This window comes from Muscardinus avellanarius (assembly GCF_963383645.1).
Source record: "Muscardinus avellanarius genome assembly, chromosome: 9".
Lineage (NCBI taxonomy): Eukaryota > Metazoa > Chordata > Mammalia > Rodentia > Gliridae > Muscardinus > Muscardinus avellanarius.
The window spans coordinates 88,890,899-88,962,680 of record NC_137795.1 but is presented as its reverse complement, the minus strand read 5'-3'; the positions used below and the strand labels follow the sequence as shown (position 1 = coordinate 88,962,680).

At 46.7% G+C, this 71,782-nt stretch overlaps 2 protein-coding genes across 2 annotated transcripts in view; both read right to left on the bottom strand.

The window, feature by feature from the left end:
- AHCYL2 (adenosylhomocysteinase like 2) overlaps positions 1–27,393 on the bottom strand; it is a gene marked incomplete at both ends in the record, with an annotated part of 216,821 nt that extends 189,428 nt beyond the window's left edge. Inside the window, one exon of the mRNA XM_080701226.1 lies at positions 27,058–27,393. Within this exon, the coding sequence (XP_080557352.1) occupies positions 27,058–27,393 (336 nt within the window). The remainder of the gene's footprint in view (positions 1–27,057) is intronic.
- Positions 27,394–39,042: 11,649 nt separating this feature from the next.
- Positions 39,043–66,982, bottom strand: SMO (smoothened, frizzled class receptor; the record flags this gene model as incomplete). Its single annotated transcript, XM_080701729.1, has 12 exons — positions 39,043–39,476; positions 39,660–39,794; positions 40,244–40,392; positions 40,774–40,959; positions 42,772–42,880; positions 43,207–43,299; positions 45,280–45,403; positions 45,492–45,711; positions 46,461–46,633; positions 46,842–47,051; positions 48,994–49,199; positions 66,655–66,982. 12 exons carry the CDS (start codon positions 66,980–66,982, stop codon positions 39,043–39,045), a joined length of 2,367 nt encoding a protein of 788 aa, XP_080557855.1.
- Between the last annotated feature and the right edge of the window lie 4,800 nt (positions 66,983–71,782).

Below are 71,782 nucleotides of genomic sequence, written 5' to 3'. Positions count from 1 at the left end.
CTCCCAAGTACTGGGATTATAAACCTGTGCCACCATGCCTAGCTACTGGAAAATTTAATTCTACTTTATTTTCTGACTAATTAGAAAATCCTTTTACATTTCTGATTAATTCACTTGTTCACTATCCACATAAAAGGAATTTCAAATTTTTACTACTTTTTAGGACCTTTGAACTATTTTCTTCTTTTCTACCTATGAGCTAGACTCAGAGAAAATAGAAGTGTACCTATAAAGTTGTCTTCAGGTATTTACAAAGTTATATCTTCTTTGAAATAACATTTATATGATAACATTGTATTACTTGGGTTAAATTTTAAAAAAGAACACATAATTTAATGGGCACTGATGGTTTTAGAGTTGTCCAGTGCCATAAAGAAGCCCAGGCACGCCTGTAATCCTTGGACTTGGGAGCCTAACACAGGAGGAATGTAGGTTTGAGACCAGATTTAGCAGCAACCTACTGGGACCCTGATTCAAAATTAAAATAAAAAGGGCCAGGGTTGTAGCTTGGAGGTAGGAAGCCGTTCAATATCCCTAGTACCAAAGAGAGGGAGGGAGGGAGAGAGAGAAAGGGAGAGAGAGAAGGGGAGGGGAGGGGAGGGAGGAGAGGAGAGGAGAGGAGAGGAGAGAGAGAAAGAAGAGAGAAGAAGAGAGAAGAAAGAGAGAAGAGAGACCTACCATTATGGTAGCTTTAGGATACCTTCCAAAGCTATTTTGTGGACCAACCTCCCTTCCATTCTGAATCCAGTTCCTACCACCGACATCTTAAGATGTTATATTAATATTAATGTTATACTAATACTAATGTTATACTGATTCTAATATTTCAAACAGAGATAGAAAAATTTAGCCAGGCGTGGTAGCACACACACGCTTGTAAGAGAAGAATGAACCCCAGACAGAAAATTAAGATATTTAGGCTCTAGTGTCAACAAAATTGCTATTTCATTGAAAAATATTAACAATGTAAAGGATCTAGGTTTTATTTTTGTTTTATCATAGTTTCTTAGAAAAATAGTAATAGCTTCTCTGAGATTAACGTGTCATGCTGCTCTATTTCAGTATCAAATAAGACCATGGAATTAACTGGATTAAAAGGTACAAAGAGCTACACAAGGTAAAATTATGTAACTGCAGGACATTAATGTAATTCTGCCAATACTCTTTTCTTCCTGTCCATTAATGGTGCTTTGTTCCCGAAGCTTTCTCATTAGCCATCTTCATCTTTCCTAGAATCCTTCCAAGTAGCCCTACCATCATGGTAGCTTTAGGATACCTTCCAAAGCTATTTCGTGGACCAGCCTCCCTTCCATTCTGAATCTAGTTCCCACCACCTACATCTTAAGATGTTATACTAATATTTCAAACACAAGATAGAAAAATTTAGCCGGGCGTGGTGGGGCACGCTTGTAATCCCCGCGCTTGGGAGGCTGAGACAGGAGGATCGCGCAGGCTTGAAGCCAGTCTCGGCTACTAGCAACTTAGTGGCTCTTAGCAACTTAGTGAGAGACCCAGTTTCCAAATAAAATAGAAAATAGGTCTGGGAGTGTAGCCCAGAGGTAGAAAGCCTCTGAGTTCCACCCTGGTACCACCAAAAAAAAAAAAAAAAAAAAAGATAGAAAAATGTAACTTAAGTTCTTAGGCTACAACACTTTAACCAAGTGCTAATATCATGAGGCAAACACGCTTTTGGTGCAAGCAGTATAGAGTAAGAATTCAACTTCAGCTTCTTACCTTGTGTTTGATTTGATTAAATCATATTATTTAACCAGAAAAGATGTCATTATAAAATAATTTTATTTTTGTAATTCTGACTTCTGACTCATTTGGAAATTCACAAACATAAAAAGCAGAAAAAGTATATTTTGAAACATTTGCATTCTAATTTCTTTTCTTTTTTTTTTTTTTCTTTTTTTCCGGTTCTGGGGATGGAACCCAGAGCTCCACCCCCGGCCATAGTTTTTATTATTTATTTTGAAACAGGGTCTCGCTGAGTTGCAGAGGGCCTCACTAAGTAGCTGAGGCTGTCCGCGAACCTGATGAACCTGGATCCTCCTGTCTCGGCCTCCCGAGCTCTGGGATTACAAGTGTGCGCCGCCACGTCCGGCTCTTGCATTCTAATTTCTGCTCAAGAGGATTTCTAAGTCGGAGGTACAGCTCAGTGGTAGAGCACTTGTTCAGCACATACAAGGCCCTGGGTTCCATCTTCAGCACCAAAAAAGCAAAAACAAACATTACTTTATTGCAGTCTTATAACTCTGTAATTATTTATTCTTAGAGAGGAACTGAAATGCTGCCTTGGCAAAATTCAGCTTTTGTTTTTTGCTGTTGCAACTGTCTGCTCTGGAGCCTTACACAAGCACTAAGTAGAGTGCTTAAATAGCATTTAACACACATTAATTGAATTTCATTTTATTCAGCCTTTCCATTAGTAAACTCTAATTGCCTACCACAGTGCTAGTGTAAGAACTAATTCATATTTACAAGTGCTCTAAAAAGAGGATTCTTTGACACTCTGCTGTATCTTGGCAAGGTCCCAGCTTTCCTAGGCTGCCCTTTTATTCCTCAAGTTGGGGACAAAGACGTCAATAGCCTTACTGTGAGTCCCAAAATACCACGCACAATCTTCGCCTCCTTTAAAAAAGTCAGTAGCCCCTCTGCTGAGTCTCCTAGTCTTCAAGAGCAATGCAGTGTCAGATCCCAAAAGGCAGCGGGATAGGAAAAGAACCTAGAATTATCTGTGCAAACTGGACATGGTGTGCACACCTGTAATCCTAGTACTTGAGGGGCTAAAACAGGAGAGTCATAAGTTCAAGGATAGCCTCAGCTGCATTAACAAGACTCAGCACCATAGCGGGAGTCTCAGCAATCTAATGAGCCCTTGTTTCAAAATAAAAAGTAGAATAAGGGCTGGGGGGGGGTCTCTGAGGTAGAAAACCCCTGGATTTAATCCTCAGTACCAAACACACACACACACACACACACACACACACACACACACAAAAAAAAAAAAAAAAAAAAAAAAAAAAACACAACACAACACAACACAACACAGAACTGGCTGTGGAGATTAATGAGTGTATTTAACATGATCTCTGCTACATGTTTAAAGAACTATTCTGGAGAAAGAGAATATATCAAATGGCAAAGTCTACAAAGTAGATTTTAAGCCCAAGGAGTCTTAACTTCTTAACTGGTTTAATCCGATGATCATGAATAAAACCAGGGTTGCCAAATATCATCATGTGACATTTATGACACACTGTTCTTGTTGTTATTGTCTAACTAGAGCCAGAAAACACTTGGGCACCGTCCAAGGCTTAATTATCAGTACCATCTGACACAGAATCTACCTAAAAATGTTACATATAAAAATTGAAAATACCGAAGTCTCCATGTATGTATGTTCAAGGCTATGTTCAAGAGACAGAAATAAGATGCTAAGGGGAGAAAAGCATGTTATGAATCGATGTTTCACGCTTGGGGCTCAGCTTGATAATTCTCTGCATTTATTAAGCACTTTTTTTTATGTGTGTGTGGTACTAGGGATGGAACCCAGGGGCATTCTACCTCTGAACTACACCCCCAGCCCTATTTTTTATTTTTTATTTTGAAACAGGGTCTCACTGAGTAAATGAGGCTGTCAGCGAACCGGGATCCTCCTGTCTCAGTCTCCCAAATGCTGGGATTACAGGCGTGCGCCACCACGCCCGGCTTCTTAACCTCTTACTATGTGCCAGTATTAAGTTGTGCAAAATCCACCAAAAGCAAGCCGCACACCTAATGATCAAGTTTAGCAGATCGCCCAAATGGTTTTCTGCATTTACAACTGTTTTCATTTACAGCAGAAGAGATTAAAATACACTGCCCCAAGGGAGGAAGAACAAAATTCTCAGTGATTTCTGGGATACCCCAAACATCCTAAAAACCCTAATTTATAAGCCACTAAAATAATCCAGAAGATATTGTGACAGAAAAAGTTAGAATCAGCTATGCCAATGAATGGATATTCAAACTGGAAATCATGTTTAGCTATCATTATCAAACTACGTGAGTTGCCATTCTAAAGTAGTGTGAGAAAACAGATGAACAAAACTGTGGACTGATAATAAGCTCACTGAAGCATCAATAAGACGCAAGGACAGAGTAAGGCTGGGAGCCAGCCCTCCAGCTCGCCCCGGTGAGCGAGTTCTGACAGTCCTCCATGCTGTGGCGAGGTCCTACTCAACAAAGCAAGGGAAAGGGAGAGCAGCTCTCAAATACCAAATACAGGTTGTGTGTGTGTGTGTGTGTGTGTGTGTGTGTGTGTGTGTGTGTGAGAGAGAGAGAGAGAGAGAGAGAGAGAGAGAGAGAGAGAGAGAGAGCGCGAGAGAGCGCGCGCCAGGCATGGTGGCACATGCTTGTCATCCCAGCATTCGGGAGGCTGAGACCAGAGGATCACGGTTCGCGGACAGCCTCAGCTACTTAGTGAGGCCCTCTGCAACTCAGTGAGACCCGGTTTCAAAATAAAGAATAAAAAATAGGGCAGGGGGTGTAGCTCGGAGGTCGAATCCCCTTGGGTTCCACCCCCAGACCTGCAAAAAAAAAGAGAGAGAGAAAGAGACTGGGGATCAGACCCAGGGGCATTCTACTTTCAAGCTATACCCCTAGCCCTAGTTTTTATTCATTTTGAAAGAGGGACTCAATAAGTAGCTGCGGCTGGCCTCAAACCTCTGGTCTTCCTGTCTCAGCCTCCCAAGTACTGGGATTATAAGCATGCACCATGATGCCCGGCCAAATACAGGTTCTTTATTCAAAGCAACCCAAGTAAGCTATTAAAATCTGAATTTATTAATTCGCACAAAAAAGCTGACCCTTCTTCAAAAGAAATGTCATTTTACAGCAAAATGTGGTGGTATACACCTGTAATTCTAGTACTTGGGAGGCTGAGACAAGAGGATCACATGTTTGAGGCCAACACATGGTAACTTAGCAAAACCCTGTTCCAAAATAAAAAGGGCTGGTGTGTAGCTCAGAGATTGATGGCCCCTGGCTTCAACCCCCAGTGCCACAAGGAGGGGGAGAAAAAGCCAGCAAGTTCCATATAAAATTATCCAAATTTGTCACGACCGTCTAGGCCTAAAATCACTATGAAATAACATGAAAATAGTCTTACTAATTAGCAGAAAGTCAACATAGATTTGGCTTGATTCTACCTAACTGTAAAGAAGAGAAGTATTTCAAATATTTTAAATGCACCTAGGTAGGGCTGGGTCCACTGCATATGTACATAGCTCAAAGCCCTGGGTTCAGTCCCCAGCACAACAATGACAAAAAACATACACACATGTAAAAGAATTACAAACTCTGTAACATATAGCTTAATTACTAAGAAGAAACTGGGAGAAAATCCTATTTAAGCAAAATAGATAATAACCCCTACTTTGGAATGATTTGAGGATTTAAAGAATGAAAATTCACCCGAGAGTAAAGCCAAATTACCGTAATCACTCCTCATCATACAAGTATCATGACAAACTAATCTTTTTTTTTTTTTAATCCAGGACCTCTCACAAAGGCTCAGCCTCTAAACTATGTCCCTAGCCCTTCTTTTTGTTTATTTATTTTTAGACAAGGTCTCACTAAGTTTCCCAGGCTGGTCTTGAACTTGTGATCCTCCTGCCTCAACCTCCCAAGTAGATGAGATTACAAGTGAACACACCCTACCCAGTGCCTTAATTCTTTCACTTAAGGCCCTATGATATACCTGCCAGACGATAACAACAGAACAAGACATACAGAGTCATAGCCCCATGGAGTTACCGTGAAGGGATAAGTCAAACAATCAAATCATGAGACACAAGCTTACCAAACAAGGTGTGTGACACTGTTCCCACTGAATGGGAGTAGGTTGAGTCCTGTGGATCTTATGGAAGATGAAACAACAGATTTATTTATTTATTTACTTTTATGGCACTGAAGATTGAACCCAGGGGTATTCTGCCTCCAAGCTACATCCCCAACCCTATTTTATTTTTTATTTTTGAAACAGGGTCTCACTGGGTTGATGAGAGTCTCACCATCTGAAGCTGTCCTCAAACCTGCAATCCTCCTGTATCAGCCTCCCAAGTACTGGGATTACAAGTGTGCACCACCACACCCGGCTAAACTAAAGGTGTAGACTATAAAGCAAACCACATCTAAGGAGGCTCTCCACAAGTTAGTGAGACCCTGTTTCAAAATAAAAAATAAAATAGGGCTGGGGGTGTACTCAGAGGAAGAAGGCCCCTGGGTTCAATCCCTAGAAACAAAAAAAAAAAGAAAACATCACAGAGTCTTTCCCCATAGTAGCCATAGCAGGAAAAATTATAATGAGCTCTAAGACAGCATAAGGAAATGTAAAAGGCTTCGCTATTTTTGGTTACAACATACGTACTCTAGACCTAAATATGAAAAGGCAGACTATGAGCTGCTAATTTGGATTACTAATTCAAAAACTGAATGACTTGGAGTAGAAATTTATAGGGTACCATAAGGGCTATACCATTCTATAAAAAGGATGCTAATCTTATAGCTAAGACAAGTATCAATGTTGTTATAGTTAAATGGAGAATGCCCCTGAAGAACTCATAAACTGGTGTTTGGAATCACTGTGATTGAGTCATGGAATTATAATGCCATTATAATGGATTTGTCTGAGTGGTGATGTGGGCTGACAGGATGTGGCTGGAGAAGGTGGGCTGCTGGGGGAGTGCAGCTCAGGATTATACACGGTTCTTTCTCCCCTTGCTCTCTTGCTGCCAGCCTTCATGATGTGAGGAGCAAAGCCTTGTGCCCTCCCTCTCTCCACTGCCTGCCTTGAGATCTGCAATCCCTGGCCTCACATGGACTGAACCCCAATCTACAAGGCAAACCATGAGCAAATAAATATGCCTTCCTCTAAGTTGTATGGTCAGGTTTTTTGATTGTACCTGTGAGAATGCTAAGACAGAAATTAGTACTAGGGGAGTGGGGTCATGGCTATATCTAAGTCTGACCATGTGGACTGTCTTTGGAATTGTTTTGTGAGAGGAAATTGGAAGGTCCAGAAAGTGGCTAGAAAGGCAGATGGTATCAACTGTGCTCAGGAGATTTTGGAGGGGAAAGAGAAATAGATAAGAAAATTGTTCTGGTCACAGTGACTAGAACTAAAAAAGACCCTGTGACTGCTCAACGGGGGCTGCTGATGAAGACATACCTTGTTGTGCCAGGTCTGGCCAACTCTAGCTGCTGGCTCTCATAAGATGAGGAAACAGGACTTAGATATAAACCTTGAAGGTCTAGAGGGTGGCAGTGTCTCCTTTCAAGCACTCCACCTGGCTCATCTCTGGTGTGGCACTTTTACTTTCACTTTGCAATAAATCCTTTTTTAGCAGCACATCCAGGTTTTCTGGCTCTCTATTTCTATACTGAGCTAAGAAAAGGACCCACAGTAAATTCCAAACTGTAACCACCCATGTTACGCTTTGGCAAAGAACTTATTAGCATTTTGCCAGTGTCTAGAAACTTAGTGTGAGGCCGAATTTAAAGATGATGGACTGATGCTGGGCATGGTGGCGCACGCTTGTAATCCCCGCACTTGGGAGCGGAGACAGGAGGATCGTGCAGGTTCGAAGCCAGCTGCCTTGGCATAAGAGACCCTGTTTCCAAATAAAAATATATAAAAAAATAGGTGTCTGGGAGTGTAGCCCAGAGATAGAAGGGTTTCCAGGAACCCCAGTACCACCAAAAATAAATAAATAAATAAATAAATGAATAAATATAATGGACTGATGAATAAATTGGCAGAGAAAATCTCAAAACAGCAAAATATCAAACTGCATTATGAATATTGATGCTCATGCTGAACAAATTAAACACTTTATTTCAGGAGTGGAAAATAAAGCAGAAAGACTATACAGATTTGCAGTTTTGTCAGAAAGGCATGTGTAAAACTATGGCCCAGAAAGATGATGATGTAAAAGAAAGTAAGATGAATGAAAGGAGGGAAAAAGCAGTGGCCATGATAGAGGCAAAGCCAGTAATGGCCTTGATGGAGGTGGCAGATGGAGTTGGGGCCAGTGGTGGCCCGGACAGAGTAGGCCCTGCAGCTGTAATTGAAAAGGGCCCAGCAGCAGTGATTAAGGAGGTCCTAGATGGGCACAGTGGCACATGCTTGTAATCCCAGTACTTGGGAGGCAGATTTGTGGCCAGCCTCAGCTACTTAGTGAGACCCTCCATAACTTAGTGAGACTGTTTCAAAATAAAGAATAAAAAAAAAAAATAGGGCTGCGGTGTATCTCAAAGGTAAAATTCCCCCTTGGTTCCATCTCCAGTACTGCAAAAAAAAAAAAAAAAAAAAAATATATATATATATATATATATATATAAATAAGTGGTGATTATCTTTCCTGCTGTGGCCGATCTTGGTGCTTACATAATGCTGGCTCTGCTGAAAAAAGGAGGCATGGAAGCTTCCCCCTGGACTTCAAAGGAAGGTCTGGGAAGCCAGGCAACATGTGGCAGGGTCGGAATCCCTGCAAGCAGGCACTAGCTGGGCAATTTGTGAAGCTGTGAAAGTGAAGCTAAGGTTGCAAAAAAAAAAAAAAAAAAAAAAAAAAAAAAAGGAAAGGCTGTTAGCTGCGAACCATGGTGCAGGCTAGAAGAGCCGCCACGCCGCCCATTGCACTTGGCCAGGCCACGGCGCCGGGCTGCCCAGCCTCTCGGAGGCCTCATCTCACTACCATGTGCCCGGATGTCAGAAGCAGAGCTGCAGGATCAAACGCTGCCCTGCCGACTTCAATACTGTTTTGGTCCCATTCCTTCTTTCTATGACCTTCGTCCTCCCTTTAGGGACACAAACGTTCAGTCTTTGCCATTGTATATTGGATGCATGGAACTTGCTTTTTATTTTCATTTTCATTTTCTTTTACAGGGGCTCACAAGAATTCATCTTGATTCTCAGAGGAGACTTTCAACTTTGGGACTACTGGGTGATGATGGAAGTGTTAAGACTTTAGGAACTCCTGGAGATGAACTAAATGCGTTTTGCATTCTGAAATGGGCAGAGCTCTTAAGTGGCCAAGAGCAAAATGTTATAGTTAGATATAGAATGGGCCCTGAAGAGCTCATAAACTGGTTTTTGAAATGGATGCAACTGACCCATGATGTCTGTATCCCAGCAGTGATAAATCCATTGCAATGGACTTATCTGGGTGGTGGCCTGGGCTGATTGGATGTAGCCGGAGAAGGTGGGTCCCTGAGGGGTGCAGTGTGGGGATTATACGTGATTCTTCCACCTCTTGCTCTGTTACTTCCAGCCTCCATCATGTGAAGAGCAAAGCCTGTGCCTCTCCCCCTCCTGCTGCCATGCCCTGAAATCTGCGATCCCCAGCCTCACCTGGACTGAACCCCAAAAAGGAAAATCATGAGGAAATAAGCGTTCCTTCCTCTAAGTTGTATGGTCAGGTTTCTGGATTAAAGCTGTGAGAATGCTAAGTCAAATGTCAAGGGTGATACCCACTAACACAGCCCAATTTATCCAGTCTCTATCAGCTAAAATTAAGACATTATAAAGAATACGTACCAGTGTGGCGATGCACACCTGTAATCGCAGTACTTGAGAAGCTGATACAGGAGGATTGCAGGTTCAAGGCCAGCCTCAGCAATTTATTGAGACCCTATTTCAAAATAAAAATAAAATAGGGACTGGAGGGGTAGCTCAGAGACTGAATCCAGCCTCTGGGTTCAACCTTCAGTACCAAAATAAAAGATTATATTAAAAGAAATTTTCTCTATAACTATCAGCTAATAATAATATATGATCTCAGCTACACTCCCAAACCGTGCATGTGTGTATATGTGTGTGTTGCTGAACATTTAACCCAGGAGCATTCTACCTACAAACTATACCCCCAGCCCTATTTTATATTTGAATACAGGATCTTACTACATTGCTGAGAGCCTTGATAAGTTGCTGAAGCGACTTAAAAAAATAAAATAATTTTTTTAAAAGACTAGGGTGTAGTTATGAGGTGGAATGCTCCTGAACTCAATCCCTAGCACTACACACACACACACACACACACACACATCATCATCATCATCATCATCATCATCATCATCATCATCAATTCAGTGAAAGAAATGGCAGAATTCAGGGACAATGTACCTCTCAGCTACAATCCCAAGCCCATTTTATTTTGAAATAGGGTCTCACTAAGTTGCTAAGGGTCTCACTAAGTTGCTGGAGCTGGCCTCAAACCTGCAATCCTTCTGTCTCAGCCTCCCAAGTACAGGAATTATATGCATATACCACAATACCTTGCTTCATTAGTGTTTTATAGTTTTCACTCTAGAGTTCTTTAACTCCTTACATTTATTCATAGGCATTTTTGGGGAGGGTAGTTTTTGTAAATCAGTTTCATTTCTCAATTTCCTTTCCAGCTAGTTCATTATTGGTATACTAGAAACCTTTTTCTTTTCTTCTCCTTTATTCCTTTTAATGGAAGTCAGGGTACCCTATCAGTTATCTACATTCCCCAGCCCTTTTATTTTATTTTGGTAGGGTTCTGCTAAATTGCTAAAGCTCTCACTAAGTTACTGAGACTGGCCTGGAAACTGCAATCCTCCTGTCTTAGCCTCTCAAATACTGGGATTACAGTCAGGTACCACCATACTCAGCTTGGTTTATATCTTTAAAACATATCTAAGGGCTGGGGGTATAGCTTATTGGTAGAACATATAGCCTGTGTGAGCCCCTACATTCAATCTCCAAATTTTATTTTTTTAATTAAAAAAAATTTTCTTCCACAGCTGGGCATGGTGGTACATGCTTATAATCCCAGTATCTGGGAGGCTGAGACAGAAGAATGGCGGTTTGCGGCCAGCCTCAGCTACATAGTGAAGCCCTTTGCAATTCAGTGAGACTCTGTTTCAAAATAAAAAATAGGGCTGGGGGAGTAGCTTGGAGGTAGAATGCCCCTGGGTTCCATTCCCAGCACTGCAAAAAAAATTGCAAATTAACATTCACTAAATTGTACAGTGAATACAATTCTCTCAGTATTATCCTGCTGCTGGAAGATTTTTTTAAATTTAGGTAAAATTCTTATATACAAGCTTTGATAAAATGAATGTGGTACTACTAGCAGGAGAAAAATATTTCTTTTTGTAAGCTATAACTGTAAAATTCTTTTAATGTTTCTAGTGTCTTAACTTCCTCAGTGTGACAGAAACCTTCAAGTATTTATACACACAAACATGTTGTCTCCTTTTTCCTAAGGAGATATTTCTCACAGGATGCTGTGAGAGACACTAAAAAGATCTGAGTATGTAGTTACCAGTGATTTATCAACCAACACAACCCACTGTGCCATCCTCCACCACATCGATGTAATTTAGAAATCTTTAGCCAGTTGTAGTGGAGCACGCTTATAACCCCAGCGCTTGGGAGGCTGAGACAGGAGGATCACACAGGTTCAAAGCCAGCCTCAGCTACTGAGTGAGGCTCTCAGCAACTTAGTGAGACCCTGTTTCTAATAAAATATAAAAATATGTCTGGGAGTGTAGCCCGGAGGTAGAAAGCCCCTGGATGCCATCCCCAGTAACACACACACACACACACACACACACACACACACACACTAATAATAAATAAAAATCTTTTAATTTACAATTAAGTGATTCTCCTGAGCCACCCTTAGGTTTCAACACAATTCTCTGAAAATCTACCATGCATAATCCAACAGATAAAAAATAAACTACCTTCATTTCTATTCTACCTTTCTTCTTCTGATACTGGGGATTGAACTCAGGGGCATTCAACTGTCAGCTACATGCCAGCACCATCACTACCACCACTTTTTTCTTTTTCTTTTTTTTTTTTTGAGGATTTTGCTAAGTTGCTGAGGGCCTTGCTAAATTGCTAAGGCTGGCCTGGAATTTGCACTCCTCCTTTCTCAGCCTCCCAAGTACTGGAATTACAGGTGTATGCCACAACACCTGGCCCTCTCCTGGGTCTTTCTGTGTGTGTGTGTGTGTGTGTGTGTGTGTGTGTGTGTGTGTGTGTGTGTGAGAGAGAGAGAGAGACAGAGAGACAGACAGACACATACACACACACACACACACACACACACACACACACACACACACTGGGGATTGAACCCAGAGGCATTCTACTTCTGAGCTAAAACCCCAGGCTGATTTTCTTATTTGAAAACAGAATCTCACTAAGCTGTGATGATGGCCCCAAGTAGTCAAGACTGACTTTGAACCTGCGATCCTCCCAAGTACTGGGATTACAAGCGTGTGCCACCATACCCATATTTCTACTTTTAACATAATCTTCTTTCTTCGTTTCTCAGTTGAACACAACAGAGGACCTAGTGTACATTTTTCTACATAGGCACACTGTTTCTGGAACTTCTAATCCTGGGCAGATCTATGTGATCCTGACAGCACCATGGTAGTGTGTTCATTAACGAGGGAAACTGAGCATGGAACTCTGCTTAAGCAATAATCTAGGATGCATGCTCCTGGGAGAGAAGAGAATGACTTCCCACCCAAGCATCATGAGCATATCAAACTGAAAACGATGCCCAGGAACAAGCAGTTCTAGAGGCAGAAATTCAAATAAAGCTGGCGTCGTAACATTCACTGCGCTGCAGACTTGATGGCAGCCCTTCTGTTTTTGCTTTATTTTCTGGTTCAGTTAAAAGTACTTAAAATAGCCAGGCGTGGTGGCACACGCTTGTAATCCCCGCGCTTGGGAGGCAGAGACAGGAGGATCGCGCAGGTTCGAAGCCAGCCGCGCGCACTGGCTTAGGAGACCCTGTTTCCAAATATAAAATGTAAAAATAGGTCTGGGAGTGTAGCCCGGAGGTAGAAGGGCTTCCAGGAACCCCAGTACCACCAAAAAAAAAAAAAAAAAAGTACTTAAAATAATTGTCCCTTCTCCTCAAAATAACTATGGAGAACACTAATCAAGTTCCAAGAAAATCTGTTTTAAGCATTACCTGCTTGGTGTCAGTGTGTGTGTGTGTGTGTGTGTGTGTGTGTGTGTGTGTGTGTGTGTTTGTGTGGATGGCCTCAGTGTGGGTCTGTGTGTGGTATCTCTGTTGGTACATGTAGGGGCTCTGTAGAGAAACATGGGTTCCCTCTGTAGGTGGGTGGTCTCTCTGGATGGAAAGGGGCTGGGCAGAGGGTGCTTAGGGAGTTCTACTGTATGTGTGTATATGAGAGATCTTTATGTGGAGACAGCTTCTGTGTCTGTCTCTGTGTATCTCAAGTGTTTCATTATAGGTTTTTGGGGTTTTTTGTGTTTTTTTTTTGTTTTGTTTTGTTTTTGTTTTTTGGTGCTGGGGATTAAACCCAGGGCATAATACCTCTGAGCTACACCTCTAGCTCAATTTTTTACTCTTTATTTTGAAACAAGATCTCACTAAGTTGTGGAGGGCCTTACTAAGTAGCTGAAGCTGGCCGAGAACCCCATCCTCCTGTCTCAGCCTCCCAAGTACTGGGATTATAAACATGCACCACCATGCCCGGCTTCATTATAAATTTTATTTATTTATTGTAGGTTTGGGGATGGAACCCAAGGGCATTCTACCTCCGAGCTATATCCCCTGCCCTACTTTTTATTCTTTATTTTGAAACAGGATCTCACTAAGTTGCAGAGGGCCTCGCTAAGTAGCTGAGGCTATCCCCGAACCACGATCCTCCGGTCTCAGCCTCCTGAATGCTGGGATTACAAGCGTGTGCCACCACGCCCAGCTTCATTATAAGTTTTAAAACAAGTTTTATTATAAGTTTCCATACTTCCACAAAACTCTAAAATTATTTTTGCCTCTTTACTCTTTTGTTTTGTTTTGTTTTTTTTTTTTTGCAGTACTGGGGATGGAACCCAGGAACATTCTACCTCTGAGCTATACCCCCAGCCCTCTTTTTTATTCTTTATTTTGAAACAAGGTCTCACTGAGTTGCAAAGAGTCTCACTAAGTAGCTGAGGCTGTCCACTAACTGTGATCTCAGCCCCCCAAATGCTGGGATTACAAGCATGCTCCACCACGCCCGGCTTACTATTAATTTCTTTAAGTGAAACATGAAATGTGACCAGCTATCAAGTCAACTTCTACTCAACAAGAGTAAAAAGCTGAGGTTCTGGAAGGTAAGCTCTGTTAAGAAACAAGTCCCAAGCTCCCAGGGGATCGCAATGCTTCAGGTTTGAGTAGCAAGAATCAGTTTGAGCAACAAAGATCAAAATTACTTCCAGCTTACCTACACTTTAATCAGACCTCCCGTGTAGATTTTCCAGAGCATCCTCTGACTGACTTATACATGTATCAGATTAGCCTGATAGCTGACCACAGAAAAGGAGTTACCATTTTGTTTTAAGTACAGTCTCCTTTGAAGGTATTGCTATACTGTGGAATCTCGTGAGTGGACAACCAGCTAATTTCCTAATGCGACACACCTCGATTTCAATGCTGACCTTTTCAGATTATGATTCCTGCTTTCAGCGTTGCTCACATCAAACTAGATTATATTTGCTTTCCTATCTAAATGTCCTAACATCCCCTCCAGGATAAGTATGGTATCTTTTTTATTTTGTGTGTGGGGGGGTGGTACTGGGGATGGAACCCAGGGGCATTGTACCTCCTAGCTATACCCCCAGCCCTATTTTTTAGTCGTTTTTATTTTTGGAACAGGATCTCACTGAGTTGCAAAGGGCCCCACTAAGTCGCTGAGGCTGTCTGTGAACAGCCATCCCCCGGGCTCCATCTCCCGAATGCTGAGATTATAAGCGTGCTCCACCACGCCCAGCTTCTTGCAGATTTTTTTTATATATATAAAATGATTTTATTATATATTTGTTTTTTTAAATTAATTTATTTTTTAAATTGGTGCATTGTAGTTATATATCAATCACATTGGAGTACAAGACTTGAGAGGATATACAAGCACACATCATCCAATTAGCCCTCCTCCAGCCCCCATCCCATTCCCTCCCCATCCCTCCATCCCACGCTTCTTTGGTGATTAACTTTGATACATTTGTTTATGTACTTCCTGCATTTTAATTTTTTTTTTTTTTTTTTTTTTTTTTTTGGTGGTACTGGGGTTCCTGGAAGCCCTTCTACCTCCGGGCTACGCTCCCAGACCTATTTTTTTTTTTTTATATTTTTGAAACAGGGTCTCTTACGCCAGCGCGGCTGGCTTCGAACCTGCGCGATCCTCCTGTCTCCGCCTCCCAAGCGCGGGGATTACAAGCGTGCACCACTACTTCCTGCATTTTAAAGAGGCTCCGTCCTCCACTATTCCATACCCTCTGATTGGTCACATTAGTTGCTTCACTATAGGGCCCTTTCTATAGCTCAACCTCTTCCTGTTGCCCCTTTCCTCCTAGTTATTGCTGATTAAGAGAAGCGTCTGATTAATATTTTCTGCAATATTTCTCTGTGCATGCTGCGTTGCAAGTACCGATCCCACTCTTGACGGCCCCAGTAGTGGCCTGGCTACCCAGTGGACTGATCCAGACCTCGCTGGCCCCAGCACCGGTCTAACCCTTCGGCAGGCTGTTATTCTGGCCTTGGAGGCCCCAGTACCAGCCTTGCCTCACGGCAGGCTCCAATGCCGGCCTCATTGGCCCCAGCACCGGCCTAACCCCTCGGCAGGCTCTTATCCTGGCTTCGGATGCCCCAGTACCGGCCTTGTCTCAAGGTAGGCTCCTATCCCGGCCTCGGAGGCCTCAGCACTGGCCTTGCCTCACAGCAGGCTCCGATGCCGGCCTCACTGGCCCCAGCTCTGGCCTAACCCCTCGGCAGGCTCCAATCCCGGCCTCAGAGGCCCCAGTACCGGCCTTGCCTCATGGCAGGCTCCGGTGCCGGCCTCGCTGGCCCCAGCACCGGCCTAACCCCTCGGCAGGCTCTTATCCTGGCCTCGGAGGCCCCAGTACCGGCCTTGCCTCATGGCAGGCTCCAATGCCGGCCCCGCTGGCCCCAGCACCGGCCTAACCCCTCGGCAGGCTCTTATCCTGGCCTCGGAGGCCCCAGTACTGGCCTTGCCTCACGGCAGGCTCCGATGCCGGCCCCGCTGGCCCCAGCACCGGCCTAACCCCTCGGCAGGCTCCGATCCTGGCCTCAGAGGCCCCAGTACCGGCCTTGCCTCACAGCAGGCTCCGATCCTGGCCTCGGAGGCCCCAGCACCGGCCATGCCTCACGGCAGGCTCCGATACTGGCCTCGCTGGCCTCAGCACTGGCCTAACCCCTCGGCAGGCTCTTATCCTGGCCTCGGGGGCCCCAGTACCGGCCTTGCCTCACGGCAGGCTCCCATGCCGGCCTCGCTGGCCCCATTCTTGCAGATTTTTAATGCTGGCACTTATCAGTATTTAGTACACAACAGATAAATGGGTTTTGTACAAAAGAAGCTCACAGTGTATTAGGGGAGATTATTAGGCAAGTGTCCAGAAGCAGTAAACTTACTTTCCTATTTGTATAACGCAAATAGGAAAGGACATATGTCCTAAGAAGGACATAGCATAAAACCAATCATCATTTCTCCCTTACAGAAATAAGAGACATGAATTAATGTAGTAAAAATTCCTATTTGATTTGTGTCCAAAGCACAAAATAACTCAAGACTAGACTTGATTGAGCTTCATCTAATAAAGCTTTGTTGAAGGAGAATCTTTATTTACCCTCCAGGAAAGTAAGTCCCACTTTACCCTGGGGCAGAAAATGTCAACCTCTAAAGGTAGACGCACACACCACCATCCAACCCGGCAAATATTTTTCTTCTGAAGGGAGAACCAAACCCCTAAACATTTTTCTTTCTACATTTTCATTACCCATTCTTGATTCCTCACAGTGCTTTAAAAAAAAAAAAATCAGGTGTCATTTTGGAAAAGGGCCACAAAGTATTACATTGGTCCAATTTAGGACTGCAGAACTTGCTGCTGCTGCTGCTGCTGCTGCTGCTGCTGCGCAAGGTCTGCATTTGAGATGCCCCTGAGGCTCCAACTTCAGTCAAAACATAAACAATATCAACTAAGTAACAAAAAGCTGCTAAACTAGCAAGTGTACCAGCTAATACTGAGCAGTACCAGGATAATTTTTAGTGTCTTTTTTTTTTTTAAGTGGTAGTCCTGGGGATTGAACCTAGAGTGTTCTGCTTCTATGCTACAACCCTAGCCTTATTTTATTTTATTTTATTTTAATTTATCTTATGTATGTGTGGGGAGGGGGGTGCTGGGGATTGAACCCAGAGGTTCTACCTTCAAGCTACACCCCCAGGCCAATTTTATTTCTTATTTGGAAACAGGGTCTCTGTAGGTTGATGAGAGTCTCAGTACTTGCTGAGACTGTCCTCAAACCTGTGATCCTCCTCTCTCGGCCTCCCAAGTACAGGGACTACAGGCATGTGCCACCATGCCCAGTTTATTTTTTATTTTGAAACATGATCTCCTTAGGCTACTGAGAGTCTCCCTAAGTTGCTAAGGGTGGTCTTAAACCTGCAATTCTCCTGTCTCTGCCTCAGTAGCCTAGCAAGACCCTGTTTAAAAACAAACAAAATAAATAAAATATATGTTTTTATATGAAAAGGCTCTAAAACATGCTACTAAGTAAAAAAGGCAACCTGCAAAACAATGTATATATACATTGCTCTTATTTGTATATAAATTATTATAAAACTATAAATTTCTCTATACAAATATGGATGTAAATTCATAGAAAAACATATAGAAAGATAAACTGATAGTAAAGGTCACCTCTGGGAAAGGGAATGAGACTGGCTGAGGGCCAATGAAGGACTCTGCCTTATTAGATTGAACATATTCACATATCACCTGTATAACTAAACTTTTTTTTTTTTTTTTAAGGACTAGGGATGTAGCTCAATCGTAGCGTGTGTGCTTAGCCTGTATAAAGGCCTCTGGGTTCAACTTTTTTTGTTTTGTTTTTTGTGGTACTGGGGATGGAACCCAGGGGCATTCTACCTCCAAGCTACACCCCCAGCCCTATTTTTTAGTCCTTTATTTTTTGAAACAGGGTCTCACTGAGTTGTGAAGGGCCTCGCTAAGTAGCTGAGGCAGTCCATGGACGGCAATCCTCCAGTCTCTGCCTTCTGAATGCGTGCGCCACCATGCCCGGCTTGGGTGCAACTTTTTTTTTAAAGAAAAAAGTAATGGAAGTGCCATTTAACTGATACAAAGAAGATAAAACATACTTGCAAAATTTGATTTTAAAAGTTCAGTTTTAAACATGAAAACTTTGGAGTTCTACTGCAAGTACGCAGTTGTACGTACATAAGGTTGGCATTCAAACATGGGGACTTGGATAAAGGAGGGAGTTGTTGGCATGTGGATGACACTTACAGGCAAGGGACAGTGTGGACGGCTGAGAGAAAACGCAGTGAGAAGAGTGGTGGGCCCAGGGCCAACAAGACAAGAGGCGCAGCTGGAGAAATTGGATGAAAACTACTCATAAAGGGCAGTGTCACAGAAGCCAAGCGAGGAGAAGTTTTCTTAAGGAGTTGGTGTCCAATGCTGCTACAATGTCTAATAAAATAAGGACTGAAAAAACAGAACACCATGTTTCCCAATCTGATGAGTGCTAGCCGCTTTAACAAGAGCATTTTGTTTTGTTTAAAGTATTAGGATACGGGTAGGTTAAGAATATCATGAGGAAGAAAATGTGTACACGGCATGCACAGAAAGCTCCTTTAGGAAGTCTGGATGCTAAAGATTACAAAAGAGGAGAGAACCAGGAAGGCCCTACGGGCAGGGTTATGAAAACGGGAGATGGAGAGCAAGCCTCATTACTACGGCAGAAGATTCAGTAAAGAGGGAATAAGCAGAGGCTCCTTAAGAAGACAGGAGAGATGCATGTATGTCTGCAATGTATGTACACATCACTCTGAATCTCATGATGTAAAACTACAATATGCCAAGTACTGAAAAATTAAATAAAAAGGAGATAATAAAAATGTGTTTGGAGTGCCAGTGGACGGACCGGTCTCTGGTAGAAAGAGGACACTTCCTCTTTCCTAACAGGAAGGAAGAAAAAAACGACTCCCAAACGCTCGTAGGTTTGTGGATTTAGGAAATACAAAGATGGAGTTCCCGTGTGGTGGCTTCTGTATTTATAACGAAGTGTAAGGCCCATCGCTGGCTGAAAAGAAGATGTGAGAGGTTAAGATTAAAAATAAAAGACCGTGGGAGAGTGAACTTACTGGAAAAATGAGTAACCTCGTGAGGCCGTGAGGCTGAAGATCACGGGTGATCGCTAACACTGACCTGCCTGTTCTGATTCTCTCTAGTAACTCAGCTCCCTGCGTACAGGTGACTAAGAAGTTAAACCTAAGATGATTAGGTTTAACTAGTGCATCACACAGAGTTCTACAAGCAGCAGAAGCCACTGCCAGCTGAAGAAAAGTGAAAAAAGTTATTTACCGAAAGCATATGAGGTAGCTTTCAGGGTGAAAGCCCCATTCAGGGATACACAACTAAAAGTGCCACCCAAAATTACAGAATTGGCTTGGCAGGTGTCATGACTGGTAATGTGAAGCAAGAGACGCTACAGCTTGGTTTGCACCATTACGGTTCCAGACACCAGGTGCCAATGTTAATAACATGGCCACTTTTAGCCCTGTGGCTTGATCTTGCTGCTAGAGCCTGATACTACATGAGAATTTGTTGACATTGTTAGGAGGTATTGTAAAGAATGTAATGGAAGGGTTTGAGAGGCTGAAACAGCTGAGAAGACAGTGGTAACGGAACTGGGTATTAGTAAGGCATGGTGCTTAGGCCTCCTCATGGAAGGGGGAGAGCCTGGCATTTCACCGGTTGAACAGAGCAGCTGTAGCAGCAGCTTCAGTAGACTTCACATGGGAGTCTGGCCATGGGAGTCTGGGCAGAGCAGTAAGGGGTTGGCAGTGTGACAAAGCCTCCCATTGTTGCTAGGGACAATATTTCACCTAACTGGCTCCAAGGGCATTATAGATTGGCAAAGCCTCATGCACGTTAATTACTCCCTTTAAATCTGTATTTTCTCACCTGTAAAATAAAGATAGTACCAAACATCTGATAAAGTTGTTATGAGGACAAACAGATGAGGTAAGCCATCTGATGCAGAGTATGTTTTCAGTAAACGGTAGCCTTTGTAGGCGTCACCAAAGCCAAGAGAAGAGTGTCAAAGAACAGGCAGTCAACACCATCAAATCATTTAATGTGATCAAAACGTAAGATTGTAAAGATGAAGCCAGCTTCAGTCTCAATATACAAAATTCAGAAAGCCTTTAAGGAAAAGCCTTATAATCAAGAGTAACTCAATTAGCAGCTCTGGTATTCTGCTTAATAGAAGTTCTAAGCCAAGAACGACTTGCCCCAAAGTAACACGTTTCTACTGAAGAACCCTTGAAAAAAAGAATAGAAAATCACCAGCTACGAATCAAGTGTCCAAGAGAGAAAACAGCTAATTCAGTTACCACAGAACACAGCTGTGGAAGAGGGAGCATGAAAATTATACACATGTCCTAGGTTAGTTGCCTTACCCAAAAATAGCTTTAGACTCAAGAACTGTTACTGGTAGAACAAACTTTTTCCTTTGTTCTCTTCTCACCAAATCTCTGGAAATAAGTCACTAAGACTATAAAAAAAAAAGCTCGAAATTTCACAGAAATCCGATCAAGCTTACTAAACCTCTTATTGGGTGAATGAATCTTAGCCCCTCTAATTGTGCCTACTATCTGAACACAATGGCAGGGCTGCGGATCAGAGCCACTGCCTAGATGGTTCTCCTCCCATCCAGCTTGGTTGTACCTCTCTGGACATTTAAACAAGAACCGCCGTGAAAGAAACAATATATTCTTTATAAATTCAACTCCACAAAGCATCGGAATAAAGATTACAACTAATAACACACTCTCTATCTCTCTCTCTCTCTCTCTCTCTCTCTCTCTCTCTCTCTCTCTCTCATTGTGAGGAAGAGGACCATTTTCAAAAAAATGATACAAAAACTCATTCTTCCTATTTTTTTTGGTGGTACTGGGGATGGACCCAGGGACCTTCTACCTCTGGGATACACTCCCAGACCTATTTTATATTTTATTTGGAAACAGGGTCTCTTAAGCCAGCTGAGGCTGGCTTCAAACCGATCCTCCTGTCTCTGCCTCCCAAGCTCAGGGATTACAAGCGTGCGCCACCACGCCCGGCTCTTCCTTTTTTTTTTTTAAAGGTTCACTTCTTCAATTAACTGGATACTACTAGCTCAGAGCAATCCTCTTGGTGTTTAATCTTCCCCAGAATTCACAAATTATACTAATACAAAGAGCTGCTTTCTCAGAAAATTCATGGATGTCCAAAAGGTATATGTTCAGGTCTTCAACTAGCCCAATAAATAAGAAGAAACTACTTATTATGCAGCAACAACAAATTCACAATCTATATATTAAACTGGCTCCATAGTGTATGCCTATAATCCTCGCTACTGAGGCAGGAAGACTGAAAGTTCCAGGCCAGCCTGGGCAACTTGGTGAGATACTGTATCAAAATTTAAAAAAATTTTAAAAATAACTGATTCTAGTACATAGAAGGCTGAGGAAACAGGATAGCAAGTTTGAGGGCAGAGCTATAACTGAGAAAGACTGTTCTACAGGCATGATGGTACATGCCTGCAATCCCAGTACATGGGAGGCTGAGACAGGAGAATCACAGGTTCAAAGCCAGCCTCAGCAACTTAGCGAGGCTCTCAGCAACCTAGTGAAACCTTATTTCCAAATATGAAATTTTTTAAAAAATCAGGCTGAGGGTGTAGCTTGGAGGTAGAATGCCTCTGAGTTCAATACCCAGTACCCCCCCCCAAAAAAAAAAAGACTTTCAAATTTTTAAAAAAAGGACTGGGGGGTCTAGAGATAGACTGCCCTTGGGGTCAATTCCCAGAACCATAAATAAATAGATATAAATAAATAAACAAACAAACAAATAAGCAAGCCGGGAGTGGTGGCGCATGTTTATAATCTCAGTACTTGGGAGGCCGAGACAGGAGAATCATGCAGGTTCAAAACCAGCCTTAGCTACTTAATGAGGCTCTCAGCAACTCAGTGAGACTCTGTTTCCTAAATATAAAAATAGGTCTGGGAGTGTAGCGTGGAGGTAGAAAGCCCCTGGGTTCCTAATAAATAAATATATATTAAAATAAATATGTATATTTTTAAAAGGGCTGGGGGTATACCTTAGAACATATATAGGTTCAATCCCCAGTACCAAAAAAAAAAAAAAAAAATTAAAAAGTTCAATCCTGAATTTTTTTTGGTGGTACTAGGGATTGAACCCAGGAGCATTCTATCTCCGAGCTATACCCCAGGCCTATTCTTTATTGTTTTATTTTGAGACAGGGTCTCACTGAGTTGCGAAGGGCCTCACAAGTAGAAAAACCATTAGCTGAATGGGAAGGAGGACCACATTCTTCAGGTACTACCTACTTAATTGTAACTGCTTCTCAGATTACTAGTTAATTACAAATATGAGGCTACATCATTGATTTGTATACTTTTCTACATAAGATGTTCCCCTCTTTCAACTTCACAATTCTTTTGAGCTCTACATTTGTACAATTTTCTCCTATCCTTTTCCCAAATCCCTGACTCAGACTCTCCTTACTTTAGTCTTGGGATGACCTAAGCCTTAGCCAGAGAGACACACCTTAGAGTTCACTTGCTGTTCTAAAGAATTCAGGGGAAGAAAAGCTGGAGTCAGCATTTAAGAGATGAGAAAGAATCTCTGTGGCACCAGGCACGTTGGCACATGCCTGTCATCCCAGCTACTTGGAAGGCTGAGGCAGGAAGATTAAATGTTCGAGTCCAGCTTGGGCAACTTAGTCTCAAAATAAAAAATAAAAGGGGGTAGGGATACAGCTCAGTAAAGCAACTCTGGGTTCAATACCCAAAACTGGGGGGGGAAAAATCCGTGTGGCCTATGAAAAGGACAAGGGGCCGGGCGTGGTGGCGCACGCTTTTAATCCCAGCATTTGGGAGGCTGAGACTGGAGGATCGTGGTTCACGGACAGCCTCAGCTTCTTAGTGAGGCCCTTCGCAACTCAGTGAGACCCTGTTTCAAAATCAAGAATAAAAAAATTGGGCAGGGGGTATAGCTCGGAGGTCAAATGCCTCTGGGTTCCATTCCCAGAACCAAAAAAAAAAAAAAAAAAGAAAGAAAAGAAAAAGACAAGGACAAGAGCTATGGAGAGACACAGATATGGGATTTTCTACTGTGTTGGTAACCTTGGGCAAGGTACCTAGTGTTTTAGAATACATTTCCTCATCTGTACAACGGAGATGATGCCACACACATTTCACAGCGTTCTCATCAGGATTACAGAAATAATGTCTATGATGATTCCTGGCACATAAAAGGCCAATTAACAGTAACTATTATTAGGGCCCAACTGCCAATTGCCTCACTGAACACTTTGCCAGGCTGTATTCTTCTAACTGGCAAAGGACTAATACTGCTCCCACATTCCCATGCCTGTGTCCAAAACATTCCATTTCTGTAATCTATAATTATCCAAATCAGGAGCTTAAACAATTCAGGGCAAGAAAGCACAAACTTCTGACAGCACCAGAGTCGGTGCGAGGTAGCTATGTTTGCCAAGGGGAACACAGAATCTGTTTGAACATGGTCATTACTGATAGTGATGTAAGCACAAACTTGCTGAGGTCCTCGGGCTTGCCATCATATTATTAGAAAGGTTTAACTTTTCTGAAATAAATCCCCACCTACCTTGTTTTCTTCAACACTCTTAGCACCCATTTCCAAGAGCAGTGAAGAAATCCTCTCAAATGCGAGCACGTTTACTATGGAAATCATCATCTCATTTCACATTTTTTGTAGAAAAAAGGAGGGCACTCTAACTTTGAGCTACACTCCCAGCCCTTTTTGTTTGTTTTGAAAAAGGGTCTCTCTAGGTTGCCAGGAATCTCCTTAAATTGCTGAGGCTGATCTTGAACCTGTGATCCTCCTATCTCAGTCTCCCAAGTACTGGGATTACAGGTATATACCACCATGCCTAGCTCACAAATTATTTCTTACAGAGTTTTTGTTTGTTTTGTTTCGTTCACTTAATATGAGCTTATAAACAATATTATATACAAATATATCGTGGCTATAGTAATAAGAGCAGTCTCCAGAGCACCTCAAGTTAAAGGACGGAGGCAGATACCAAAGATAAAATGTGACGGAGTAACCTGCACACCATATGTTCATTCTTATTAACTATCGCACTTGGGAATTCTAGTTCTTATGAAAAGTTTATTTCCCTTGTGTGACTGAGCAGAGTAAAAGAACTAAGAAAACTGATGACAGATACATGAATGGACTAAGGAAATCAGTGGAAATGTGATATAAGTAAGTTTATATGTGACAGTTACAAAACAAAAGCAACAGTGGCTAATTGTGTAGACAAAGGCACCCATCCCAAACATAGTGGCCCCAGCCCCTCCATACACTTTAATAATATTAAAGTAGAAGTGAATCAAGGTCAGAGTGATTATTAAAGTAGACAGTCTAAGACTCCAGAAAGGCTCAATAAGCCGGGCGTGGTGGACAGGAAGATGGCGGTTCGCGGACAGCCTCAGCTTACTTAGTGAGGCCTCCGCAACTCAGTGAGATCCGGTTTCAAAATAAAGAATAAAAAATAGGGCAGGGGTGTAGCTCAGAGGTCGAATGCACCTGGGTTCCATCCCCAAGACCCGCAAAAAAAAAAAAAAAAAAAGGAATAAAAAACAGGGCAGGAGGTGTAGCTCGGAGGTCAAATGCTCCTGGGTTCCATCCTCAGACCCTCCACCCCGCACACAAAAAAGCTCAATAAACCATAATATCAAACTCAGTTCCTCGATGAGACGATTTTCCACTTGGAGAAGGAAGAGCAGTCTCACGCATTTATTTTCATTTAGCCAATTCAATATCAAGAAAGTTAAAGACTCTATCCCTAAAAAAGCAGCTCAGCAATGCCCTTACTTGTATCAAACAGCTACATCCTTGCCTAGAACTTCACCTGCTTAACTTTAGCAGAGAAACTGGGTTTTTTTTTTTTTTTTTTTGGTGTAATTAACATTGTAAGGCAAGCTCAGCCCTGTCTCCATAGCCTTGAGGCTGCTGAGTAAATCTAGAATCATGGGACATACATACATATTGATACTGAAGAAAAAGAAAAAAGAAAAAACAAAACAGGAAAAAGGTGGTTTAGCAACAAGAAAAACGGCTAAGAAGCACATCTAGAATTAAGAAAAACACACTCTAGCATGCCACCATTTGTCTTAACTTCTTTATATAGAATCCATCAAACTGTGTGTACCTTCCAGGAGAGGTCATGGTAGCATGCACTTAAGGCACTGATGGGAGGAGTAAAAATCAATTCCTAATCATTGCTTTTATGTCTTAAGACCCTACTATATGTAGCCAAGTTCAATGCTCAGACCTTTAGAGATATTTCTGGCCCTCAGTCCTAACTAGTATCATTTTATAGAATCAGCTGCTAATTCGTAGAATTTGGGAATTACCCAAAAGTTAGTAGTGGGGTAAGTAGGATTCAAACCTAGGTCTGCCTGACTAACTGAACTCCATGCTCTTAAGAACCATTTGTTAAACTTTTACTCTCAAAAGAGCTAACCGAATTATAGGTTTTAGACAAAAAAGACTCTTAATCACAAGCAAAGGATTTGGCTAAAGTTATGAAGCATCACAGGCAGAAACAAGCTTCGGATTCCCCAGCTCACATCTGGGTGCTTCAAGCACTGTGTGCAGTGCTACTTCTTTACTATAATCCCTTCCACAAGTTTCTCATATTGCAAACAAGGACACTGTCCTACAGCATTATTAAACAAATTATTTCATTGTTGATCATTACATTTGGCAGTTGGAATAAAAAGGTTATCCGCTACACATTAACCATGAAGTAGTTACAATATTTGGCTGGATCCAAGGTTCCAATTCAGCTGAGTCCTACACAGTGAAGTCAATGTAAATTCATATTCCTTTATTGCTGTTCTGATAAAAAAAAATAGAAATTATTCACAATGATAAAAAAACAAATCACTGTGTTCATATTATAGCCATAATATGTTTTTATATGATCCACATTTCTGTCTTTTCCAGTATTTGCTTTTTTTTTTTATCCCCCCTCCGGTCATTTAGCAGAGAGAGAGGGTGAGAGCTCTGAGAGAGAGAGATCTGGACAGTTACTGCATGAGTAATACAGGGGTATGTACATCCAAGCGCACTTACTCCTTGGTGTTCTGAGGCCTCCTCAAAACTACGTATGAAAGAAGCTGACAGCTGAGACAGCCCCTGCAACGACTGCTTTCTCGAAACTAGTAGCATTTCTTCCTAACACTTTCAGATCATATAATAAAGGTCCCATTCTCTTCACATACAATCTAATAATCTCCTGGTGACCAACTACTGTGCAAGGAGAACAAACCTCTTAAGAGAAAAAGAGTGAAAAATCTCTCCATTACCCTTCCACGATCAAAGAAAATGCAAGGCTATTGCAGAAGCTCGAATGGAAAGGGCACAGCATCAGGACTGCTCCGTGGAAGCGGTTGGCCACAGAGAGGCAGAAAGTCATCATCTGTACGGAAGCCAGACAACTCGGAGGATTTTGATGTGAGCTAAGTACTGCCTACTGGTTCTCCAAGTAAAGATTTTTCCACCCTCTTTGATGGGTGAACTCCCTAAAGCGGTAAGGTTTTTTCATACGGTCGGAATCTCCTCCCCATAGTACCGAAAATAACGCGTGAGAGTGCCGGGGGGCGGGGGGCGTAGTAGTAGGTGCCTCTCCTCCTGCTGCCTCTTCCCAGTAGTAGGGGAGAGCGCTACCTCCATGTTATTCGCAGCCAAGTACGGCCGCGCCACCTGAGCCGCTTCCCAGCCAGGGGGCAGCTCTGAGTGGGTTCAGGGGCTCAGGGGTCTCTGCTCCTAAGATCGGAAGTGAGACCGAGGGAGGAGGTGCCGGGCGGGGATCAGCGGCTCCCTCCCTCCCCGGGAGCGGAGCCGGGTCACGGTACCTTCTTGACGGTGCGCGGCGCCTCGGTGACGGTGCCGTCGGGGCTGACCAGGGCCTCGCCGCCGTCGCGGTGCCGCTGGTGCTGGTGATGCGGGTCGCTCCGCTTCATGGCCGACGCCTGGGGCACCTTCCCGGCCGCCGCGCTGAGAGCGGCCGGGGGCCGCTCCGCGGCGGGAGCCGGAGCCTCGGGGTCCCCGCCGCCTGCCGGGGGAGCCATGGCGCCCACGGCCGCCGTGCTCAGTCCCAGCTGCGGTTCCGCCTCCGAGGGGCTCAGATCCTTCAGCTCCACCTCAGGCACCTTGGCGGCAGCCGCTGCTGACACAACCTGCACCGACATCACCGCCTCCGCCGCGACCGCCGGCTCGGGCTCCAGCTCCGGCTCCGGCTCGGCCCCGCCTCCCGCCTCCCTTCCCCTTCCCTCCCCCATTCCCCCACTCCTCCCCTCCATCGCCTCCGCTCCCACCCCCTGCCTCCGCCCGCAGCCCGCCCGCCCGCAGCCCCGGCCCCTCCGGCCCCGCCCAGCCCCGTCCGGCTCGCGCGCGAGGCGCCACGGAACCTGTAGTGCGCTTGCTCAGGGCAGCACGCGGCGAGAAGACCGAGGGACCTCAGCCCCCGACCTGCCCTGCGCGCGGGCGGGGCGGGGCGCGGCCGCGAGGGCCCCTGGGAGTTGTAGTCCCGCCGGCCCGCCTTCACAGTGGGGCTCTGTGACCGAGAGGGAGCGCCGGGTCGGCGCGGAACGGAAAGAAGTGAGAGTGGGTGACGCGCCCAAGGGGGTGAGAAAAGTCTCCAGAGGAGTTGCGGCTTCCGGGAAAGGAAAGCCAGAAACCCTAGGGAAAGCGGGGGAGGAATGAATCGCTCTCCTGACAGCGTGAATTTCCTCCTTGTGCGCTCCTGCGGTCACGTGGCCCGGCATTTAAAGAAACAGCGGCGGCGTCACGTGATTAGAGCGCCTGATCCACGCTGGAAGGCTCCGTTTTTCTTGCCGTGTAACCGGGACCTTAACGCCTTTCCAAACTTCAACAGCTTGGTTTTAGAAGGAGTAAAATAGTACTTTGCTTTCTGTGGCTACTTCTGGCACTTTCAGGATTTGGAAGCTAGAATCGATCCTAAAAGAACGGAACGTTAGTTTCCATTAAGTCGAAATTTCCCTGCTGAGGAATTAACGTGTTGCCTTAAATGAGGCCAAATCATTTGACCTGCTAGCTCTCCAAGGGAAATAATCAAAAACTCAAATACATATGTAGCATCGAGAAATATTAATTAAATCTGAATAGCTTTCCCGAATAGTGACTTTTACTTTCTTTGTATCCTGTATTCTGTTTCAGTTTTACATTTATTTTAGCGGATGCAGCTCAAAGACAAGTAAGCTGGACGTGGTGGCACATGCCTGTAAGCCCAGTACTTGGGAGGCTGAGACAGGAGGATCACAGGTTCAAGGCCAGACTTAGCAATTTAGCGAGACTGTTTAAACATAAAAAGGGCTGGGGGTGTAGTTCAGAAGTAGAATCAATCCCTTCCCTCCCTCCCCCCCAAAAAGGGACATGTATGGCAGTTTTATTTTGATAACAAAAAGGTATGTGAAACTAATGTCCACCCGTAGGGGATATTTATGGGCTTTAAAAATTCTTTTCAAGCCGGGCGTGGTGGCACACTCTTGTAATCCCACCATTTGGGAGGCCGAGACAGGAGGATCACAGTTCGAGGACAGCCTCAGCTAATACTGAGTGAGGCACTTTGCAATCAGTGAGACCCTGTTTCAAAATAAAGAATAAAAAATAGGAGAGCCAGGGGTGGTGGCGCATGCATGTAATCCCAGCATTCCGGAGGCTGAGACCGGAGGATCGCGGTTCACGGACAGCCTCAGCTACTTAGGCCCTCTGCAGCTCAGTGAAACCCGGTTTCAAAATAAAGAATAAAAAAAAAAAAAAGGGCAGGGGTGTAGCTCAGAGGTAGAATGCCCCTGGGTTCCATCCCCAGACCCGCACAAAGGCGGGGCGGGGGGGGGGGGGGGGGGAAGCTTGGAGGTCGAATGCCCCTGGGTTTCATCCCCAATACCGAAAAAAAAAAAAAAAAAAAAGAAAGAAAGAAAGAAAGAAAAAATCAGCCGGTCAGGTGGCTTGCTCCTATTGTCTCAGCTACTCTGGAGACTGAAGCTGGAGGATCAATGAGGCCAGCGTTTTGAGGCCAGCCTGAGCAACATGTGAGTCACTCTCGGTCACTCATATTCAGAGTCACATTCATTTTCTGTCTCTGTGTCTGTCTGCCTGTCTGTCTGTCTGTCTCTTTCTCCCTCTTGTTTTCCCAGGAGGAGATGGTATTAGGGATTGAACCCACGAGGATTCTACCTCAGAACTATGCCCCCAGCCCTGTTTCATTCTTTTATTTTGAAACAGGGTCCCACTAAATTGCTGATTCTGGCCTCAAGCCTATGACCTCCTGTCTCAACCTCTCACGTACTGGGATAACAGGCATGTACCACCAGGCTGGACTTCCAAGAATGTTGTTAATGATGGGAGAAAGAAATATCTGTGATAAAAAGAAGCTAAAAAGCAAGAGACACGATTGCACATTCCATAAGATTTCATTTAAGTAAGGAAAAGCTGCAAATACATTAAATACAGTAGAAAGCCAGGCATGGTGGCCCATGCTTATAATCCCAGTACTTGGGAGGCTGAGACAGGAGGACCGCAGGTTTGAAGCCAGCCTCGGCCATTTAGCAAGGTTGTCAGCAACCTAGTGAGACCTTGTTTCCAAAAATAAGAATAAAATCAAGCTAGGGGTGTCGCTTGGAGGTAGAATGCCTCTGGGTTCCATCCCCAGTACCAAAAAAATTTTAAAATAATAAAATTCAGTTAATTAAGCCAGGCTTAGTTAACTGTATTACAGTTACATTACATTACCGCTACCAAGTGTGGTAGCCCACACTTGTAATGCCAGTACTTGGGAGGGTGAGACAGGAGGATCACAGGTTCAAAGCCAGCCTCAGCTACTCAGCCTCCCAAGTACTGGGATTACCACCAAGTACTGGAATTACCACTCCTGCATTTTCTCTATTCTTAAGGAATCTGAGGCAGAGGGTATCTTATAGTTTACAGCTATTCAAAAATAACAGCTCTAACAACCCAGCTTGGCCACTGGACATCTAGTTATTGGAGTATCTATTTTTTTTTCCCTTGTAAGCAGGAAAAAGAGAGCCAGGCGTGGTGGTGCACGCTTGTAATCTCTGCGCTTTGGAGGCTGAGACAGGAGGATTACGCAGGTTAGAAGCCAGCCTCAGCTACTGAGTGAGGCTCTCAGCAACTTAGTGAGACCCTGTTTCCAAACAAAATATCAAATAGGTCTGGGAGTAAAGGCCATAGGTAGAAGGCCCCTCAGTTCCATCCCCAGTAGCAGAAAAAGGAAAAAGAGGGAGATCTCCTTCTTTGATATCTTCCTTTCCTGTGCTCTTACTAACTTGTGCATCTGCTGGGTGGGGTTGTCCTACCCTAAATGAAGCCTTTCATTTCCAGGTCTCCAAATTCACCCTTCGCCCTGTGTGTGGGAGGCCCCGGAGCACTGCCATTTCCCCAAGGTGCACACGTCTCCCAGACGCAAGAGCTTTTTAAGGTTTCTCTTCACATTTCTGGCTTTCAGAATTTCCGTCCTGTTATAGAGAACCAGCCCCGAGCTTCATTCTCCAGCTGTTGGGGCAGAGATTAACAGCTCTCTAACTGATTTCTTTCTTCCCCCTGACGCCCGAGGGAGCGGCGGCGCAGCCACCTGGCATATGTAGAGGCCCACAGACAGCAGCTGCCCACCTGCGCTGCCACTAGAATTGCCTGCTGAGGGATGAGTTGATTCCTCGGCGGGATGTGCCTATAAAACATAGAAGCCCTGGAAAGATACGGGTTTATCCGGGTACCACTACTGATTGGGACCAGTCGTCAGATCATACTCTTCCCCATCCTCGGCTCCATCATTCATACGTGCTGCTTTTGCTATTATTGTTGCTGGGGGATAGCAGACATGATGAGGATAGAATTACTGTAATGGAAACAGGATGATTAAGCGCAAGTTTATGAATCATTTAATGAAAAATATAGATATTTTTTCTTCACCGGTCTCATTCAGCTTCCAGAACCGTAGCAGACAGGAAAATATCTTCCATGCAGGAGACTGAAAGAACTTCTCTGAAGTGTATGACCAGTCCAACAAAGAACTGAGCCCAGTGTGGTGGTGCTCACCCGTAATCCTACTACTTGAAGAGCTGAGAGGCAGCTCACAGGTTCATGGCCAGCCTCAGCAATTTATTTTGAAACAAGTTCTTACTGCAACCTAGAAAGACCCTCTTTCAGAATAAAAAATAGGAGGCTGGCATGGTGGTGCACACTTGTAATCTCAGTACTTGGAAGGCTGAGACAGGAGGATCACAAGTTCAAGGCCAGCCTCAGCTACTTAGTGAGGCTTCCACAACTCAGTGAGACTCTGTCTCCAAATAAAGAATAATAATAAAAAATAAATAGGGCTGAGGGTGTAGCTCGGAGATAGAGTGACACTGGATTCAATCTCCAGTACCACAAAAAATAATTGAAAATAAAATAAATAAATAATAGTTTCAATCCCCCGCACAACAAGAAAGAAAAGAGAAAGAAAGAAAGAACTCAATCGCCAAGACAGGAAGGAAAGAAGGGGAAAACACACACACACACAAGAAGAATTGAAGAGCGGGACATGGTGGCATGCGCTTGTAATCCCAGTACTTGGGAGGCGGAGAGAGGAGGATCGCAGGTTGTAGCCAGCCCCAGCTACTTTGTGAGGCCCTCTGCAACTTAGTGACACTTAGTGAGACCCTGTTTCAAAATAAAGAATAAAAAATAGAGCCAGGCATGGTGGCTCATGCTTATAATCCCAGCATTTGGTAGGCTGAGACAGGGGGATCCAGGTTCGCGGACAGCCTCAGCTACTTACGCCCTTTGCAACCCCGTGAGACCATGTTTCAAAATAAAGAATAAAAAAAATAGGGCTGGGGGTGTTGCTTGGAGGTAAAACGTCCCTGGGTCCATCCCCAGTACCGCAAAAAAGACGGGAGGCTGGATATGCAGCTCAGGTAGAATGCCCTTGGGTTCAATCCTCAGTACCACCTCAAAAAGAGAAGACGCCACTAGTACTGAAAGTTCCCCTCTAAAATAGGCTGGCCTGATCACCCACGGTTAAGACCGTGCTCTGGTGCAGAGCTTCATTGAACCCTCTAAAGCCACGCTCCTAAGTATGAACAGCTAGCCCAAACCACCAGACACAGGAAGAAAATCGCTAATGTGAAAGACAGAGGCCAACATAGGCAGCAGAATCAATAACTTAGAGGAAGTAGGGTATGTGTCCAAAGAAAGCATTAGAGGGACTGGGGATGTAGTCAAGGGTGAGCACTTGCCTAACATGTGCAAGGGCCTGGGTTCTGTGCTCAGTAGCACACACACACTAGGAACAAAGAGGCAAGATTAATGAAAAACCCATTAATATAAAAATACTTTCTAAGTTCATTGGGAACTTATATATGTGAAAGAAAATAAATATGACATCTTTAGAATGAAAGCGTGCTAACAGGACACCCCCCCACCCCGGTATGGATCCCAGGGGCATTCTACCTCCCAGCTAAACCCCCAGCCCTATTTTTTTGTTGTTGTTGTTCTTTATTCTGAAACAGGGTCTCACTGGGTTGCAAAGGGCCTAAGTAGCTGAGGCTGTCCGCGAACCGTGATCTTCCTGTCTCAGCCTCCCAAATGCTGCGATTACAATCGTGTGCCACCACACCCAGCTTGTTAACAGGATTTTTATTTATTTATTTATTTTAATTTTATTTTATTTTTTATTTGTGGTACTGGGGTTCCTGGAAGCCCTTCTACCTCCGGGCTATACTCCCAGACCTATTTTTACATTTTTATTTGGAAATGGTCTCCTAAACCAGCGCGCGGCTGGCTTCGAACCTGCGCGATTCTCCTGTCTCTGCCTCCCAAGCGCAGGGATTACAAGTGTGCACCACCACGCCCGGCCACTAGCAGGATTTTTAAAAACTCAATAAATATTGGGAGACTGAGACAGGAGAAACATGGGTTCATGGCCTGCCTCAGCTACTTAGGCCTTTTGCAACTAGAGTGAGACCCTGTTGTAAAGCAAAGAATAAAATAGGGCTGAGGGTGAGGCTCGAAGAATGCTCCTGGGTTAAATCCCCAGTACATGCCAGGCGTGGTGGCGCACGCTTGTAATCCCCGTGCTTGGGAGGCGGAGACAGGAGGATCGCGCAGGTTCGAAGCCAGCCTTGCTGGCTTAAGAGACCCTGTTTCCAAACAAAAAAATATAAAATAGGTCTGGGAGTGTAGCCTGGAGGTAGAAGGGCTTCCAGGGACCCCAGTACCACCAAAAAATAATAAAAAAAATAATAATAAATAAATAAATCCCCAGTACAGCCAAAATAATTAATAAATAAATAAACAAATAAATAGAAATATTGGAAAAGCTTGGTGTAGTGGCACATGCCTATAATCCAGCTACTTGGCAGGTGGAGGTAGGAAAATCACAAGTTCAGGGCAACCTCAGCAATTTGGTGAGACTTTATCTCAAAATAAAAAATAAGGCTGGACATGATGGCACACACTTATAATCCCAGCCCTTGGAAGACTGAGACAGGAAGATTCCAAGTTTGCAGCCAGCCTCAGCTACTTTTTATTTTTATTTACATCCCAGTTATACATGATATAGTTTGAAAAGTCAAGCTGTTCTACAAGTTTTATTTTTTTTTCTTCCAGTGTAAAAAATTGACCCAGGGCCTGACCTTCACCCCAGTCTTGTTCTACAAGTCTGTGACTTCAAACAGTTGTCCCAACACCTACCTCATCATTTCCTGCCCTGGAAGCCAGTCACTATCTTTTATTTATTTATTTATACTAGAGATTAAAACCAGGGGCATTATACTTCTAGCCTTATTTTATTCTTTTTTATTTTATAACATTGTCTAAGTTGCTGAGGTTGGCTTTGAACCTGCAATCCTCCTGTCTCAGCCTCCCAAGTACTGGGATTACAGGCATGTGCTACCACTCCAGCTAGCAGTGTGTGTGTGTGTGTGTGTGTGTGTGTGTGTGTGTGTGTGTGTGTGTCAAAATAAAGAATAAGAAATAGGGCTGAGGGTGTAGCTCAGAGGTAGAATGTCTCTAGATTCAATCCCCAGCATCACAAAGATATAAAAGGGAGCCAGGCAATGGTAGCACATAACTATAACCCAGTACTTTGGAGTCTGAAACCAGCCTGGGTTCAGTCCCCATTAGCGTGCGCATGTGTGTGCGCACACACACACACACACACACACACACACACACACACCCACCCACCCCAGTCTCAGCAACTTAAGACTCTCAATAACCTAGTAAGGCCCTGTTTGAAAACAAAAATTAAAGATGTGGGTGTATACCTCAGAGGTAGAATGCCCCTAGGTTCAATCCCAAGTGCTATAAAACAGGCAGATTTCTTGGCTGTGGTGGTGGTGGTGGTGGCGGTGGTGGTGTCTGTGGCCTTGGATCCATCGCTAATGCGTGTAGCCACAAAAGGTGGGCCCACACTGACCCCACATGGCCACAGTCTGCCTCTGCAGCCATACTGAGGTAACATTTCCCCATTCCCTATCCTTCACCCAAGTAATTATCCTAAAAAACAAACAGCTGGGAGTGGCCATTCCGTACTTGGGAGGCTAAAAAAGATCCCAAGTTTCAGGCCAGCCTCAGCCATTTAGTGGGGCTGGGAGTGTAGCTGGGAGGTAGACTGCCCCTGGATTCAATCCCCAGACCCCCCCCCCGCAACAAAAAAAAAGGGCAGAGATGAAAACTAGTAGTTGGATGTACATGAAAAGAAAACCATAGCATTTCCTCTTATTTCAGAAAAGATCACTAAACAACACTAATATATTTTATGTATTTGATTTGTTTAGGTACTGGGGCTTGGACCCAAAGGCATTCTACCTCCAAGATACACCCCCAGCCCAATTATATTTCTTATTTGGAAATAGGGTCTTCCTAGGTTACTGAGAGCCTCTCTAAGTTGCTGAGATCTGCTTTGAACCTGTGATCCTCCTGTCTCAGCCTCCTGAGTACTAGGATTACAAGTATGTGCCACCATCCCTAGCTAATTTTGTTTTAAATATTGTTGATAAAGGCTAATACCTATGATTCAGGTACTTGGAAAGTTGAGACAGGAAGATTGAAGGTTTCAGGCCAGTCTTGATAACTTAGGGAGATCCTGGTATTGTTTTGCTTTCTTTTTTGTTTTTTGGGTTGTTTTGTTCGTTCATTTGTTTGTTTTTGGTACTAGAGATTGAACCCAGGGGCATTCTACCCCTGATACGCCTTTTTTTTTAAACAGTCTTATTAGCCAGGCGTGGTGGTGTACCCTTGTAATCCCAGCATCCGGGAGGCTGAGACCAGAGGATTGCGGTTCGCGGACATCCTCAGCTACTTAGTGAGGCCCTCTGCAACTCAGTAAGACCCGGTTTCAAAATAAAGAATAAAAAAAAAAAATGGGATGTGTTTAAAGTGCCTGGGGCACAGTAGTGCTGCTACCTGTACTTCCAGCTCCTTGGGAAGCTAAGGTGGGAGGATTGTGATTTTGAGGCCACCCCTAACAATTTTTTATTTTTTATTTTTTGGTGGTACTGGGGATGGAACCCAGGGGCTTTCTACCTCCGGGCTACACTCCCAGACCTATTTTATATTTTATTTGGAAACAGGGTCTCTTAAGCCAGTTGAGGCTGGCTTCTAACCTGCGCGATCCTCCTGTGTCAGCCTCCCAAGTGCGGCACCCCTGACAATTTAACAAGACCCTGTCTCAAGATAAAAGTAAAAAGGGCTGGCCGGGCGTGGTGGCGCACGCTTGTAATCCCCGTGCTTGGGAGGCAGAGACAGGAGGATCGCGCAGGTTCGAAGCCAGCCGCGCACACTGGCTTAGGAGACCCTGTTTCCAAACAAAAAAATGTAAAAGTAGGTCTGGGAGTGTAGCCCGGAGGTAGAAGGGCTTCCAGGAACCCCAGTACCACCAAAAAAAAAAAAAAAAAGTAAAAAGGGCTAAGGGTGTAGTTCAGTGGTAGAACAATGTCCCTGGGCTCAATCCCCAGAAACACACACACGGGAAGCTGTTCTAAGTCTGAAAAATACCAACGGAAGAATTTATAGCTTCTTGCTTGCTTTGGCAGAAGACTGCCTTTCTTCAGGGAACTGAAGACAGTGACCCGATGCCCCTGCGCTATCTAAGCTATTTCCTCCAGTTTCACACCTTTCGCTTGCTTTGCTTAAGGCAGAAGACTGCCCCAAGGAGGGAGCTGAAGACTGCAACCTCTGCTCTCTTGCAAAATCTGCCAGATAACAATTTACTTTCTAAAGCATCCTTTTTTTTTTTTTTTTTTTTTTTTGTGGTACTGGGGTTTCTGGAAGCCCTTCTACCTCGGGGCTACACTCCCAGACCTATTTTTACATTTTCATTTTGGAAACAGGGTCTCCTAAGCCAGTGCACAGCTGGCTTCGAACCTGCGCGATCCTCCTGTCTCCGCCTCCCAAGCGCGGGGATTACAAGCATGCGCCACCACGCCCGGCCTAAAGCATCCTTAATACAACGCTCTACTCCTTAGCCAGAGACAATAAATGAGTTGATGACCCAGCCTTAATTATGTAAGCCTGTAACAAAAGGAAGATGAGTTTTGCTTGGGGAGTTTGCCTCTTACCTCCCCCTCTCACTTCTTTGAGATCAGGAATAAAATCTCAAGTGCATTTTTCATTGGGATGGCACACGCATGTGCACGTACACACTCATACACACACAGTGCCTTGGTCCTAGAGACCAGGTCTGGTCACAAAAGCAGCCCTAGAAAGGAATATTCCCAACTGGGCCTGTAATTCTAGTATCTGGTACTTGGGAGGTTGAGAAAGGAGGATCATAATTCAAAATCAGCCTTAGCAGTTTAGTGAGACTTTCAGCAAACTAGTGATACCTTGTCTCAAAATTAAAATACATAAAGGACTACGGGTATAGCTTGGAGACAGAATGCCTCTGGATTCAATCCCCAGTACTACACACACCCCGAAAAAAAGAGGGGTGCTCCCCAAATAAGCTTGGTCAACACTCCCCAAGACCCTCAGGTCTGTGGGCCCACCCCTTTCTCCACAGAGCTCCCTACCACATAATCCTGAGTCCTGGTAACCAAGTTACAGTCTTCTAATGACATATTTGGAGGAAGTTAGACGAGCAGGCTTCCTGAGTTTGAATTCCTTTGACTAGCTAGGGAGAAGCTTGGATCAGAGAGCATCCGGCCCAGCTGGCATCCCTGGTACACAGCAAGAGGCCCCCGAGGTGGCGCCCAGGAGCCCAGGATTGGCACAAGTAGCCAGGCCTGGCTACACACCATCGGGGAGATGCCTGCTTCCTGCACGCCTGTGTTCAGCTATCTTGTGCTCAGCGAGGCAGTTGTGGGCAGAGCAGCTTCTGTCCATTGTACAGAGCCAATTAGCCAGGGAGGAGGACCAGCACTTAAGCTGACATCTGTCAGTCACGACCTCATTAGCCCCAAGCTCTTGGCCTCTCAGAATGACCTTAGGAGGATGTGGATGACAAAAGATGAAGACCAGCCGGGCGTGGTGGCGCACGCTTGTAATCCCAGCACCTGGGAGGCTGAGACAGGAGGATTGTGCAGGTTCGAAGCCAGCCTCAGCTACTTAGTAAGGTTCTCAGCAACTTAGTGAGACCCTGTTTCCAAATAAAATAGAAAACAAGTCTGGGAGTGTAGCTCGAAGGTAGAAAGCCTCTTGGTTCCATCCCTAGCACCACACACACACACACACACAGATGAAGACCAGGTAAATGGTAAGGGCTGCTCTGGAGCTAAGGAAAGGAAACACACCTGAGTTTATACAAAACCATTTTATTTACTGTTTACATTTCTTCTTCCCATCCCTACCCCGGGACTTGGAACCCAGCCAGCCTCTCAGGCTTCCCGCTGACTGGTTCTTGAATGTGGGGCATTGTGGACATGGTTAGAGGTTAGGAGGTGGGAATCACCTCTCTCACCAGTTGTGGAAGGTGAAAGCTTTCCTGCCTGGCTGAAGTGACAGCCACTTCCCAGGGCAGCCCCTTGAGTCAGAGGATCCATCCCCACTGGGTGGAAGAGAAAATATGTCTCTTAGGGGCCCTGAGGCTCCCTATCACTCTGTCGCTCCCTGCTTATAACCCACGCCAGACCAAGACTCTAAAGCAGAATCGATTTCCCACCTCCGTGTGTGTGTGTGTGTGTGTGTGTGTGTGTCAGGGGGGGCAGTTCTGAGTCCGAATCAACAATCAGGAAGCAGGAAGAGGCTGGCCTGGTGGAACTGAATGGGAAAGGGGAGGGAGGGCACAGGAGAAGGGAGGACTGGTTTGGGGAAGGGCCACCTGTTAAGAGCAGTTATAGCCCCTGTGGGAATAGGCACTGCCAGCCCCACGGCCACCTGGAAGAGGAGGGAGGAGCCCTGTTCCCACTTAGACAAAGGACAAATGACACGATCAACACTTCTGGTCTGAGAGTACCGGGAAAGGACACCCACTGGCACAGAAAAGGGCAGCCAGCCCTCATCTGCCAGACATGAACGTAGCTGCCTCCCTGGCTACTACAGCCCACTCTGGTACTGCCACACCCGCCTCCGCCATTACTGCCCCACCTCAAGCTCTGCAGGAGCCCAATGCTGCCAGCCAGACCCCAGCTGGTGGGGCAGAAACTGGGACCCTGCGTGCAGGGCCCTCCCCAAAAGGTGAGGCCAACCCATGGGGATGGTCGGCTCTTTCACACAGTCCTGCTGCTTTGAGCCAGACATACGGAACTCTCTGGGAGGACTCTTGCCTACAGGTTCTCCGGAAGTGGAGACCCTGGGGAAGCACTCTCAGGGGGGACGAAGAGCCTTGGAATGGTGTCTGTCCCTCTTTCCTGTCCCAGGTCCTAAACTGCAGTTCAGAAGTCCGAGTCTGCATCCATGAGCTCCGCCTCCATCAGGTTGGTGCGGGAATGAATTGGCCCCAGACCCTGGCGGCGCCCCTGAGCCCAGGCCGTGGGGACTGGGCCACTGGGGAGAAACGAATCCTGACGGGAGCTGGGCTCCGGGCAGAAGGGGCTGGAGACCAGGGTCCAGGCTCCCTGTTGGCAGGACTCCCCAGCTCCCCAGGCACCAGCGGCTACCAGGCACTTCTGCCGGGGCAGCTGGGGCAGCCGAGGAACAGCGCTGGTGGCAGGGGCAGGGGCGGCGTGATGAGGCTCGGGGGCCGGCCCCAGGGGGCACACCTCCTTCTTCCGCTTCCTCCGCTTCTTCTTCCGGCCCAGGCGCTTCTCCAGCTCTGGGGAGATCTCTGCCTCAACTAGCCACAGGTTGGCTTGCTCCTCCGGTGGTGCTGCAAGAGCAGAGAACAGCGTGGGTGCGGCTCTGTTCCTGCCCCGCCTCCCTCTCCAGAACTCCCAGTGCCTTGGCCCTACAGCCTCTGGGCTTCCTTCCTCTGACCTCTCTGGTACTCCAGCCCCAGGAACCCCCAGCTTCTGCAGCCCCCACCTTCCTATCGAAACCCAAACCCTCATACCTGGAGTTGCCACAGGAGTGACAGACACGTCCTGGGGCAGTATGGCTCCTCTCCGAGCCACCATCTTGGTGACGTGCTGAGCCCAGGCAGAGGAGACATCAGCTGAGGGCTCGTTGAGGTCAAAGGCCAGACCCGCTTTGGGGAAGGAGGAAAGATGTAATAGTGACTTCCCAGTCTCTCCCAAGGACTCCTCCCTTATGCAACATTGTGCTTCCACCCCCTGCAGGTCACCCCCATTCCCACAGGCAGAGAAAGCCCAAGCTGTAACCAGTGATCTCTACCCACTGAGAATCTGAGGGGAGCAGCCTCAGGTCCTCAAAGGGCCTTAGCGGTCAGATATCCAGTCTTGAGCACCAGCTTACTCTGGCCCAGAGAGAGCAACTTGAGAAAGCCGAGGAATGGGACAGGAGGGAGATCCCCAGAAACACGGCACACACATAGACCGGGCCGTGAACGGAGCCAGGAGAGGCAGCGAGGGGGCTGGAGAAGATGGAGCAAGTGTGTGAGGAGGGCGTGCATCGGCCCTTGGTCTGCGGAACCGCTCCTGCGTCCTGGGAGGAAGGGCACAGGCTTGAGTGGCTCACCCACAGGCCCGTCGTGGGAGACCGTGTGCATGCTGAAGGAGAGCTCCTGCCCCGGGTTCTGCAGCAGCTCTCGCCGCTTGGAGAAGGCCTTGGCAATCATCTTGCTCTTCTTAATCCTTTTGGGCTCATCATCGCTCTGCCCGGTCAACCTGAGAGCCGAAAGGGCCAGGTGAGACGTGGAGGAGCAGTGCTTGCCAGTGAATGCGGTGCAAAACCAGCGACCCCACTTCCTCCAGGTTAGGAGGCTCCAAGGGCCTCACGTCCCTCCTTTCCTGGAAATAAGTGAGCCTAGAATGGCCCGCTCTCCAATCGCCCACTCACAAGATGCCGCCAGCTGGCTCAGAACTTGGCTCAGGCCCTGGCCTCCGGCTGCCCAAGGACAAGAGGTGGCACCAGGGGGCGGTGGTGAGCCACTGAGAAGGTGCTAGAGGCAGCTCAGGACACTGATTTGGAAAACACAGCGGGCTGAAAGTAAGACTAGACAAAGCCTAAAGGTGGGGACCTGAAGCTGAGCATAAGGCTGATCCCACCTGCACCAGGTGCGCCTCCAGATGAGCAGTGTGGCCTTGGTCCAGACCCAGGTGCTCATGGCGATGCCAGTTCCAAACATGGCAAAGAGGTTGATCTTCTCCACCAGGAGGCTGGGGCGATTCTTGATCTCACAGTCAGGGATGGGCTTCTTGGTAGGCAGCCCAATGGTCACATTGGCCTGGCACCTAGGGCGAGGGAGAGTCGACAGGTGAGTCTCCCCATGCAAGGGGGAGGTATCCAGACTGTAAATCCAAAGGCTTTGAAGCCGTATGGTTCTTATGATGCTCTTTGGAATCTCCAAGATCTTTTAGGAGCTACTGATGTCTGCACCTCACCCCAGGTAATTACATCAAATCTCTGGGGCAGAAACCCAAGTAACTCTGTGGATTAAAACTTCCCAGGCTAGCCGGGCGTGGTGGCGCACGCTTGTAATCCCAGCATTTGGGAGCCTGAGACTGGAGGATCGCGGTTTGCGGGCAGCCTCAGCTACTTAGTGAGGCCCTCTGCAACTCAGTGAAACCCAACTTCAAAATAAAGAATAAAAAATAGGGCAGGGGGTGTAGCTCAGAGGTAGAATATCCCTGGGTTCTATCCCCAGTACAGCAAAAAAAAAAAAAAAAAAAAAAAAAAAGAGAGAGAGTGAAGAAAAAAAAACGACCCTGAAGTGGTTAGGGCAAGTGTCCATTTGTTTTATTTTATTTTACAGTGTTGGGGATAAAATACAGGGGCACTTTACCGCTGAGCTACACCCACAGCTCTTTTTATTTTGAGACAGGGTCTTTCTAAGTAAGCCCAGGCAGGCCTTGAACTTACGATTTTCCTGTGCTAAGCCTCCTGAGTAGGAGGTATATGCCACCATGCCCCGTGCAAGTGTCCTGTGTGTGTGTGTGGGGGGGGCACTGGGGATCGAATTCAGGGGCATTTTACCTCTGAGTTACACTCCCACCCATTTTTATTTTTGTTTTGAAACAGGGTCTTACTATGTTGCTCCAAGTCTCACAACTTGCTCAAGTTGTCCTCAAATCTGCAATCCCTTTGTCTCTGCCTACCAAATATTGGGATTACAAGTGAGTGACACCATAATTAACTACTACTACTTGTTTTTTCTTGCATAGTACTACTGGAGATTAAGCCCAGGGGGTTTCTACCTCTGGGCTACACCCCTATTTTATTTTTTATTTTGAAACAAGTTCCCGCTAAGCTACTGTGTATTATGTTGGCCTCAAACATGTGATCCTCCTGTCTCAGTCTCCTAGGTAGTGGGATTATAGGTGTATACCACTGTGCCCAGTACGACTGTCCATTTTGATGGGCATTTTTAATGCTGCCCCTGGTAACAGCAGGCGCTGCACCTCTTTGTGTGTGTGCACGGGGGTACTGGGGACTGAACCCAGGAGCATTCTACCCATGAGTTACACCTGCAACACTTTTGATTTTCATTTATGTATTTATTTGTGGTGCTAGGGATTGAACCCAGAGGCATTCTACCTTCAAGCCACACCCCCCGGTCCTATTTTATTTTATATTTGGAAATATGGTCTTACTAAATTGCTGAGGCTGGCTTCAAACCCATAATCCTCCGTCTCAGCCTCCCGCTAGGATTACATGCATATGCCATTACTCCTGGCAGCCACTTTTATTCTGAAACAAGTTCTTGATAAATTGCTGAGGCTGTCCTCAGACATGCGATCCTCCTGTCTGGGCCTCCCAAGAACTGGGATCACAGGTGTGCGTGCCACTGCACCCAGCTGTGAAATGGCTCCTGAACCGTTAAAAACACACCGACCAGCCAGCCAGCCAAGAGCTGCAGGCGGAAGGGTGGACTGGAGCAGAGACAACGGCTGTTTGCCAGGTTTGGCAAAGAACAGAGCAGCTGGTGTCTTGTCACCCAGACACCATCAGTCTTCTCCGAGGCAGGGACCTGGCAGACCCCTGCTGCATGGCAGAGGGTCGCTCATACAGCCGGGGCTCCAGTCCCTCCACGCCGCCCCACTCACAGCACGTAGTCCCGGAAGCTGCGCTCCCACTCCGCCTGGTTGAAGAAGTCATAGAAGTGGCAGCTGAAGGTGATGAGCACGAAGCCAAAGGCCAAGAAGCCAAAAATGCCTGTGGAGGAGAGGGGCAGGGCGGGACGCTGCCAATCACAGCCGCTGGCTCCGGCGGGGAGGCCGCGCCTGCCCCACCCAGGAGGACCGAAGGCAGCCCAGTTGGGCAAATGAACTGCATTCTCCCGAGCAAAGCCAGAAGGGCAGCTGTGGGGCGGCACAAGCCAGCAGTCGTGGCATGGACTTGGCTTCTTCCTGAGAAGGCCTCTTCCTCCGAGCGGCCACCACCGCTCCCACCTGCACACACACGCCTCGTCCATGTCCCGCGGCTGCTAACGTGGGCCGGTGACTCACGCGTCCCGGAGGTTCCGGAGCCCGGGGACTCACCCAGGCGCAGCATGGTCTCGTTGATCTTGCTGGCGGCCTTCTCGCTCAGCAGCCCGGGGTGGTTGCTCTTGATGGAGAACAGAGTCATGACTCCTGAACAGAAAGGGGACCTCAGCCTTAGCAGGGTGAGCGGCTCTCCAGGGAGGCGGTGTGTGGAGGGCCTCGTGGCCTTGGAGCCCTGGATCTAATTATACCTGTGCTGGCCGAAAGCTTGGGGGCTGGAGACCATGGAGAATGGGGAAAGAGCTGCCAGCAAATCTGCTGCGGCCTGGGATGCCTGGGGCACAGCCCCGACAGATGCGGAGGAGAAAGAGAGGGAGCCTTGGTTCCAGCCCAGCTGCCCCTAAATGAGGCAGCCGGCCCAAAGTTGTGATAGAAAAGACAAAACAGACTCAAGCCGGGCGTGGTGGCGCACGCTTGGAATCCCCGCCCCTGGGAGGCTGAGACAGGAGGATCGCACAGGTTCAAAGCCAGCCTCAGCTATTTAGTGAGGGTCTCAGCAACTTGGTGACGTCCTGTTTCTAAATAAAATATAAAAATAGGGCTGGGAGTATAGCTCGGAGGTAGAAAAGCCTCTGGGTTCTGCCCCCAGTACCACCAAGAGGAAAAAAACAAAAACAAAAACCAGACTCAAGAACAGCGCTGTTCAATAGAAATATGAAGTGGGCCACATACACAACCTCAAAACTTCTAGCAGTTGTATTTAAAAAGGAAACAAGGAGCCAGGCGCGGTGGCGCACCCTCGTAACCCCAGCGCTTGGGAGGCTGAGATAGGAGGATCACACAGGTGTGAAGCCAGCCTCAGCTACTTAGTGAGGCTCTCAGCAACTGAGTAAGACCCTGTTTCCAAATAAAGTATAAAAAATAGGTCTGGGAGTATAGCCCGGAGGTGAAAAGCCCCTGGGTTATACCCCCAGTACCACACACACACACACACAAAAAAAAAAGGGAAACTCATTTCAATATATTTTATAAACCTACTATATCCAACACACAATCATCCCAACACACAATTATGTAACAAATTATAAATGAGATATTTTACATCAGAAGGGTGATAACTCTTTGAAATGCAGTGTGTATTTCACACTTAAAACACATCTCAGTTTGGAATGGTTTCGATGCATGTGGCTAGTGGCCATTGTACAGGACAGCACAGATATGAAACATAAATCAGAGGCCCAGACACTGCCAGGAAGAGAGGAAAGAAGGCTGAACAGGAGGCTGCCAGTGCAGTGGGAGGAAACTGAAACTGACAACAAAACCCAGTGAAAATGAGCTAGATACCGAGGCTTACTGTGGGCTGGCAGATTGAGACAGGGAAGTCAGGGACCAGTAAATCTGTGCATGTTGTGAAAACTATGTGTGTTGGGGGTAGGAAGGAGATGGAAACCAAACTCCAAGAGACTGACAGTCGTCTATATAAAGAGTGTGCGCACGTACAATAGTCTATATAAAGAGTGTGCGCACAGCCGGGCGTGGTGGCGCACGCTTGTAATCCCCGCGCTTGGGAGGCGGAGACAGGAGGATCGCGCAGGTTCGAAGCCAGCCGTGCTGGTGTAAGAGACCCTGTTTCAAAAATATAAAATAGGTCTGGGAGTGTAGTCCGGAGGAAGGATGGCTTCCAGGAACCCCAGTACCACCAAAAAAAAAAAAAAAAAAAAGAGTGTGCGCACGTACAATAGTCTATATAAAGAGTGTGCGCACGTACAATAGTCTATATAAAGAGCGTGCGCACGTACAACTGATGGCCTTAGTTGGTCTGTGTGGACAGGGTAGGGTACTCGGGTTGTTCATCACAAAACAGGAGAACACCCTGCCAAGGGGTGACGGGGGCTGGAACCCAGCCCAAAACCCACTCAGCAAGCCGCGAGGCCTGGCCGTGCCCTGGAGGAAGGCGTGCATCCTTCCAGCCAGCGGGAAGGTGACCAAGAGATAGAAGGTTGCCTTCTGTGTTGCACCAGGGCCCAGCTAGAGCTGGCTACTGTCTGCGTGAAGGCAGCAGAGGCGGTCCCACTTCCACACGGCAGGTCTCGGCATACTTTCTGCCTGGCTGGCCTGGTCCCCACTCACCTCGGATGAGGAAGTAGCCTCCCACGATGAGCACGAGGCCAATCGGGGCCAGCACAAAGCCAGCGCGGTACCGGTAGTTCTTGTAGCCCACAAAACAGATGCCACTCACAGAGTCCCCATCCACCTGCAGCAGGAGTTCGGGAGGGACAGTCAGCCACCGGCTGCCCCTGCAAGCCCCCGCCACCCAGGCGCCCAGCCCCCCCTGCCCGTACCTGGGCCACGGCGAGGATGGCCACCGTGAGGACAAAGGGGAGTGACCACGTGAGCAGGTGGAAGTAGGAGGTCTTGCCCGAGAGGGGCTGGTAGGTGGTGCCCAGGGCTTTGAAGGACGTGTGCCAGGCATAGGTGAGCACCACAAACCAGACCACGCCCGCCATCAGGGCGTAGTATACGATGACAAAGATGATGACGCACGACAGGGTCTCGTTGGAGCTGCGCAGACACGCGGGCAGGCATCACTTGGGAAGGTCACCATAGCTCCCTCTACCGGGCCTCCTCATCCTGTCCCCCAAATCCTGGGCTGCTATGGTCTTGCGGCTCCCCAGGAGTCAGTGCGTGGGGACAGGACCCTGGCACACCTCCAGAGGCTCGCTCCAGAAAGCGGATGTAGGTGGTCAAGCTTCCAAAGCCAAGACTCCCCCTTTTTTTAAGATGCTGGGGATGGAACCCAGGGGCATTCTACCTCCAAGCTACAACTGCAGCCCTATTTTTTCTTTACTTGGAAACAGGGTCTCACTGAGTTACAAAGGGCCTCCCTAAGTAGCTGAGGCTGGCCACAAACCATGATCCTCCTGTCTTAGCCTCACGAATTCTGGGATTACAAGCGTGTGCCACCACGCCCGGCGACTGTTTTGTTTTTTTAATTGGGGGTTGAACTCAGCAGGAATTCTACCATCAAGCTACACCCCCACCCCTTTTTATTTTTTATTTTGAAATAGGATCTCACTAAGTTGCTGAGGCTGGCCTCAAACCTGTGATCCTCCTGTCTCAGCCTTCCAGGTACTAGAAACAGAGATGTGTACACAGCGCAGGTCTTAACGCTGGAGGCCTCGGGTGCGATGAGGTGGAGCTGACTCCTACTCTGAAATCCTGCTTTCAAGTCCAACCTGTCCCTTTTGTGGAAGCTGCCCATTACTGCCTTTCTGCCTCCACCCTCACCTCTGGGTCCCCACAACACTTACGTGGGCTCCCCAAGCCTCATAGTGCCATCTGCTCGGCAGACAATCTCCCGGCGGGCGCCGTCCATGAACTGAGCCAGCCAGCCAATGCTACCCACGAAGAAACACGCGTTGACGTAGAAGAGGATAACCGCGGGGTAGCGATTCGAGTTGCGCCAGTCAGCCACAAAAGTGGCCTAGAAGAGAGGCAGGCCGGTTTGCAAGGTGAGGGCTGTCCTGCTGCTGCAGGGGCCCTTGCCTGAGCCCCAGGTCCTTCCATCCTGCCCCCTCCCTGGGATCCAGCAGTCTCTCCTCGCCACCCCCCCCCAAACCCAGCCCCTCTGCTGACAATCCAGCTCCTGTCCTGCTCTGCCGGTGGACGGGCCTGTCCTCTCCAAGACTGACCAGGGTGAAGAGCGTGCAGAGGCCGGTGACGGCACCGAAGGCGGCGATGTAGCTGTGCATGTCCTGGTGCTCGGCCTCGGTGAACAGCGGGTTCTGGCACTGGATCCCGCAGCCCTCCACGTCCTCGTACCAACTCTTGGGGTTGTCCGTCCGTACCAAGGGCGCTTCACACTGGCCGGAGCTGTTGAACTTGATGTTCTGCACCTCATTCTGTCGCCGGGGTCGGGAGAAGGCAAGGGGAGAGACTGCTCAGGGGCGAGCTGCTCGACTGGGGAAGGAACCTGAGGCAGCAGCGTGCACGATGGCTGGAGGCAAGCCCCCGGGGTCGAGTCCCAGGGCCGCTGGATGGCTGTGCCATCTTGGACTAATAATTGGACTTCTCGTACCTCAGTTTCCTCATCTATGAGGCAGTGGTTCCTACCCTACGGTAAGTGAATAAAGTGCCTATAATGGGATTTGGCGTGTAAATAATAGTAATATTATTACTAACATTCTTACTATTATACTATTAATATCATTTCAGATTTCTCCTTTCCCACCCAGACTAGATCAGACTCCCGTCTCAGTGTCTGCATTTTCTTTTCTTTTCTTTTTTGGTACTATTGGTTGGACCCCAGGGGCATTCTACTTCCAAGCTACAACCCCAACCCTTTTCTTTTCTTTTTTTTTGTAAAGTACTAGGGATGGAACCCAGGACCATTCTACCTCCGAGTGACATCTCCAGCCCCATTTTTAAATTCTTTTTAATTCTTTTTTGTTGTTCCTGTTGTGGCACTGGGGATGGAACCCAGGGGCACTCGACCTCTGAGCTATACCCCCTGCCCTGTTTTTTATTCTTTATTTTGAAACAGGGTCTCACTAAGTTGTGGAGGGCTTTACTAAGTAGCTGAGGCTGTCTGTGAACTGTGATCCTCTTGTTTCAGCCTCCGGATTGCTGGGATTACAAACATGCGCCACCACGCCCAGGTCTCAGCCCTTTTCATTTTTTATTTTTAAACAGGGTCTTGCTAAGATGGGCGTGGTCGTGCATGCTTGTAATCCCCACACTTGGGAGGCTGAGGCAGGAGGATCGCACAGGTTCAAAGCCAGCCTCAGCTACTTAGTGAGGCTCTCAGTAACTTAGTGAGACCCTGTTTCCAAATAAAATATAAAAAATAGGTCTGGGAATATGGCCTGGAGGTAGAAAGCCTCTGGGTTCCACCCCCAGTACCACCAAAACAAACAAACAAACAAACAAACAAACAAACAAAAAACAGGGTCTTGCTAAATTGCTGGTGGACTCATTAAGTTGCTGAGTGAGGCTGGCTCTGAATCTGCAATCCGCCTGTCTCAGCCTCCCTAGTTGGGATCACAGTCCTGTGCCATCAGGCCTGGCTCTGCAGCTGATTCATATGTGCAAGCCTGGCCCCTACATATATGATAAACTCTCTGCAAAACAGGTGCTGGTCATCCATGACTCTAGTAAAATCTCAACACCTAACAGAGTACTTGCTTTAAAAATATTTGCCAGCCAGGCATAGTGTTGCATGCTTGTAATCCCAGTGCTGGGGAGGCTGAGACAGGAGGATCACACAGGTTCAAAGCCAGCCTCGTTTACTTAGTGAGGCTCTCAGCTACTTAGTGAGACCCTGTTTCTAAATGAAATAGAAAACAGGTCTGGAAGTGTAGCCCAAATATAGAAAGCTTCTGGGTTCCATCCCCAGGACCACACACACACACACACACACACACACACACACACACACACACACAAAATTGCCAGCCAGGCATAGTGGTGAACACTTGTAATCCCGGTACTTGGAAGGCTGATACAGGAGATCCCAGGTTTCAGGACAGCCTCAGCAAGTAGTGAGACTCTCATCAACCTAGTAAGACCCTGTTTCAAAATAAAAATAAAATAGGGCTGGAGGTCTAGCTCAGAGGTAGAATGCTCCTGGGTTCAATCCCCAGAACCAAAAATAAAATAAAATTAAATTAAAAAATAAAAAAAATTGCTAAACATGCTATCTGGGATCAAGAGACAAACCCCAGTGTGGATCATGGATCCCCTAGCTGTAGACCCAGGGTGTCCCAGGAGAGAAGGCTCTGGCTCTCCTGTGTCCTGCTGGACGCTTCCTTATTTATGCCAGGCCTGAGCCCCCAGAGGACTTACCGGGCAGCCTTCGGGGAAGTGGTCAGGGGTACAGCGCAGGAAGTCGGGCCAGCCCCGCTCCCGCTCCACGATGGCACAGGGGCCTCGGGTGGCCTGGCAGAGGGTGCGGCTGGGCAACTCCACCCGGTCATTCTCGCACTTGGGCATGTACACAGCACACAGCAGGGGCTGGATCACTGCCCAGCATCGGGGGGCATTCCGGAGGCCTGGGGGTGGTGACACAGTGGACACAGTGCTGTGAAGACCTCTCTTCTATCTGACCACTGCCCCACTGCCCACAGGCCTTTTTCACACTCTGGGCCGTCCTGCTCAGACCCATCAGGCAGTGTTCCTCAGCTGGACGTCTGGGCAGGGTGGTTCATTGTGCTGCAGGGCTGTCCCATGCATTGCAAGGCATTTAGCACTTGCTGGCCCACTCAATGCCAGCAGAGCCCTGAAGTCACTGACAACTAGAAAAATGTCCCCGCCCACCCACTCCAGGGGCAGCACCTTGAAGAGGATCTGGATCAGAGATTCTGGGACACTGGGAATGCTGTTTTTTATCCCATATGTTTAGGTCAGTATATTCACCTGGTGAAAATCAGGCTTAAGATTTGCGCACTAGCCCGTATGTACACGGTGATTCGACTAGAGATTTTGTAAAACACCACCATTTCTAAATTCCCCGGTAGGGAGTGGCAGTGTCTCTGGTTGAGATCCCCAAGGGAACTGACTTTTCAGGATCAACTTTTTGCTTTTTAAGCCTTTCTGCAAGGCCTCTTTCAGGGGCAGGAGGGCTGTGAAACCCACCCCTCCTCCCAAGGCCCGTTCACCAGAACCAGGGGGTGTTTCCCTTGCCCAGCCCCCAGAACCCTAGTTCCTCTTACCAAGCTGAGGTGAGAAAGAGAAGAGGTGGGGGCTTAGGAAGAGGTAGTCAGAGGAGCCAGGAACTCCAGAGCCAGAGGAGGAAACAGGAGATCAGATGGAGAGAAACAGGAGGCTCCATCCAGTGCAGAGGGAGGAGAGACGTGGTCAGCAGACAGAAACCAGCAGAGGCCTCCTGGCACCGCGCCCCACCCAGGCCTCCAACCCGCTCCTCCCATCACTCCCTGGCTGTTTCTGCCCCTTGGGGCCCTCCTGAGTCATCCCTGCCCCGGGAGCTCCTATATCCCAGGCAAGAAGTTGTATGAGGAGACTCTCCTGAGGATGTGAGAGCCACACCTGAAGAACTGTCACACTGCCAGGTTGGGGACAGTGGGGGCAGGTGACCAGCCTCTCTGGGGACCGGCAGTAGAGGGGCAAGGAACATGGGCACTGCAATATGCCTGCCTGGGTCCAATCTCGGCCCCACCCCTTCCTGGCTGTGTGATCTTGGGTGAAGTACTTCCACTCTAGCCTCAGTCTCCTCATCTGAAAAACGGGAAATGTCAGATTTACCTCCAGAAGTGTTGTGAAGTGTCGTGAAGAGTGAGAGATAGCACTTAAAGGTGCTCAACACAGTACCTTTCAGGTACTAAGCGCTCAGGTAAAGCTAAGTTAGTACTAGTCAGGCCTCTGCTCACAGCTCGGCATCTACACCAGGGCACAAAGCAAGTTCCTGTCAGGTATGAAGCAACGGTGCCCACCTGATTCATTACCAGAATGAATCAACAGAGGACCAGGCCCAGGAATTGAGTGGGTGGGTTCAGGTGGGAAACACTAGTGGGTGCCAGGGCAGGGCGGGGGAGAGTGTGCCCGCCAAGCGCAGTGGGGGGGAACACAGGTGTTCACCTAATGGAGGGGCTGCATCCCCACCCACCCATGGGGAGGTGCAGACATCAAAAGTGGAAGATGCATCTAAACACCAACTGCTGAGCGCCCCAGCTCAGCACACTGTAGAGGGCCAGACATCTGCGCCGTTGCTGTGGCTCGCACCCCAGCAGCGGAGAGCATTGCTGGCCTGAGAAAAGATCCAGACTCAACGTGCAAAGTACAGTTGCTATTGGATGTGAATCACTTTTGCACCTTCATTAAGATGGAGAATTATGCCTGTGATCCCAGTACTTGAGAAGCTGAGCTAGAAGAATCGCAGGTTCAAGGACAGCCTCACTCAGCAACCTAAGTGAGACCATGTCTGGTCTGAGCTACACTCAGAATGTCCCTGGGTTCAATCCCCAGTACAAAAAAGATGAAAAATTGTTTAAGTTGAACTCAGCGCTGTCTGTACATAGAGGTGATGGGATTAGTCATGAATACGGTGGCCTATTACACAGTTCTATTGTGGATTGAACCCAGGGGCATTCTACTCTGAGCTATACCTCCCAGATCTATTTTATTTTGAAACAGGGTCTCACTAAGTTACAAAAGGCTTCACTGAGTTGCTGAGGCTGGCTGAGGACCTGAAATCTTCCTCTCCTCCTCCTCCTCCTCCTCCTCCTCCTTTTCCTCTTCTTCTTCTTACTACTACTACTACTACTATTACTACTACTACTACTATTAGTTTTTTGTTTGTTTTTTGCGGTACTGGGGATGGAACCCAGGGACATTTTATCTTTGGGCAACACCCCCAGACCTATTTTTTATTCTTTATTTTGAAACAGGGTCTCACTGAGTTGCAAAGGGCCTAAGTAGCTGAGGCTTGCCGCAAACTGCGTTCCTCCTGTCTCAGCCTCCCAAATGCTGGGATTACAAGCGTGCACCGCCACGCCTGGCTATTATTAGTTTGGGGACAGGGTTTTACTAGGTTCCTGGGCATCTCAGTAAATTGCTGAGGCAGGTCTTTCTTAAACCTGAGATCCTCCTGTCTCAGGATCCTGAGTACTGGAATTACAAGCATGTGCCATACCTGACAGGACATTAGCTTAAGTATATTGTTTTATTTTGTATTTTGGTACTGGGAATTAAATCCAGGAGTACTTAACCAATGAGCTACATCCTAGCCTCCCACCCCCTCTTTTTATTTTGAGACAGGGTCTCACTAAATTTCCCAGGCTAGCCTTGAAATTGAGATCCTCCTACTTTAGCCTCCCAGTATAAAATAGGTCTGGGAGTATAGCCCAGAGGTAGACAAAGCCCCTGGGTTCCACCCCCAGTGCCACCAAAAATAAATAAAATAAAGAATAAAAAATAGGGCTGGTGGTCTACCCAGGAGGTAGAATGCCCCTGGGTTCCATCCCCAGTACCACAAAAAATAAGGTAAAATAAAATAAAGCTGGGGGTGTAGCTTGGAGGTAGAATGCCCTTGTGTTTAAGCCCCGGTACTGCTAAAAAAAAAAGTGGGGGGTGAGATGTAGTTCACAAGTAGAATGTCTCTGGGTTCAATCCCCAGTGATACAATTTGATCTGGACTTTTAAATAGACTGTATGCTATGTATAGTGTCACATGCTTGTAATACCAGTACTTGGGAGGCTGAGACAGGAGGATTGCAGGCTTGAAGCCAGCCTTATAGCAAGGCCCTCCACAACTTAGTGAAATCCTGTTTCAAAATAAAGAATAAAATGGGGGTGGGGGTTAGCTCAGAGGTAGAATGTTCCTGGTTTCAATGCCCAGAGCCACACACAAACACACAAAAAGAAATAATAATAATAAAATAAATAAATAGAATTTGTGTGATTCTGATGATAGTTCTAAGGTTGGTTTAACATAAGAAATTCAATCAATGCAATTTACATCATTGACAAATTAAGGAGAAAAAACATATAGTCAGATTTATGGATACAGAAAAGATCAAATAAACATTCAACATTCATCTATGATAAAAAGAATAACTGGTAAGTTAGGATTGGAAGAAAACTTTCTTAATCTGATAAAGTATAATGACTTTTAAGAAACCTACACCAAACATCATACTTATTGGTGAAAAGTGGAAAATCTTAAGCCAGGCGTGGTGGTGCACGCTTGTAATCCCAGCGCTTGGGAGGCTGAGACAGGAGGATTGCACAGGTTTGAAGCCAGCCTCAGCTACTTACTGAGGCTCTCAGCAATTTAGTGAGACCCTGTTTCCAAATAAAATATAAAAATAGGTCTGGGAGTATAGCCTGGAGGCAGAAAGCCTCTGGGTTCCACCCCCAATACTACCAAAAAAACCCCAAATAAAGTGTGTGTGTGTGTGTGTGTGTGTGTGTGTGTGTGTATAATGGGGTCTGGGAGTATAGCCTGGAGATAGAGAAGCCCCTGGGTTTCACCCTCAGTACTACACACACAAAAAAAAAAGTGGAAAATCTTTTCCTTTAGAATCTAGAGAGGTTAAAAAAAAAAAAAAAAGGAAGCTGTAACTGTTATTTCTATGTAATAATATACTGGAGGTCTCAAGTAGGGTGATAAAAATAAATAAAATCTATACATTTTGAAAAGGAAGAAACAAACTCATTCATAATTGATATGACTTTATGTGTAGAGTAAATCTAGCAAGTTTACTGGATTCAAAATTAATTATACATTCCGGGCGTGGTGGCGCACGCTTGTAATCCCCGCGCTTGGGAGGCAGAGACAGGAGGATCGCGCAGGTTCGAAGCCAGCCGCGAGCGCTGGCTTAGGAGACCCTGTTTCCAAATAAAAAAGTATAAAAAATAGGTCTGGGAGTGTAGCCCGGAGGTAGAAGGGCTTCCAGGAACCCCAGTACCACCAAAAAAAAAAAAAAAAAAAAAAAAATTAATTATACATGCTGGAAACAAAGTGAAATAAATGTTAAAGGCATCATGTACAATAGCATAAAAATATTCAATATCAGCCAGGCATGGTGGCGCATACTTATAATCCCAGTACTTGGGAGGCTGAGAGGAGAGGATTATAGGTTCACAGGGAGCCTCAGCTACTTAGTAAGGCCCTCTATAACTTGCTGAGACCCAGTTTCAAAATAAGAATAAATAATAGGGTATAGTTTTCAGAGGTAGAATTCCCCTGTGTTCAATCCTCAGTTACATACACACCCACACCCACCTACCCACACACACTCTCCAGTATATAGGAATAAATCTAACAAATTAAACTTAAGAACTCAGCCGGGCGTGGTGGCGCACGCTTGTAATCCCAGCATTTGGGAGGCTGAGACCGGAGGATCGTGGTTCGCAGACAGCCTCAACTACTTAGTGAGGCCTCTGCAACTCAGTGAGACCCGGTTTCAAAATAAAGAATAAAAAATAGGAGTCGGGCGTGGTGACACATGCTTGTAATCCCAGCATTCAGGAAGCTGAGACTGGAGGATCATGGTTCAAGGACAGCCTCGGCTACTTAGTGAGGCTCTTTGGACCTTAGTGAGACCCTGTTTCAAAATAAAGAATAAAGAATAGGGCAGGGGCTGCAGCTTAGAGGTCGAATGCCCCTGGGTTCCATCCCCAGACCCGCAATAAAGAAAGAAGGAAGGAAGAAAGGAAGGAAAGAAAGAAAGAAAGAGAGAAAGAAAGAGAAATTTAAAAACTGTGCAGAAGATATAAAAAATATTGGGAAGCCAGGCATGGTGGTGCACTCTTGTAATCCCAGTACTGGGAAGGCTGAGACAGGAAGATAAAGGTTCTCCGTCAGCCTCAGCTACTTAGTGAGACCCTGTTTCAAAACAAAGAATAAAAAATAGGGCTGGAGGTGTAGCTCAGAGGTAGATGCCCTGGGTTCAATCCTCAGTACCACAAAAAATAATAATAAAATAAAAATAAAGCCAGGCGTAGTGGTACACACTTGTAATCCCAGCATTCGGGAGGCTGAGACCGGAGGATCGTGGAGGATCTGCAACTCAGTGAGACTCCATTTCAAAATAAAGAATAAAAAGTAGGGCTGGGGATGTAGCTCAGAGGTAGAATGCCCCTGGGTTGAATCCCCAGCATAACACATAAACACACACACACACACACACACACACACACACACACACACACCAAAAAAAAAAAAAAAAAAAAGCCGGGTATGGTGCACACTGGTAATTCCCACACTTGGGAGGCTGAGACAGGAGGAGGATCGCGCAGATTCAAAGCCAGCCTCAGCTACTTAGTGAGGCTCTCAGCAACTTAGTGAGGCTCTCAGCAACTTAGTGAGACCCTGTTTCCAAATAAAATATAAAAATAGGTCTGGGAGTATAACCCGGAGGTAGAAAGCCTCTGGGTTCCACCCCCCAGTACCCCCCCAAAAAAAAAAAGAAAAAGGAAAAAAAAAGAAAACTCAGTATCATAAAGATACCTTTTAAATTTTTTTCAAATTAATTTGTATATTCAATCCAATCTCAATCAAAAGATCAAGTGTTTTATTAAGTGAGATTAGCCAAGCACAGAAAGAAAAGGGACATTTGTTTTCTCTAATATGCCCAAACTAGGGAGCATTGGGGATACCAGAGGGACTCCAGATAATGGAGGGGAAGCCTCAGCAAAGCTAGAATGGAAGGGTAGGAGAGGAAGAAGGCTGAGGTTGATTAATGGAGGAGCTACATCCGAATATGTATAAAAGTATGAATATAGCATGCTCAACCTGGACACTCATTGTGGGGAGGGGGAAGGGGAGCAAGGGGGGAGAGGGCACCAAGCACAGTCTGAATGTATATCATTTTCAATATGTTCCACATATAAATAAAATATATTTTAAAAGATCAAGTATTTTATATTAATTTATATTTGCAAAATTTATTTAAATTATTTAACTTATTAGATTACTTGATTTTATTAATTTTGTATTTTATGTTAAATTTTATTTAAAACACAGAGGATGAAGAATGGCCCAGACTCTCCACTATACAGTAATATTCTATAAAGCAGAGGTTCTTAGCTTGTGGTTTACCAAGGATTCTTGGAAAGAGTTCAGGAAAAAAACCACACCTCACTGAAATTCAGCTCTTCCTTCAATTCTGAATGTAAGCAGCGCACACAGCCACGTTGAGGACGTGGCTCTATAGCAACAGAGTCAGGCATTGTCGTCACAGGCATCTCAAAATACTCAATATTCATCCCCCCACTGGACATTATAGTGGTTATTATACCTGCACTAGGTGCTATTTAGGGTGTTAAGAAGCACACATATGTTAACTCACAAACTTAAGATGTTAAGAAGCATATATGTTAGCTCACAAACAGTTTGATGACTGTATTTCTTCTCATTTTTTTGTGTATGTGTGTGGTGGTGGTACTGGAGATTGAGCCCAAGGGCAGTCTACATCTCATCTACATCCACAGCCTTAATTTATCTATCTATCTATCATCTATCTACTGTGGTACTGGGGATGAAACCTATCCCCGGCCCTATTTTATTCTTTCTTTCTTTCTTTTCTTTTTTTTTGCAGTACTGGGGATGGAACCCAGGGGCATTCTACCTCTGAGCTACACCCCAGCCCTATTTTTATTCTTTATTTTGAAACAGGGTCTTACTAAGTTGCAAAGGGCCTTACAAGTTTCTGAGGCTGTCCATGAACTGCGACCCTTCTGTCTCAGCCCCCCAAATACTGAGATTATAAGTGTGTGCCACTACTCTTGGCTATTTTATTCGTTTATTTTGAAACAATCTAGGTTACTGAACATCTCCCTAAGTTCTCAGGCTGGCCTTGAACCTGTGACCCTCCTGTATTTCTTCTTAATGCTGGTGATTAAACCCAGGGTACACACTCTACCACTAACCTACACCCCTATCCTGTACTTTAATATAATTAGTTTCCTCTATGATCTTATCTGCCTTAAAAAATTTAAGTGATAGACAAAAACATTAAAGTTGTACATATGAGTGGGGTACCACAGAATGTTCAATTCATTGCATGTTTAAGTCAGGTTAAAATAGACCTATCTCTTAAACATTCATCATTTTTTTGGAAAACTTTCAAAATTCCTTTTTCTAGTTTTTAAAAATATACAGTATAGTCATCATACTGCGCCCCAGAGCTCCTTGCTCTGGTCTAGCTGCAATTCAGCACCCACTGACCTTTTCCCAATCCTCCCCACCTACTTACTATCCCCAGCTTTTGGCAACCACTATCCTAACTTCCTGTGAAATCAATGTATGTATGTATGTATGTATGTCAGTATTAGGGATGGAATCCAGGGGCATTCTGCCTCCAAGCTACACCCTCAGCCCTATTTTTAAATTATTTTTTAAATTAATTAATTAATTAATTTTGTGGTACTGGGAATGGAACTCAGGGGCTGTCTACCTCCAAGCTACACTTCCAGACCTATTTTATATTTTACTTTTTTTATTTTTATTTTTTTGCAGTACTGGGGATGGAATCCAGGGGCATTCTACCTCTGAGCTACACCCCCAGCCCTATATTTTTATTCTTTATTTTGGAACAGGGTCTCACTGAGTTGCAAAGAGCCTCACTAAGTAGCTGAGGTTGTCCTCAAACCATGATCCTCCCGTTTCAGCCTCCCAAATGCTGGGATTCCAAGTGTGCACCACCAAGCTCAGCTTATATTTGGAAACGGCTTCACTAAATTGCTGAGTTGTGGAGGGCCTCACTAAGTAACTGAGGCTATCTGTGAACTGTGATCCTCCTGTCTCAGCCTCCCGAATGCTGGGATTACTAGCGTGCTCCACCATGTCCAGCTTATTTATTTATGGTACTACTGATGAAACCTAGGGGTCTTTTATCTCTGAACTACACCCCGGGCCTATTTTATTTTTATTTGGAAACAGGGTCTCTCTAAACTGTTGAGGCTGGCTTTGAACCTGCGATCCTCCTGTCTCGGCTTCCCAAGTACTGGGACTCCAGGTGTGCACCTCCACACCCATCTTCTTTTTTAGATTTCACAAATAAATGAGATCGTGCAGTACCTGTCTCTCTGTGCCTAACTTATTTCACTTAACATAAGGATCTCCAGTTCCATCCATGTTGCAAATGACAGGATTTCCTTCTTTTCATGGCCAAATACTAGCGCGTTGTGTATCTGCTTCACTGTTTATCCGTTCACTTGTGGATGGACACTCAATTGTTTCCATTTCTTCGTATGGTGGATGGTGCTGCCATGAACGTGGGAGTGCGGCTGTCTCCTCAGCGCAGTGATTTCATCTCCCTTGGATGTGTGCCCAGTAACGGGATGGCTGGATCATAGGTCGTTCTATTCCTAATTTTTTAGGAACCTCCTTACTGTTTTCCATAATAGTTGTACTAATCTACATTTCCATCCAGAATGTCCCCCCTCTCCGTATCCTCACAAGCCCTTGTCATCGTTAATCGTTTTTGTTAGCCACTCATCTTGAAGTGAGGTAGCATCTCATTGTGGTTCTGACTCGCATTTCCCAGATGGCTAGTGATGTTGACACTTTTAAATGTACCTGTTAGCCATCTGTACATCTTCTTTAGACGTCCTGAGAAATGCCTATCTCAATCTATTGCCTATTTTTTATTTTATTTGAGTGGTACTGGGGATCGAACCCAGGGGCATTCTGTCTCTGAGTTAAACCTCCCATTCTGTTTTATTTTGGAACAGGGTCTCACTAATGTGTGGAGGGCTTTGCTGAATTGCCGAGTGGCTGTGAACCTGCGAGCCTTCTGTTTCAGCCTCCCAAGTACTAGGACCACAGGCATGCGCCACCACACTTGGCTAATTGAAGTTTTCGGTCATTTTTTGCTATTGAATTTTTGGAAATTTTTATATATTTGCATTTTTTGAACCTATCTTAGAGCCACACTCCCAATTCTTCCCATTTATTTTTTATTTTTTGGTGGTACTGGGGGTGGAACCCAGGGGCTTTCTATCTCCGGGCTATACTACCAGACTTATTTTATATTTTATTTGGAAACAGGGTCTCACTAAATTGCTGTGAGCCTCACTAATTAGCTGAGGCTGTCTTCGAACTTTCGCAAACCTCCTGTCTCAGCCTCCCAAGCACTGGGATTATAAGCATGTGCCACCACGCCCGGCTCCATTTTTTATTTTGAAACAGGATCTTGCTAAGTTGCTGAGGCTAGCCTCAAACCTGCAGTCCTCCTGTTTCAGCCTCCCAAGTACTGGGATTACAGATGTGCACCACTATCCCCAGCTCCTATTTTTTTTTTTAATCCAATGTGTTTTACTTTCTGAATCTTCTTTTCCCCTTGTCTTCCCCTATTCAATCTCGGCTGCCACAATCAGACAGGGAGAAAGCGCGAGGACACTTTTTCTTGCATCTGTGTTAGAAACCCTAGCAGCAGACAGTTAACTGCTACAGGTTTATCAAAGATGCATTACTTTATGAATCTTAAAATGTTGTATTGAGAAGAAATGCTAAGGTCTCACAAGACTGCCAAAGAGGTCCTTGGCTCAAAGAAGGTAAAGAACGATGCAATAAAGATATGGTAATTAAAATAATTTTGCAACCAGGCATGGTGGCGCAAGCTTGCAATCCCAGCATTTGGGAGGCTGAGACAGGAGGATCTGGGTTTGCGGCCAGCCTCAGCTACTTAGTGAGGCCCTCTGCAACTCAGTGAGACCCGGTTTCAAAATAAAGAATAAAAAATGGGGCTGGATGTGTAGCTCAGAGGTAGAATGCAATACCACAAAAATAAACAAATAAACAAACAAACAAATGAATAAATAAATAAAATAGTGAGATTCTCATCAACTTAGTAAGACCCTGTTGCAAAATAAAAATAAAATAGGGCTGGAGATACAGCTCATAGGTAGAATAGCCCCAGCTTCAATCCCCAGTACACCCCTACACATACACACACACACACACACACTGGTGATACTGGCGAGTGATTGACAGATAAACATATGAAATAGAATACTGATTCCAGAAATAAATATATATGTTTGACTTATGGCAGAGGGCTAGAGAAGAGATATTCCCTTTTATTTTTACTTTTCCAGTACTGGGGACTGAACCCAGTGTCTCATACATGCTAGGCACTTTATTGCCAAGCTATATCCCCAATCCTTTATAATTTTTTTTTCAGCATGGGGGGTTGAAACCAGAGGCATTCTACCTCCAAGCTACACCTGAGCCCTATTTTTTATTCTTTATTTTGAAACAGGGTGTCACTGAGTTGTGGTGGGCCTCACTAAGTAGCTGAAGCTGGCTGTGAACCTGTGACCCTCCTGTCTCAGTCTCCCAAGTACTGGGATTACAAGTATGTGCCACCATGCCCGGCCTTTTTTTTTTTTTTTTTTTGGGTGGTACTGGGGTTCCTGGAAACCCTTCTACTTCTGGGCTACACTCCCAGATCTATCATATATATATATATATATATATATATATATATATATATATTTTTTTTTTTTTTATTTTATTTTTTTTAATTTGGAAACAGGGTCTCTTAAGCCAGTGAGGCTGGCTTCAAACCTGTGCCATCCTCCTGTCTCCGCCTCCCAAGCGCGGGGATTACAAGCATGCGCCACCACGCTCGGCCAATGCCTGGCCTTTTTAAAATTTTTTATTTGAGCCAAGGTCTCACTAAGCTTCCCAGGCTCGTTTCCAACTTGTAATCCTCTTGCTTCAGCCTCCTGAGTAACTGAGATTATAGGTACATGGCACCACATCTAGCTAAGAGATATTCTTTTTAATAAATGATGTTGAGACAATATACATAAAACTGAAGTTCTAGAAAAATCAACTACACGTGAGTTATATGTCTACAATGACAGGATAATCTATAGAGTTTTAGAAGCTAATGTAAGCCGGGCGTGGTGGCGCACGCTTGTAATCCCTGCGCTTGGGAGGCTGAGACAGGAGGATCGCACAGCTTCGAAGCCAGCCTCAGCTACTTAGGCTCTCAGCAACTTAGTGAGACCCTGTTTCCAAATAAAATAGAAAATAGGTCTGGGAGTATAGCCCGGAGGTAGAAAAGCCCCTGGGTTCCACCCCCAGTACCACACACACACACAAAAAAAATAGAAGCTAATGTAAGAAAATAAACTCATGACTTTGGGGTAGAAAAGTATTTTTTTTAAATAAGACATAATAAGCATCAATCATAAAAGTTTGATAGATGATGAGATTTAAGTTCAGAACACCTGTTCAACAGGAAACACAAAGAGAATGGGAAGGCAAGCCACAGAAAAGATATTTTTAAGCTGGGCGTGGTGGTGCATACTTGTAATCTCAGTACTTGGGAGACTGAGACAGGAGAATCCAGGTTTGCGGTCAGTCTCAGCTACTTAGTGAGCCCCTCTGCAACTTAGTGAGACCTTGTTTCAAAATAAAGAATAAAAAAATCAGGCTGGGGGTGTAGCTGGGAGGTAGAAAGCCCCTGGGTTTCATCCCCGGTACCACACACAAAAAATATTTTTAACACACACAAAAAAAAGACTCATGCCAGGCATGGTGGCACACCCTTGTAATCCCAGCATTCAGGAGGCTGAGACCAGAGGATCGCGGTTCGCGTACAGCCTCAGCTCTTTAGTGAGGCCCTCTGCAACTCAGTGAGACCCGGTTTCAAAATAAAGAATAAAAAATAGGGGAGGGGGTATAGCTAAGAGGTCAAATGCCCCTGGGTTCCATCCCCAGACCCGGAAAAAAAAAAAAAAGGACTCATCTATGAATTCCCACAGCTCTCATATAAATAACAAACCTACAGAAAATTGGAGCTATGGTTTGAATAGACAACTTCATAAAAGAAGAAATCCAAGAGCTGGGTGTGGTGGTACATACCTACAATCCCAGCTGCTTAGATGCTGATGTAAAGGCATTACAAGTTTGAGGCCAGCCTAGACACCTTAGTAAGAACCTGTCTTAAAAAAAAAAAAAAAAAAAAAAGACAGGATATAGCTTGTATAGCTTGGAGGTAGAATGCCCCTGGGTTCCATCCCCAGTACAAAGAAAAAAAAAGGGCCGGGGGTGTAACTTGGAGGTAGAATGCCTTTGGGTTCAATCCCAGTACCCCGCCCCCTCCCACAATAACATGAATGAATCTTACTAAATAAAGTACTATAAAAGAAGCATATAATATATGCAGCATGATTCCATTTATATGTTCAAAACCAGGCAAAAGTATAGGGAGTCCAAAACTAGGAGGTAAAACTCTACAGGAAAAAAAGAAAACGAAGTCAAGTGTGGTGTGAACGCCTGTGATCCCAGTACTCAGGAGGCTGAGACCAAAGAATCCCAAATCCTCATGTAGCCAGCCTCAGCAACTTAGTGAGACACTGTTTCAAAATAAAGAATAAAAAATAAATAGGGCAGGGGGTGTAGCTCAGAGGTAGAATGCTCCGGGGTTCCATCCCCAGACTGCAAACACACACACACACACACACACACACACACACACACACACAAACTTGGGCCTGTGGGTACTTTTCTGATTTTACTTCTTTATCAGCCAGGTTTGGAATAGCTCTAAGGAAATCCTTACAGATCTGCTCCTGCAAATACCCATCAACACCAACAGACCAACAACATCCCTTCTCTCACCTCTTGCGAGGTCTGGGAGGTGAGCGAGGTTCCTCCCAGCCTTTCTGCCTCTCTCCTGCTGGCGGCCCCGCTGGGGGCCACACACCCCTGTATACACAGAACACCACAGTAGCCAGGAGGCTCCGTGCAGGCTCTCAGGGACCTGCGCCCTCGCCAGCTGCAGGCCTCTCTTGCTTTCTTGCCCCATTTACTAAACCGGAGTTGGCCTTAGGTGGACCACGGCCTGGACATTGTTTGTCTGGTCAGCTTGGAATGCCTGGGAGGAGACGATTCCAGATCAAACAGGGAGCAACTGGAGGAGCCCAAGTTCAGCAAGATGAAAGGCACAGGGGAGACCTGCCCAAGTTCTGTGTAGCCCTAACACTGGACGGACCTGCATTATAACCGTCCTTACCCGTGGCCTCCTCCGAAAGCCTCAGTGATGGGAGCAACGGCAGCTCGCGCCGGTCACCTCTCTGCAGCAACTCCTACTTCCAGGTCTGCTGGGAATCTCACAGACGACCAGAGAACCCGTGATCTACACGCCCAACCACACACTTTCTTCCTAGACCTACCTACCCCTCCACCGCCATTCTCTATCCTATCCCCCCAGACGGGCCCTCCTGCTCATTCACGCCCACCCCACTCATCAGTAAGTCCTGCTGGCCCTACGTCTGACACTCTGCAACCTGTCCATCCCTCCATCCTGTTGCCCCAGTCCTGAGCACCACCATGTTCTCCCTGGATTACTTCAACTGCACCCTGATCAAACAACAGGCTCCGGGCTTTCCCTACTTTAGTGGCTTCTTCATAGAGAGATCTTTCTAAAGATGCCGATGATTACATCTCTCCTTTGCTTAAAAACCCTCAATGGTCTCTTATACTCTGACAACACTCAAACTTAATATGGGGTGCAAACCCCTTTACTGTTTAATTATCTAGGTGTTCTCTTACTGTTTAATTATCTAGGTGTTTTCGGTCTCTCTCTCTCTCTCTCTCTCTCTCTCTCTCTCTCTCTCTCTCTCTCTGTTGGGGATTAAACCCAGAAGCATTCTCTCTCCAAGCTACACCTCCTCCAGCCCTTTTTAAGACAGGACCTCCCTAAGCTGATGAGGGTCTCACTAAATTGCTGAGGCTGGCCTCAAGCCTGTGATCTTCCTGTCTCTGCCTCCGAAGTTCTAGGATTACAGGTAGGTACCACCACATCTTAGGTCATATCTCTTATAATTCTATACCGGATACATTTTGATCCAGTTCTACTGTAATTTTTTGATTTCTCTATAAATACTAACCCCCTTACCTCTAAACCTTTGTACCTGCTATTCTTTCTGCCTGTCCCTCCCAATCCCAACCTTCCCTTGATTTTTCCTGCTTCTTTCATTATTTTTTTTTAGTACTGGGGGATCCCAGGGATGCTCCACCACTGAACTACATCTCCAGCTCCTTTTATAGTTTATTTTCAGACAGAGCCTCACTAAGTTACTCAAGCTGGCCTCAAATTGGGAACTCCTGCCTCAACCTCCTGAGTAACAGGGATTATAGGCAAATGCCACCATGCCTGGCCCCTGCTTATTTCTTAAGTCATTAATTAAATGTCAGTTCCTCTGGGGAGCTCGCTCGCTCCCCAAAGCCCTTTGTATTCTTTCATTACCTACAGAGTCACAGTACTTTACATGAGTATCGCTAAGGTCTGTTTAATTGCCTGTCCTCCTCTTGATGACGGAGGGATCAGGTGTGTGTTCATCGCATAAGCCTCGGCACCTGCCCCAGAGCAACCTTGATATGTAAGTGAATCAGTAGCTGTGAGGCTGGACACTCTTGAGACTCTAGGGGGGGGGGAATGAAAACTAAGTTTCTACCCTCAAAACTTTACAGGTGAAAATAACCTAGATCTGCTGGGCGTGGTGGCGCATGCCTGTAACCGCAGTACTTAGGAGGCTGAGACAGGAGGACCATAAATTCACAGCCAGCCTCTCAGCAACCTTGTGAGGCCCTCTGCAACTTAGTGAGACCCTGTCGCAAAAACAAAAAAATAAAATAGGTCTGAGGGTGTAGTTCTAAGGTAGAATGCTCCTGGATTCCATCCTTAGTACAACACACACACACACACACACACACACACACACACACACACACTCTCACTAACCTAGATCATCTTCATCTTCCACCCACAGAAACACCTGTAAGAACCAGGTGACACTAACCATTTATTTCTCTCTTTTTTGTGGTATTGCTGATTGTGCGGAGGAGCATTCTACCCCCAGCCCTTTATTTATTTTTAATTTATATTTATTTAATTATTTTTGGTACTGGGAATTAAACCCAGGAATATTGTACCTCCAAGCTAAATCTCTGGTTGTTGTTGCTACTCTCCTCCTCCTTCTTCTTCTTTTTATTTTGTAGCAGGGTCCCATCAAGTTGCTGAGGGGTCTCACTAAATTGCTGAGGCTGGCTTCAAGCTTGCAATCCTCCTGTCTCAGCCTCCCAAGTACTGGGGTTACAGGCATGTACCACCATGCCCGACCGACACTGACCATGTCTAACACCAAATCGAGACCACTACCTCAGAATGGGGCAAAACACTGGCAGGGGCTCCCAGCTGAAGACTCTGACATCTGGCTCAGGTTCACACTCCCAACTTCTGGCTCAGCTCACTGACCCACGCTTGCTTCAGGCCCTACTTCATAGATCAATGAGCACCACCCGTGACCAAAGCAGAAGAGTGCAGGCAAATCCACGAGAGAACAGGACTGCGCTAAGGGATGGTGGCAGGCAGCAGAGATGAGCGCAGAGTGACCGAGCGTCCCTGGGCTCTGTGCTCATGCCTCTGCGGGACCCTGACCAACGGGTGAGGTCTGAACCTTCACAGCCAGCAGACGGTTCTAACTCATGCACTCTCCTGCCAACACCACTCTGCCAGCTCAGCAGCTGCTCAGGGCCTGGAAAGAGGTCCAGCCCCTCCCTTCTTAATCTGATGGTAACTACAGAGGGGCAGCTTCCCACATGCATTAACTTGGGAGGTTTCAACCACAGGGCCCCCTGCAAAATAGAGTAAAAGAATTTTCTTTCATGGTAAGGACCAGGTAAGATTCTAGGGCCAAGAAATTTGTATTTTCTAAACTGCTGACTCCTTACTTCAGTTGGTCTTCAAAGAAAGCTTGCTTATTCTTTCTTTTGTGTTCTTTTCACTATTTTTAATCTTTTGCATGTATGTAACTGTATTTACTGTATTTTTTTTTTTTTTTTGGTGGTATTGGGGGTGGAACCCAGCGGCTTTCTACCTCCGGGGTATACTCCCAGACCTATTTTATTTTTTACTTGGAAACAGGGTCTCACTAAGTTGCTGAGAGCCTCACTAAGTAGCTGAGGCTGGCTTCGAACCTGCGCGATCCTCTTGTCTCAGCCTCCCAAACGCGGGGATTACAAGCGTGTGCCACCAAACCCGGCCTGTATGTAACTTTAAAGACAATTATATTTCCTATTTATACCCATTCTTATATTCTATATATTACCAGGTTACATATTTTTGGAAACATTATCATAGACTGGGGGGCTCAGACCTGTCAAGAGAAGAAAGCTCTGTTCCTGAATCCTGATTTTCTCCTTATCAATCAAGGGCAGTTTTAAATCACACTGGCCGGAAGCAAGGGACGACAAGGCCAGTTTTCTTCCCCAGCACCCTCCAGGCCTCCAGTCCAGGAAAGTGACAGGTAGGAGATAATCCTCATGACCTGTTTGGGTTCAGTCCCCAGGGTTCCGGCTCTGCCATGAGCCCTCCCCAAGGAGGAGGCTCTGGGACTCGGAGCCTCAGTGGGAATCCACAGGCTCTCAACATGGGAGACTTAGGTGTTCCTCCACAGACTCCATCAGCCTGAGGATCCCAATTTCCAAAGAGCACACAAGTAGAGACTTGTCTCTTCCTTCCTAACCCGCTGTGGGGATCAGAGATCCCTTTTTCAGATGAGAGAACTAGGAAATGTCCTGTGAAAACAGGACCAAAAAAAAAAAAAAATCACAGTTCTCTAGACGTCCTATCTCTAAAATCAGCATCTCCAGACAGTCTGGCTACCCTTCAATTATTCATTACCAGGGGGCTATTTCTTTTTCTTCACCCATTTCATCCCCATCGTCCCTCCAAAAGCCCAAATCCCTTCTGCCTCCATCCTTCCTTTGTGTTTTGTTTTCCCCTCTCCAACTCCGATTTCTCCAAGGTCTAGACACCGCCCGGAACCCCCGAGCACCCCGCTTCCAGGGCAGATGGAGCGCCTCCTCTCCCCTAAAACAAAGTCCTGCCCCGAGGCTCAGACCCCCTCCGCGCGCCCCTCTCCCCCGCCCACCCCGCTCGGCCCCCGGCTCGACTCCCTCGGCCTCCCCAGCGCGGAGGTCCCGCGGCCCCCGGGGGCGCCCCTCCCGCCGCCCCGGCTCACCGGACCAGAGCGCGAGCTTGCCGTGCGCCTCCTCCTGGGAGCCGGAGTCCCCGGCCAGCAGCGTGGAGGTGGCGGCGTAGGGCAGCGCGGAGCCCAGGCACACGTTGTAGCGCAGCGGCTCGCAGGGGGCGGCGCGGCCGCAGCGGCTCAGCAGCGGCGGGGGCCCGGTGGCCGGCGCGCTCCTCCGCGCGCTCCGCGGCCCCGGCCGGGTGGCGTTCCCGCCCCAGGCCGCCCCCCGGCCCGCGCCCCCCAGCAGCAGCGGCAGCAGCAGGAGCAGCAGCCCCGGGAGCCGCGGCCCGGGGCCCCGCGCGGGGCGGGCAGCGGCCATGGCCGAGCCCGCCAGCTCAGCAGCCGCCCCGGCGCCCCCGGAGCCCCCGCCGCGGCGGCTCAGGCGGCCTGCGCGCCCCGGGAGTCGGGGGCCGGCCGCCCCCCGCCGCCGCGCGCGCCCGGGCCCCTGGGCGCCCAACTTCGCAAACTTCGGGGCGCGGGGCCCATGCTGCGCGGCGGAGGCCCCGGCCGGGGTGCGCGGCTCCCCGCGACCCGCCGCCCTCAGCGCCCGGAGCCCCCCGGGCCGCCCAGCCCCAGCCCCATCCCCTCGCCCACCCGGCAAACCAGCTCCCGGCCCCGCGAGCCAGGCCCGGCGCGGGCTCGGGGTGCGGGTCCGCGCCCCCGCCGCCCCGGCCCCCCCGCGCCCGCGGCCCCCGGCCCGCCCGCTCCTTTGTTGCCGAGCGGGCCCCGCTCTCAGGAATGCTCGGGCCTCGCGGAGCCAAGCCCGGCCCCCTCCGCCAGGCTGGGGGAGGGACGGGCTCGGGAGGGGAGGGAGGGAGGAGGGGAGGCGGGCGGGAGGAGCGCGGGCTTCGCGGCGCGGCGCCCCAGGGCCGAGGCGGGGGAGGCCGACCACCACCCCGCACCGCCCTGGCCGGGAGACGGAGCGGGGCGCGAGCGGTGGCCCGATCTGCCACGACAGCCCCAGCGGGCACGTGGACCCCCCCGGAGATGGTCGACGTGGTCGTTTGCAGGAGAGGACGCACTCCGGGTTTAGGGTGGGAGGCACGGGGGGGCGCTTGGAGTAGCCAGAGCTTTCACCCCACCCCTGCTCCCGAGCCCCGCCAGTGCCCCCTGCGTGGGATTCGATGGCTTCACTTTATTCAGGCGCCCCGTGGACAGGAACCTGGGTTTAGGCTTCCTGCTTCTCCACATCCTCCCGCTCGGGACCGTGGGGGGAGAGGGCCTCAGAGTCCCTCGCGGCACTTGTCCCGGCCGGCCGCTGTTACCTGCGGAAGCAGATGTCTGGAACCCCAAAGTGCCAACCCCAAGCGTTATCGCTGCTGCGAATGTATTTAAGTCTGCCCTCTATTTCCACCCACTGGTCCTTTGGTTATTTATGTTCAAAGGAAGCCAATTCACTTTTTGTGTGTATGTGTGTGTGTGGGGGGGGTGCTGGGGATTGAGCGCAGGGGCATTCTACCTCTGGGCCACACCCCCAGCCCTATTTTATTTTTATTTTTTCAGTACAGAGGATTGAACCCAGGGGCATTCTACCTTGGGCTATACCCCCAGCCCCATTATTTAATTATTTATTTATTTATTTATTTATTTATTTATTTTGCGGGTCTAGGGATGGAACCTAGGGGCATTTGACCTCCGAGCCACATCCCCTACCCTAATTTTATTCTTTATTTTGAAACAGGGTCTCACTAAGTTGCAAAGGGCCTCACTAAGTAGCTGAAACTGTTCGCGAACCTACGGTTTCAGCCTCCGGAATGCTGGGATTACAAGCGCGCGCCGCCACGCCCAGCTTTTATTCTTTATTTTGAAACAGGGTCATGTTTGTTTGATGAAAGTCTCAGTACTTGCTAAAGCTGTCCTCGAACCTGTGATCCTCCTGTCTCAGCCTCTCAAGTTAGTTCACCGTTGATAGCTCTTGCTGTTCATCTGTGGGATAAAGTTTCTGCTGCTCCCTTCCCTACAGGGTACCTTATGCTCCCCTCAATCCAGTTTACACCCATAACCAGAGAGGTTCCCGTCAGGAGAGTGGACTTGCTTGAGCAACTTTTTCCTGTTGCTGAAGGGTAGCTCTCCAGGGAGGTTTTTTCTTATCTCTGGAAGACTAGCTTATAGCCTGGCTGAAGTGGACTATTTCTGTTATGTTTGATCATTTAAGAGCAAAAAGCTACTACCATCATTTTAGCCATTAACCTTAATTCCTACCTGAGCCCCTGTAGGAGAAAGGTATGGGGGGAGGGGAGTTAATACAATTTAGAAAGTCTTTTTGAAATCCTAGGATTGTTTGCCGTGTGGCAATATCCTTGAAGAACTTAAGAATTTGCATTTTACTTTGGAGATAAGGCTTGCCCTCAAGAAACATAATGTCTTGACTAAGCAGCAGAGTTTTCTCTTCTAGGAGAGGGGCCTTCTCTTAGTCTCTTTGTATCCACAGAGAATCTAATTCCACTGGCTACACATATTACTTGTTGAGGTTACATTGAGGTTCCTCTGAGTATGCTATAGGAAAGTGTAGCAGATAGATAGCAGTGTGGCTAGAAGTGGAGTTCAGGTGAGACTTGAACCCAGACCGGATGTGTGACTAGGTAGAATCAGAACAGTAGAGAGAACAGACCTGGGCATTGCGTGTAGGGGAGACTATGACCCCAGCTCAGAGTCTGGCTGGCCTGGCCATCAGGATGTGTGTAGCAAACAGATTGGTAAGAAGCCTCAAATGATATACAGAGACATTAAAGCTTAATTCTATTGGCAATAAGGACACAGTGCAACTTTTTTTTATCAAGGAAGTGATATTAATCATTCATAATTAATAAGATGATGGGAGGATGGTATGAAGGGCAAGAGGCCGGAGGCAAGGGACTGTTTTGAGGGAAGTCACAGTGATTTATGGAAGAAGTAGAAATAGACTATGTCCTTAGGGCATATAATTTCCCACTGGAAAAATAACTTAAGACATTATGACCCCTACTTGAATTATCTTTTTCTGTGTTAGAAATGAAATGGCTGTTACAACACGTCCACATCTGAGCCATACAGAGAGTAGCCTCGGAGCCCGAAATCACACTGATGCTTTTTCCCTCTGAACTTTCTCCTCTTGTTTTCTTTCTGGTTGTTACTGTGGCTGCTTTGACTCTCCTGGCATTTTCTCACGGAGTTCTCAATGTTCTATTCATTAAGGAGGAACCTGCATGTGTTCTCAGACAGCCCTTTATCTCTACCTAAAAATGTCAGCAGGTAACGCTTCAAGGATGAAGGCCCCACTATTCCTTGCCTGGGATTTCTTGGGAGGTTTGAGGAAGAGTCATATCTGTAATATAGTATACTTCTTTATACTGGAGATAAAAGAGAGAAATTAAGAATATCTTAAGATATTTCTTCCAGCCAGTATGCTCTTCCCTTCAGGAGGAGTGAAAGGATATTCTCTCAGGGGTGTGTGTGTGTGTGTGTGTGTGTGTGTGTGTGTGCGTGCATGGGGTCCTTTTGGGGGATTCTGCTGGCCTAGCAAAGGGCAGAAGGAAGAAAGAAAATACTCAAGGGTGCTGTCTATAGCTACTGGGCCAGGTTCCCAGCAATGGCAGAGAGCTGTTCTAGAGATGCTGAAGGAAATAGAGGTTTAGGAATCCTGTCAGACTGCAAGCTTGGAGGAAGGAGAATGTTCAGTGAGGGCCAGGGGAAGGAGAATTTCCTGGCAGTTCCTGTAGGCATTCAGCATCCTGGACAAAGTTCATCCATTCCCCTCCTGCAGACATACCAAGACTGCCAATGTCTGCTATGGACTCTTCAGCGTGACTCAACACACTCCTGGTCTCCAACCTGGTAGCAGCTAATAGTGCTCCTCTTCTGAGTTTAGCCACCAGCCACTGCCTCACACTGTGCCTCAAGAGTCTTAACCTTAGCTGGGCACCATGGTGCACACCTACAATCCCAGTACTTGGGAGGTTAAGACAGGAAGACAGCAGGTTGAGGCCAGCCTCAGCAATTTATTGAGATGCTATTTCAAAATAATAAAATAAAATAAGATAGAGCTGGTGGTAGAGGCCAGGCGTGGTGGCACACGCTTGTAATCCCCGCGCTTGGGAGGCGGAGACAGGAGGATCGCGCAGGTTCGAAGCCAGCCGCGAGCGCTGGCTTAAGAGACCCTGTTTCCAAAAATAAAAAGTATAAAAAATAGGTCTGGGAGTGTAGCCTGGAGGTAGAAGGGCTTCCAGGAATCCCAGTACCACCAAAAACAAAACAAAACAAAAAACAAAAAAAAAAAACCCCAAACAAAATAGAGTTGGTGGTATAGCTCAGAGGTAAAATACCCTTGTATTCAATCCCCAATACAAAAAAAAAAAAAAAAAAAAAAAAAGGAGTCTTAACCCAATCTACATGTCATAACACAGTCCTTTGCCAGGGCCATGAGAAGCTATCCCATGTTGACAAGGCATTACAGTGCTTGATTAGCTACAAGTAGCTTCTTGATTTCTGAGTCATTCTCATCAAATGCCTTGGCATTTTGAGGTTGCACGTTCACTGTTGAATCTTTATTATTTGCCTTTGGGCCCTCCACTCAAAAAGGATTGATATGTAAGTATCAATGGGCTTTCCATGGGTAGTGTGTGTGTTTTACTGGGGATTGAATTCAGGGGTGTTCTACTTCTGAACTATACCACCAGCCCTATTTATTATTATTATTATTTTTTGGTATGTGGTACTGGGGATTGAACTCACAGGTGTTCTACTTCTGAGCTATACCTCCAGCCCTATTTGATTATTTTGTTTTGAAACAGGGTCTCACTGAGTGGCTGAGGCTGGCCTCTAATCTGTGATCTTCCTGCATCAGCCTCCCAGGTATTGAGATTAAATAAAAGCCACACCTGGCTTTTATTTTATTTTATTTTTTGGTGGTGGTACTGGGGTTCCTGGAAGCCCTTCTACCTCCGGGCTACACTCCCAGACCTATTTTTACATTTTTATTTGGAAACAGGGTCTCCTAAGCTAGCGTGCGTGGCTGGCTTCGAACCTGCGCGATCCTCCTGTCTCTGCCTCCCAAGTGCGGGGATTACAAGCGTGCGCCACTACGCCCGGCTATTTTTAATTTTCAAACAGGGTCTTGCTAAGTTGCTGAGGGCCTAAGTTA